A 60,948-nucleotide genomic window follows, 5' to 3' on the forward strand; every position below is an offset into this window, starting at 1 on the left:
GAAGTGTACCTGGCTTGTGCATCCTTATGAGTGGCGGTCGGGGACGAGCGATGGTCTTTTCCTACCAATCTATCCCCCTAGGAGCATGCGTGTAGTACTTGGTTTTTGATGACTTCTAAATTTTTGCAATAAGTATATGAGTTCTTTTGACTAATGTTGAGTCCATGGATTATACGCACTTTTACCTTTCCACCATTGCTAGCCTCTTCGGTACCGTGCATTGCCCTTTCTCACCTTGAGAGTTAGTGCAAACTTCGCCGGTGCATCCAAACCCCGTGATACGATACGCTCTATCACACATAAACCTCCTTATATCTTCCTCAAAACAGCCACCATAGCTACCTATTTATGGTGTTTCCATAGCCATTCCGAGATATATTGCCATGCAACTTTCCACCATTCCGTTTATCATCATCATGACATACATTACTTTTGTCATATTGCCATTGCATGATCATGTAGTTGACATCATATTTGTGGCAAAGCCACCATGAATTATTTTTCATACATGTCACTCTTGATTCATTGCACCATCCCGGCACACCGCCGGAGGCATTCATATAGAGTCATATCTTGTTCTAGTTTCGAGTTGTAATTCATATGTTGTAATCAATAGAAGTGTGATGATCATCATTTTTAGAGCATTGCCCAAAGAAAAAAAAGAATAAAGGCCAAAAAAAGGCCCAAAAAGAAGAAAAAGAAAAAAAAGGGCAATGCTACTATCTCTTTTTCCACACTTGTGCTTCAAAGTAGCACCTTGTTCTTCATGTAGTGAGTCTCATATATTGTGCTTCAAAGTAGCACCATGTTTTTCATATAGTGAGTCTCATAAGTTATCTTTTTCATACTAGTGGGAATTTTTCATTATAGAACTTGGCTTGTTTATTCCTACGTTGGGCTTCCTCAAATGCCCTAGGTCTTCGTGAGCAAGCAAGTTGGATGCACACCCACTAGTTTTCTTTTGTTGAGCATTCATTTATAGCTCTAGTGCATCCATTGCATGGCAATCCCTAATCCTCATGTTGACATCAATTAATGGGCATCTCCATAGCCCGTTGATTATCCTCGTCAATGTGAGACTCTCTCCTTTTTGTCTTCTCCACACAATCCCCATCATCATATTCTATTCCACGCATAGTGCTATATCCATGGCTCACGCTCATGTATTGCGTGAAGGTTGAAAAAGTTTGAGATTATTGTATGACACAATTGCTTGGCTTGTCATCGGGGGTATAGAAGTTGGGAACATCTTTGTGTGACGAAAATGAAGCATAGCCTAACTATATGATTTTGTAGGGATGAACTTTCTTTTGCTATGTTATTTTGAGAAGACATGATTACTTTGATTAGTATGCTTGAAGTGTTACTATTTATTTTATCAATATGAACTTTTATTTTGAATCATTTGGATCTGAACATTCTTGCCACAATAAAGAAAATTATATTAAGATTTATGCTAGGTAGCATTCCACATCAAAAATTCTCTTTTTATCATTTACCTACTCGAGGACGAGTAGGAATTAAGCTTGGGGATGCTTGATACGTCTCCAACGTATCTATACTTTTTGTTTGTTCCATGCTATTATATTACCTGTTTTGGATGTTTATGGGCATTATTTTATACATCTTTATCATTTTTGGGACTATACTACTAACCGGAGGCCCAGCCCATATTGCTGTTTATTTGCCTATTTCAGTATTTCGAAGAAAAGGAATATCAAACGGAGTCCAAACGGAATGAAACCTTCGGGAACGTGATTTTTGAAATGAACAAGATCCGGAGAGCGTGGAGTGCAAGTCAAGAAACAATCGGAGCCTCCACGAGATAGGAGGGCGCCCCCCTGTAGGGCACGCCCCTTGTCTCGTGGGCCCCTCGGGCGTCCACCGACGTACCTCTTCCTCCTATATATACCTACGGACCCCGAAAACATCCAGGGGCACCACGAAACACAATTTCCACCACCGTAACATTCTGTATCCGCGAGATCCCATCTTGGAGCCTTCGCTGGCACCCTGCCGGAGGGGGAATCAACCACGGAGGGCCTCTACATCAACATCCTTGCCCCTCCTATGAGTTGTGAGTAGTTTACCATAGACCTACGGGTCCATAGTTATTAGCTAGATGGCTTCTTCTCTCTTTTTGGATCTCAATACAATGTTCTCCCCCTCTCTTGTGGAGATCTATTCGATGTAATCTCTTTTTGCGGTGTGTTTGTTGAGATCCGATGAATTGTGGGTTTATGATCAGATTTATCTATGGATATTAATTGAATCTTCTCTGAATTCTTTTATGTATGATTGAGTTATCTTTGCAAGTCTCTTCGAATTATCGGTTTGGTTTGGCCTACTAGATTGATCTTTCTTGCCATGGGAGAAGTGCTTAGCTTTGGGTTCAATCTTGCGGTGTTCTTACCCAGTGACAGAAAGAGTTGCAAGACACGTATTGTATTGTTGCCATCGAGGATAACAAGATGGGGTTTATATCATATTGCATGAGTTTATCCCTCTACATCATGTCATCTTGCTTAATGCGTTACTCTGTTCTGATGAACTTAATACTCTAGATGCATGCTGGATAGCGGTCGATGTGTGGAGTAATAGTAGTAGATGCAGGCAGGAGTCGGTCTACTTGTTATGGACGTGATGCCTATATACATGATCGTGCCTAGATAATCTCATAACTATACGCTTTTCTATCAATTGCTCGGCAGTAATTTGTTCACCCACCGTAATACTTATGCTCTCGAGAGAAGCCTCTAGTGAAACCTATGGCCCCCGGGTCTATCTCTTATCATATTTGCTTTCAATCTACTTTTATTTGCATCTTTACTTTCTTGCATCTGTATTATAAAAATACCAAAAATATATTTATCTTATCATACTATCTCTATCAGATCTCACTTTCGCAAGTGGCCGTGAAGGGATTGACAACCCCTTTATTGCGTTGGTTGTGAGTTCTCAGTTTGTTTGTGTAGGCGCGTGGGACTTTTGAGGATCCTCCTACTGGATTGGTACCTTGGTTCTCAAAAACTGAGGGAAATACTTACGCTACACTTGCTGCATCACCCTCTCCTCGTCGAGGAAAACCAACTCTAGCTCAAGATGTAGCAGCCCACCACATTTACGCACAATTTCCAAGCCTATACGCCTAAGGTTTTGCACATCATTTTCTTGATTAATGTTCATACTCTTCCAAAGCAGTTCCCATCCTACATCTAATGCCATCAACACAACTCGAAGCACATCTTCCACCCCAATTACATGTGCAAGTGTATCATGTCGAGTGGTTACTAGAATTACTCCTGTTGCAGGAGCATGTAATGGAACTCTTAGTAGATTGGTCCACACCTGAGGCTGCCAAACATCATCTAGCACAGGGAAGAAACTTTTTCCTCGAATGGCCTCTGCAACCTTGTTGCTGAGCTCTCCCACAGTTTCACCTTGCTCTTTATGTACACCAAAATTTCGAAGAACTTCTTTCAATAGAGAAACCTCAGAGTACTCCTGAGAAACACAGATCCATGCTCGGTAGCTAAATGCTCCTTTTATTTTTGTGTCATTATATATTATCTGAGCTAGAGTAGTCTTCCCAACCCCTCCTGTTCCAGTAATACCAACCTTGTAAGCCTTCTTTTCCTTTTGTCGAAGCACCAGTTCAACCAATCTTGTGCAAGCATGTAAAGTTTCCTTTCCCACAAGATTAGACTACACAAGGTGGCAAGTTCTCATCTGCTTCACCACTGGAGCTTCCGCTTTATGCTGCATACTCTGGAGCTTTAAAAATCGTGCCCCCAACTCTGAAATCCTCTCAAGTTCTCCATTAAAACCTCTGATTTTTATGGCAATGTCAAGACGCTACTTACAACTTGGAATGCATGTGAAAAATGAAATCCCACCACATTTAGTTGCCTTTGTTGATGAGGAATTATGTCCAGCTAGTAACTTGCCTCCTTCAAATCTCACCAAGTCCATAATGTCATCGGCATAATACATAGGATCTTTCATCTCACCAAGCCAATTGTTGACTGCTGACTCTTCTGTCCTCCTTTCTTCAGCATCATTGAAAAAGCATTGTATTTGAGTCATTGTTTGTTGCAGGCCTCCAAGACCTTTAGTTACTCCTAGAATAAGAACCTCCTCTTCTGTAATTATTTCTTGCAATCTTTTGGCACATGATCCAACAAGAGAAACCAGTATGGCTGCCATCAGACAAACTTGATGAGTTTAATCCACCAATTTACAAAGAAATTTCACTTGAAGTGTGGAAAATTTGCTGGCTGGCAATAAATACACAACATGTGTTAATATGGTTCAAAAGGTAGACAATGTTCACTAAATTCATTCCTCAAAAAGAAAGTTAACTAAATTAATTCCTAAAAAAATGCTCACTAAATTCATATCCTTGTAACTGAAATTCAGAGACAATACCATTACTTTGATGTTTAAATCCTGAATAAAATAGTCTACAGGAGGTTAGAGCTATGGAACTTCAATAATAGCTCTAGTGCGCTTTGCACAGCATGCATGTGAGTAGAAGTTCTGAACAATAGGACAAGCCAATTACTTCTACATACTAGCATAAGTACGAACGTTATTAAAGCATTCAAAATGAAACTACACTAGGTAATCTGATCATAAATCAATCTAATCAACTCCAATGGTAAGGTGCAAAGGAAAAAAATCCACATCCATGTTTGATAAATTCAGCAGTAGCGGGTACCCGTTTTGCTATTTTAGCTTTTACTAGTGAAGTATCAACTCTTGACTTAGCATTGTGTCCTTCTGTTCCATATCATTTCTTTTAGTCCATAAGTTACTTTTTTTCCCTTCGTATGAACCTCAAGTGATATTCAATTAGTTCACCCATGATGAGATTTCTAGCAGTTCAATCTTTGTCTGGTTATCCATCTTCTAGACAACAAATTGTAACTATTTCTTCACACGGTAGCATAGAGTCACATGATAACACATTTCATTGTAGTAGTACCATGGAAAGAAAGATGGAAGATTTGGAATCCAGTACAAATATTACCTTTCAAACCAACCTTAAAGCAAGAAATAAACAATCGGTAACAATAATCGAATTAATGATCTCACGTAAGCAGATTGCTCCAGTGGTCAACCAATCACCACTTCAAGATCTTGATGAACCCATAACTACTTAAGATCTAGATGGCCGAATCCAAGGGAGATGGAATGTAACTGTTGAGTAGACCGACATATAGAAGAGAAATCAGAGGATTATCAGCAAATTACCAAAGGAATCAACACTGCAACACATATAAAAGGGGGAAAAGAGAAGGTGAACTACATGCTTCCCTTGTAAGAAAGAGAACTGGTTCAGTGAATACAACAAGAAGTACCACTAAAGAGTCATTTGAACTAGAGAAAATACCTGAATAAGTTAAATTATTAGATTGCTGCAGCAGAGCAGGATGTGTTCGTATGAATTGTTGCCTCCCAATAGTATATCTTTGCTAAGCAGTCCGGCAAACAATAAGAACATGCACAGCAATCATAGAGCATGTGCTGAGTCTGCACGATCAGCAGGTTCAAATAAGGTATAAGTTCAAAAAGGTCAAGATAAGAAAAAGGATGAAATGTGTACCCTATTGATTGAAGGACATGTTGGCGCGCGAAATCGCCGTGCAACACCAAGATAACCGTCGTGCTTTCGTGACAACGAACGATTACTTTCTGAGCAAAGCAACAAAGATCCATCTAGGTAAGAAAGAGTACCTAGATCTGCATCTACTAAGTATGCCCTGAAATTCATGTTATGATCTGGTCTTTCCCAAAGCTAGGGCTTCTTTTCCCATCCCTATCCTCCGCGTCAACCTGTACCGGACCCAGAGTGAAAACTAAAAAGAGAATGAAGTCTTGAAAACTTTTAATTAATAAATATTCGTGCGCCTACTTTTCTTATGCTTCTCTACCCCATTATAGATAGTTGGGTAGAGAGAGAGGGATAGCAAGGACTTGAAAAGGGAAGGTTTTTTACGGCTAAGATGTTTCAGTTCGCCCCGACATGAAGCTACCACTTCTCTCCTATTGTTTGAAGTTGTTATCTCATTGCCCCCTTTTAGTAGCACCTCTGACCTCTATCGCTCAGAGCACAAATTGTTGTGCTCCTCACTGCTCAAGGGACTTCTTATTTTCTTCTCACCCTTCAAGAAATTGGGCCAGCTGAACTCTTTCTCTTTTGGTAGTGGATTCCCTCTTCAACTACATGCAAACGAAAAAAGTGCAATGTTTCCGTTTTTTTTGGATCGCATTCCTCCAGCTTTTGTTCTTTCTGACGAAAATCACTCTTCTTTACTGGGATTCCAGTACGCGACTATTGCTTTTGCTTTCACCACTCGTAAAAATAGTGATCTTATATTTCTATTGCAAAATGGAGAGGGAACTACTCGCTAATAGTAGTAAAACCACCCTGCTCTTCTTGGTTAGTATGGAGAGAAGTTATCCGAAAGGTTGAAAGATGCCAACATGAGCTAGCGTCTCGTTATGCTTAATAGCATTCCAATCTTTTAATAATAATCACTACTTGTATCTCTATTGCTTCGCTTGGTTTTGATTAGTTTCACTACTTCAAATAAAACAATGAACATTTTCCTGTGTGGCCAAAGGGACTATGTTCCTAAAGTTCGAATTGATCATTCAATCGATCTAGGAATCATGCATGGCACAAGGTAAAGGATGGAATGAGACATCTGATAAAGAGCCTAGAATGACCTTTCCCAATCTTTTGATGGGTAAGAATAAGAACTCTGTTGTATCGATGCACTGTTCTTAGACGAGATTGAACACAAAAAAAGGTGCATCAAGGCGTGAATAAGGAAGAAGTCACCTTTGTCGGTTTTCAAATTGAGGACCAACTGTGCCCCAAAAGTGAGAGAAGAGATCTCAAAAGACCGACACCCACATCAAGAGAAACAGACGAAGCAGCTCAAGCGGAGCTAGAAATGGAAGCCGAAGCAGCATCTTCTTCCTTTTTCCATACAAAGAAAGGTGCCTTCGCTTAGATTTTTTTCTATTGATCAGAATTCCTTAGAAGAAATTGGAAGAAAACCATAGCGAAACGGTTGAACCTTAGCGAAGTATTTTGGGTTCATTACAACCTTCTCCTGTTCATAATAGGAAAATAGGAATGAAGTAGCTCACCTAAAGAGGAACTACAATTCTTCTTTACTTCGATCAAGAAACTAGATTCTCAATAGAGTTGCTTACTACGAAAAGAAAGATGCCCCACCTTTAGTGATTAGATGGATCACTAGCCCTTACTCTCAGTCACTGATTCAAGAACGAATACCGAGACAGAAAAAAACCCTTGCTGGTCTACTGCTTGATGGCTTTACATTGCTAAAGAATCCGTAATGGACAGCAAGAACTTTGAATCAAGAAAAGTACCAAATCGATTGGAAATGTACGCTCCTGTGGGAGCCGAACCCACCGCATAGGTGCCTTGTTCTACCAAGAGATGAACTAAGGAGCGGAAACCCCTACATCAGTTCTTTGTACCGCCCAAAAGGGCACGAGAGAAAAAACAAAACCAATAAAAGATCAGACGAGATGGAATTGGTAACGTGAACGTCTTTTCGTCTTCTTGCCTTAGTTTCATATAACTCAACCTCGCTTTACAAAAAAGAAGTACTGATTGAGATTTCCCGTTTCTATTACTTACTAAATTTCTTGTCTACTGGCTGGAAACTTGAAAGGCTTACCATGGGATCGAAGGCAGAAGAACTTTTAGGATTGGCTAGAGGGGAACTACTCCCCCAATCCCATTTTTTCATGGGAACCCGATGTTATTAGATTCTATTCATTCATTCTGAATCTTTTATCATATCGCTTATTACGTCTATCTTTAGAATTTTATTGACTATATATGTTTCTTTCCATATGAGCTATTCCCTTTGCTTTCAATCTGTCTTGTGCCACTCCAGCTTTCACTCAAGCCATTCTTTGCCTGTCGACACTCACTCTTCCTCTTGCTTCCTTAGGAAAGAGCCTAAAGAAGGCACCTAAAACAGGTGGGAAAGGAAAGGTATACTTTTCACAGCCGACAAGCGGTGCATTTAAGCCCTAAAGAACTGGCTTCTTGGAAAAAAACTCACTCGATCACCGGCTTTCAGGGGATTCCCCCACTTAAGAATAAAGGGGCATAGGCTACGAAAGGGCTACGTTCACTTGATGAACGGTAAAAGGTATTCTATTACATAAGGAGAACATATGAGTGGAATACGATACTATCGAGCTTTCCGAAAGTGTGAGCTGAAATTCTAGGGTAATCGCACCCTTGACTCTATCACAAGCTATTGGAATTGGCTGTAACTTTCTATACCAAAAAGGGATATATAGGGGTTTGTTTTATTGATGCAATAGAGGTCTTTCATAGATGGATCCCGATATGATCTTATTGATACAAGAATTAGAATCAAATAAAAGTGTTTTCTGATGCATGCACTCTTTTCTTTAGGTTAATTAGTCCTTACTTGCATTGATTTAAAAGTCCTATCCCATTCCTTGTGGACTTGGTAATCTAACAACCCTTCAGGGGAGATGATTATAGGACACCATAGCTTATCTGCCTTCATTTACGAAACCAGAACTACTTCGGCCTTCCCTCAACTGATTGACCTAGCCGACCTATAACTTATGTTGTGTATAGATTGACAAATTGCCGGGTCTACCCTCAGGGCGCCCTATAACTTATGCTGGGTGCCAGGGAAGAAAAGAAAGGGAAAGTGGTCTTCTTCAAGCCGAAGGGGAGCCCTGATGATTGAATGAAGGTTGGGATAGAACTCCAAAATAACAGATCCTTTCCTACTAGTTTGTCGTTCCGGTTGGGAAAGCAAGAAATGGGATAATCATTTCAAGTCAATTTCTCCTAGTTTTCCTTCTGGAATTCCAGTCAGAAAATCAATGAAATAGGATTTGGATCAGAAAATCAGGAGAAGAAAAGCAACCGAACCATAGATCCTGCTTTGGCCAACACTCAATTACCAAGTTCTTACTATCTAACCTAGCTTTTTTCCATCTATCTAACCTTTGTCTATGAAACCTCGAATGCCTCTATACAGTGACGAAAATAGGGTTGTACCTGTAATAATATCTCTTGATACCAGTATTCTAGCTTATGGTTTATGTGGGATTCCTTGCTACTTCCTATAGCTCTTCTTTTGCAGATACATTAGCAACTTTATCCTCTATGATTTTGATTACCGAGGGACTATGATACCAGTCTTGGTGCAATCATCAGGGTCACCCACCTATAGTTTTTGCCATAGAAACTTTACAAGATGAGGATGGTTACGATCCTAAAAGGTATGATGACATATAGAAATTCCTAAATAGGTAAACTCACCACCATAAGCTGAGGTGAAAGATCGACTTGTACTTTTCAAAACTCTGCCCTGTTTATTATCTGTGGTGATAAGTTTTACATAAGATCATTTAACAGGATGCACCTTATCAGGATGCAGATCTAGATCACAGGTAAGCAGTGATGCACGATATGGCTCTATCTCTTTTCACAAGTACAGATGGCCATCAAAGATTAGCAAAGCTATACCAAAAATAGGTTCACGTAAGAAAGTGCCTATTAGTTTGCGTAGGAATGCCCGTTTTAGTTTACGGAAGAGTGCACGTAGAATAACAAAAGGGGTTATTCATGTGAAAGCTAGTTTCAACAATACCGAAATCATAACATTAACAATTCTATATTCGAATTTGAGATATATATATATACCGGACCTGAGTAGTAATGTTGACTCATGCGAGTCACTCCTTCTTCGCTTTGACTTCTTGGCTGGCTTGATGCTCAGTCTGGCCAATGGGATGACCCCCTTTTCTCTACTTCGTTTAGCTTTGCAAATGAGAAAGGTTCTTTTAGGCGACTTCAAACCCCATATTCATACCACTTTCCCACCTATGTATTATTTTTAAAAAGAAAACCATAGGAATCTCTCCGAGGGTAGTAGGTCGGGGGAGCACCTTCCCTTTGCCTTATGGGACCCTCGATCATACTCTTTTCTGATAGCCAGAAAGGAATGACCTAACTTACCACTGAGTAGGCGCCCTTTTTATTTTCCTTCTAAACTACCTGCTCTCGCTCTACCAGTTCGTACTGAACTTTCACTTTCATTTATTTCATTTATAGGCGGGCTTGATTTTTTGATTTGCATTATCTGTTGGATCCCAATCCATATCATAATCAAGTAGATAATGCGATGACTGCCTATCTCTTTCGAGAAGGAGTCCTTTTTCCGATACTTACTATTGGGGAAGGAAAAAATAGCTGGAATCTTTCCATTCGTATACGTTATGAGCTCCTGCTTAAGGTTCTGGGCTACAAATTCCTTCCTTGGTCCTTTCCTTTGCTAGAAAAATTCCTAAACCTACCATTGAAAAAGCTGGAAATCCTACCGGTGATGCGGTAACATTTTGAAATGAACCATTTCGATGATACATCATTTCAGGATATTCCTTGCACAAACACTCTATTAATAAAGTATTCCATTCCCATTGCTAAGGGGCTTTGAACACCTCGGGTGTGCGGTTACTCTCGGATGGTTCACGACAATTCCAGGTAGTTTCTACTAATAGCTCATTTTCCTGTATCGATAAGAGAAATGGCATCATGTCTTCTACCATAGCCTGAACTGTCCAACAATTTGTCTTCGGATAGCATTAGAAAATCCCTTTCATGCCTTGACAATACAACTATTATTTTTCTTAGCCGAGGAGCCTTTGGAAGTACCGTTGTTGGATCGGATTGAGCCATTATAGGAACGGATAAAGATTCACTCTTTGCCAATGCCTGCTTCCTTGGTTTCCTACATTCTGCATCAAAAGTGACTTTTTGCTTAGTATTGAGAACCACTTCTTCTCCTTTTCGAGGTGTAGATCGCCCCTCATCTGATTTGCTTCGTCAAAGCGGATAGCATTATGGAATTGATTATATTCATAGAAAAAGCACCCCTATTTAATAAGTCCTCGGAAATGATCTCATCCAGTACTTCTCTCAGCCTATTTGCGAAGACTTTGGAGCATAGCTTGTAAATGACATTGCACAAAAATATCGGCCTATACTGTGATATTACTTGGGGGTTCTACTGTCAGCAAGTGCACTATTATTTACTTCACCGCGTACTTAAAGAATTGTTGGTAGCAAAGAACAACACCAGCTGATAGAAAGGATGCTAACGAAGCCTCTTCTGTTTAAGCAAGGCTAAGCCAGAATAAGGGGTATAGTAGGCTGGTGACCCTGCCGATAGCACTAAGACTCCCTCGGGAATCTCCTCAATTGTTGAAGAGTGCCTCGGGAATTGAATAAAAGCACTAATATCCATATAATCCTACAATTATGCTCTATTCTCTTGAAGAGAAGAAACTTGAACTTCGTCGCTATTGATCCTTTTGAACCTAAATGCACATTGGCTCTTTTTGGCATACAACTTTTGTTTTTCTGTGAAAGTCCTCCTTCCTTTGGACAAAGATTACATTAGAGGTGTCTCCACTAGTAGAAAAGGGGGTATTGGTCCAGGCCGGGTCAGCCCATTAGTCTCGGTTCAATCCAGAACCAGGACCAATGGGGGCATTGGACCCGGTTCGTGAGCCCCGGGGGCCGGCCGGGCCACATGGGCCATTGGTCCCGGTTTGTCTGGACCTTTTGGTCCCAGTTGGTGGGACGAACCGGGCCAATGTGCCTTGGTCCTGGCCCACCACCATTGGTCCCGGTTGGTGGCCTGAACCGGGACCAAAGGCTTCCCTTTAGTCCCGGTTCAAGCCACGAACCGGGACCAATTAATTGCCTATATATACACCCGCGAGCAGAGCACTCTCAGTGCTCGGTTTTTCGTGGCCGGCGAGGAGAGAGCTTTGTGGTGCTCTAGCTCACCTCCTATGCACACGAGGTGTTCGATGGAATGCCCGAGCCACACTACTTAAGCTTTCTCCTCTCCAAGCTCGATCTCCAAGCTCCATTTTCCTCAATATTTGTCTAGGTTTAGCGGTCCGTCACGTCCCATCCCCGTCTTCACCGCCGTCGATCGCCCGTGCCGATCTCGTCGCCGGCACCACCGTGGTGAGCCTCTTGTTCTTATCTTCTTTCTGAAAGGAAAAAAAATCTTACTTGTATGTTTATATATATAGATACTTGTATAATTTTCTTACTTTTATTATTGCATCTTATATAGTGCGATGGTTTTGGTATCCGCCCCCGTCGGCCCTCGTCCTGTCTATGATTCGGATGTGGTATATATTATCTTTTCATAACTATTGGTTCATCTATTGTTTATGACAATTATGCCGACCAACGTGACATAGATTTTATTTATCTAGGAGGTTGTTGAACCGGAAATTCCAACCGACCCTATTGTCGAGAGGTTAAATTTAGTTGAAGAAGAAAACAATTTCTTGAAGGAAAAAATTAGAAAAATTGAGGAGGAGAAGATGATATTGGAGTTGCATGTTGCGGATGTCGTGGATGATCACAAGATCAAGATGGATGCAATGCGCTTGAAGATTAGAAAGATTAGAAAATATGCCATTCATACCGAGGCTTGGTATCATTATGCCGTTGGATCAGTTGTTACATTGGTTGCGATTATGATCGCATTTGTTTTCGCATTGAAATGTTTTACATAGTTTCAATGTATGGTTTAATTAATTTAGATGCTCTGCAGAGCTTTATGTTGTTAGATGAGAACTATGTATGTACTTTGGTTTTAATGTGATGATGAACTTCTATTAATTTGGTCACTTAATTATCTATTCATGATGTTCTGTAATGATTTTTGACACACTTAATTATATATAATGCACGCAGATGAACCGGCAATGGATGTACGGTTCAAGACACACCTCCGAGTACATTAAGGGCGTGCATGAATTTCTCGAAGTGGCTGAGGCAAACAAGCAGAATGGTTTTATGTGTTGTCCATGCCCTATATGTGGGAATACGAAGTCTTACTCTGACCGGAAAATCCTTCACACCCACCTGCTTTACAAGGGTTTCATGCCACACTATAATGTTTGGACGAGGCACGGAGAAATAGGGGTTATGATGGAAGACGGCGAAGAAGAAAAGTACGATGACAACTATGTGCCCCCTGAATACGGTGATGCTACTGAAGATCAAGAGGAACCAGACGATGTGCACGATGATGCTGCAACAGGCGAAGCTGCTGAAGATCAAGAGGAACCAGACGATGTGCCCGATGATGATGATCTCCGCCGGGTCATTGTCGATGCAAGGACGCAATGCGAAAGTCAAAAGGAGAAGCTGAAGTTCGATCGCATGTTAGAGGACCACAAAAAAGGGTTGTACCCCAATTGCGAAGATGGCAACACAAAGCTCGGTACCGTACTGGAATTGCTGCAGTGGAAGGCAGAGAATGCTGTGCCTGACAAAGGATTTGAGAAGCTACTGAAAATATTGAAGAAGAAGCTTCCAAAGGATAACGAATTGCCCGACAGTACATACGCAGCAAAGAAGGTCGTATGCCCTCTAGGATTGGAGGTGCAGAAGATACATGCATGCCCTAATGACTGCATCCTCTACCGCGGTGCGTACAAGGATCTGAACGCATGCCCGGTATGCGGTGCATTACGGTATAAGATCAGACGAGATGACCCTGGTGATGTTGACGGCGAGCCCCCAGGAAGAGGGTTCCTGCGAAGGTGATTTGGTATGCTCCTATAATACCACGGTTGAAACGTCTGTTCAGAAACGGAGAGCATGCCAAGTTGATGCGATGGCACAGTGAGGACCGTAAGAAAGACGGGAAGTTGAGAGCACCCGCTGACGGGTCACAGTGGAGAAAAATCGAGAGAAAGTACTGGGATGAGTTTGCAAGTGACCCAAGGAACGTATGGTTTGCTTTAAGTGCGGATGGCATTAATCCTTTCGGGGAGCAGAGCAGCAATCACAGCACCTGGCCCGTGACTCTATGTATGTATAACCTTCCTCCTTGGATGTGCATGAAGCGGAAGTTCATTATGATGCCAGTTCTCATCCAAGGCCCTAAGCAACCCGGCAACGACATTGATGTGTACCTAAGGCCATTAGTTGAAGAACTTTTACAGCTGTGGAATGGAAACGGTGTACGTACGTGGGATGAGCACAAACAGGAGGAATTTCACCTAAAGGCGTTGTGTTCGTGACCATCAACGATTGGCCCGCTCTCAGTAACCTTTCAGGACAGACAAACAAGGGATACCACGCATGCACGCACTGTTTACTTGACACCGATAGTATATACCTGGGAAGCTGCAGGAAGAATGTGTACCTGGGCCATCGTCGATTTCTTCCGACCAACCATCAATGTCGAAAGAAAGGCAAGCATTTCAAAGGCGAGGCAGATCACCGGAGGAAGCCCGCCATGCGTACCGGTGATCACGTACTTGCTATGGTCAATGATTTACACGTAATCTTTGGAAAGGGTCCCGGCGGACTAGCTGTTCCGAGTGACGCTGGGGGACACGCACCCATGTGGAAGAAGAAATCTATATTTTGGGACCTACCCTACTGGAAAGACCTAGAGGTCCGCTCTTCGATCGACGTGATGCACGTGACGAAGAACCTTTGCGTGAACCTGCTAGGCTTCTTGGGCGTGTATGGGAAGACAAAAGATACAGCTGAGGCACGGGAGGACCTGCAACGTTCGCACGAAAAAGACGGCATGCCTCCAAAGCAGTATGAAGGTCCTGCCAGCTATGCTCTTACCAAAGAAGAGAAGGAAATCTTCTTTGAATGCCTGCTTAGTATGAAGGTCCCGACTGGCTTCTCGTCGAATATAAAAGGAATAATAAATATGTCAGAGAAAAAGTTTCAGAACCTAAAGTCTCATGACTGCCACGTGATTATGACGCAACTACTTCCGGTTGCATTGAGGGGGCTTCTACCGGAAAATGTCCGATTAGCCATTGTGAAGCTATGTGCATTCCTCAATGCAATCTCTCAAAAGGTGATCGATCCAGAAATCATACCAAGGCTAAGGAGTGATGTGGTGCAATATCTTATCAGTTTCGAGCTGGTGTTCCCACCTTCCTTCTTCAATATCATGACGCACGTCCTAGTTCATCTAGTTGATGAGATTGTCATTCTGGACCTTGTATTTCTACACAATATGTACCCCTTTGAGAGGTTCATGGGAGTCCTAAAGAAATATGTCGTAACTGCGCTAGGCCAGAAGGAAGCATCTCCATGGGCCATCAAACAGAGGATGTCATCGGGTTTTGTGTTGACTTCATTCTTGGCCTTAAGAAGATAGGTCTCCCTCAATCGCGGTATGAGGGGAGACTGACTGGAAAAGGCACGCTTGGAAGGGACTCAATAATATGCAGGGACGGATATTCTTGGTCTCAAGCACGCTACACAGTTCTACAGAACTCTACCTTGGTGACCCCGTATGTCGATGAACACAAGAACAGTCTGCGCTCCAAACACCCGAAGCAGAGCGACGACTGGATTACATGTAAACACATCAGGACTTTCAGCAGTTGGTTGGAAGCACGTCTCAGAGGTGACAACACTGTTTGTGATGAGCTGTACTTGTTGTCCAGGGGACCATCTTCGACTGTTACGATTTGGAAAGGATACGAGATAAATGGGAATACATTTTACACGATTGACCAAGATCAAAAGAGCACCAACCAAAACAGCGGTGTCCGCTTTGATGCAACAACCGAGAGGGGAAAGGACACATATTATGGTTACATAGTGGACATATGGGAACTTGACTACGGACATGATTTTAAGGTCCCTTTGTTTAAGTGCAAATGGGTCAATCTGTCAGGAGGCGGGGTACAGGTAGACCCACAGTACGGAATGACAACAGTGGATCTGAAAAATCTTGGGTACACTGACGAACCGTTCGTCCTAGCCAATGATGTGGCACAGGTTATCTATGTGAAGGACATGTCTACCAGACCGAGAAAAAGAAAAGATAAGGAAGCGAATACATCATACGATGAGCCAAAGCGCCACATAGTTCTTTCAGGAAAAAGGGACATCGTGGGAGTGGAGGGCAAGACAGACATATCTGAAGATTATGAAAAGTTTCATGAAATTCCTCCCTTCAAAGTCAAGGCTGACCCCAGCATCCTGATAAGCGATGAAGATTATCCATGGTTACGGCGCAATAAGCAAATGACACAAGTGAAGAAAAAGTAAAGACTTTGTCCCACAACTATTATGATGATACTATGCCAACTTTGTAACACACGAGTATGATACCATTGTCCGTTTTATACATGCATATGCTATGTGGGTGAATTTATGATACCATGCCAACTTTCAACTTTTTCATAGTTCATTTGAAATGCTTTAATGTCTTATGGTTCGGCCCTCGTAATAATTAAAAATAGCAACAATAAGTATTTTGTTGTAAGTAGAAACAAAATAAAATAAATAAAGCAAGAAAGAAAACAAAAACAAAAAAGTGTTTTCAAATTTGAAAACTAATGGCACTAACAGAAAGTTTATAATTTTTCTAAAACTAAAAGCAAAAAGAATTAAAAAATACAACAAAAAACAAAAGAAAATAAATAATGCAGAAAACAAAACAAAAAAACTAGAAAATAATTAAAAATAGCAACAATAAGTATTTTGTTGTAAGTAGAAACAAAATAAAATAAATAAAGCAAGAAAGAAAACAAAAAAATTGCCTCCTACTGGGCCCCCACGACCTGAATACGACTAGAAACCCTACCATGGGCCAGGATTCAGGCCCGCAGTAGGCCCAATAGGCCCATCAGGCAAAGCAGTAGCAAATAGGCCCGCAAGCCTACGGTGGAGAGGAGCTCGAGAGGGGTGCGGCAGTGGGGCTTATAAACCACTGTGCACCCCTCTCAACTAGCGAGATGGGACTAAACTTTGGCCCTGACGCTGGCAGCACAGGGTCCTTTGGTACCAGTTCGTGGCACCAACCGGTACCAATGCCCACCCTTTAGTCCCGGTTGGTGCCTCCAACCGGGACCAAAGGTCGACGCTTCCCGCCCGTTGGTGGTACCAACCGGGACTAAAGGGGGCATTAGTCCCGGTTGGAGTCACGAACCGGGACCAATGCCCTTGCTATATATACAGCACTTAGGAAAAATTTGAGAACACATCGCCAGTTGCCCCCGGCCCGCCCGACGACGCCGAGCTCATCGACGCCGCCAGGCTGCCCAGATCGACGCCGTCCGCGCGCCCCTGTCGTCGCCCCTGCCCCGTCGCCGCCAGGCGCTGCCCCGACGCCGCCCGCCGGCCCGCCCCCGCCGACGCCGTCGTCGTCGCCCGCGCCCGTCGTCGCCGTCACCGTCGCCGTCGTCGCCGGCCACGCCCCTGCCCCGGCCCGCCGTGGTCGTCGCCGACGCCCTCGCCGTCGCCCTCGTCGGCCGCCCCCGTTGTGAGCCGCCGCCGTCGAGGCTCTGTGTTCAGTGCTTTTTTTCATACATACATGTGTATTTTTTTGTTCATTGCATTTTTTTCATATATATAATTAATGTATATATGTATGTGGTAGCTATATGATGAATGGATGTGGCTATATGTATGTATGAATATAATGTTCATAGAATTTTTTGTTTATATATGTTTTTTCATATATGTATTAATTTTTTATTTAGGTTGTTAGTAGATATCGATTTTAGGTTAGTGCATTTTAATTAGGTTAGTGTAGAGGAAAAAGTAAAATAAGGAAAAGGAAGAAAAGAGGAAGAAGGAAGAAGGAAGAAGAAGAAGAAAAAGAATGAGAGGAAAAAGGAAAATAAGAAGAGGAAGAAAAGAGAAGAAGAGGAGAGGAAAAGAAGAGGAGAAATAAATAAGAAGAAGAAAAAAGAAGAAAAAGAAGAGGAGAAGAAGAAAAAATAGAAAAAAATCTATTTTTTCTTCTTGTCCTCTATTCCTTTCTTCTTCTTCTTCCTTCTCTTCCTTCTTCCTCTTTTCTTCCTTTTCCTTAATTATTTTCCTTTCTCGAGGGAGAAGAAGAAAAAGAAGAGGAGAAGAAGAAAGAAAGGAATAGACGAGAAATAAATAAGAAGAACAAAAAAGAAGAAAAGGAAGAGCAGAAGAAGAAAGGAATAGAGGAGAATAAGAAAAAATAGAAAAATTCTATTTTTTCTTCTTCTCCTCTATTCCTTTCTTCTTCTCCTCTTTTTTTCTTCTTTTTTTCTTCGATCTTCTCCTCTATTCCTTTCTTCTTCTCCTCTTTTTATCTCTTCTTCGTTTTCTTATGTTTTATCGGGTCTGTCGCCGTCAGGCTGCTCGCCTTCGCCCTCGCCGCCCCCTCGAGATAACTTTGACATGAGGGGCGGTCGATATATATACCCCCTCTCGACCGTGATAACCTATACAACGGCAGCACCCCCCTCGGCCCTCTCGCTCGACCAAAACTCTCGAGGCCACCCAAATTTACCAAGTTAAAAGAGCGTTGTCGTCGAGGCCACCCCAAACCCTTGAAGCGTTGTGTCGAGGCGATCCCAAACCCTAGAGAAGCAGCATCGAGGCCACTAACATGATTCCTTATTGTGATTAGCTAGCTAGTTCTACGTTTGCCACTAATATATATCCATCTGTACCATGTTTGAATAATAATTGACATGTTGTAAATATTTGCAGAAACTATGGAGCACTACCGAGACGAAGCAACAGAAGCGATGTTGGGGGAGATGATCGCAGAAGGAACTGATGTTGTTGCATCATTTTTCATCGACGTCGTTGGTGAGGAAGGACTGGGTGAAGAAGAGGGCTATGTTCATGATGGCTCCGGCCCATTAATGCCGGTACAAGAAGAGGGCTATGTTCATGATGGCTCCGGTGATGACCCAATGGAGGTACAAGAAGGAGACCGTGCTGACTGCTCCGGTGACCGAACCGAGTCCGGCCAGGTATATATATATATTAGTTAAGCCCGTGCTGACTAGTTAATTGATGCATTCATTGTTTTGGTATATGTACACATATTAATTACTCTCGTCTTTCTTCCTTTTAATTTCTAGCCCTCCGGATCGAGCACAACTTCGGTAAGGAGACGAGGCCCGAAGAAAAAGTTGAGCTCGGATGAAAGGTTTGAGATCATAGAAATCGCACCCGACAGTGAATCGATTGAACCCATCCGGACAAAGAACGCATTTTCTGCTCAGTGCGGGGTTCTTGTTAGGGACAAGATCCCGATCAGCATCCAGCAATGGTATAAGCCTAAGGACGACCCTGAGGTGTCTTATGTCAATGATATGCAGAAAGAATATCTTTGGACTCAGCTGAAGGCAAATTTCACCCTACCGCCAGAGGAGGATCCGGAGAAGCCAGTTAAAGAGCAATTAATCAAGTCTTGTGCTCTTAAGAAGATGGCAACCCTATTCAGGAGGTGGAGGAAAGAGTTGAACCATTTTGTCGGAAAAAAGACACCAGAATTCATCGGCAAATATGAGAAGATCAAAGATCACTGGCCCGCATTTGTGGCCCACAAGACATCGGAAAAGAGTAAGAAGATGCCAGCGACGAACAAGCAAAATTCTGCGAAGAAGAAGCTTCACCATCGCACGGGGTTAGGTGGCTACCTCAAAGCCCGGCCTAAGTGGTCCAAGGCTGAGAATGATCTGCTTGAAAAAGGGATCGAACCAGAGACAATGAGATGGCCAGACCGTTGCCGGACTTGGTTCTTCGGGGCTGGCGGAACCTTGGACCCTGTATCAGGGATGTGCCATTGGACGGACGAGCAACTGGAAATACCAGTCAAGAACCTTCACAAGTATATCAATGCAGCGCAGAAAGGGACGTTCGTACCAGACAGGGAGAAGGACGAGCTCACAATGGCCCTCGGGAATCCTGAGCACCCTGGACGGACACGAGGCACGCCAGGCTCCATTCCGTGGAAGGTTGGTTTTCCGGACGCAGGGGGTTACAAAACCCACGAGAGGAGGAAGAAACTGGAGCAGGGCCAACTGCAGGCGCTGCACGAAAGGGTAATGGGGCTAGAGGAACGAGAAGCAGCAGATCGCAGCAAACGACCTGCCGAAGCTTCCCCCGAAGCTACCCCGCCATCTCAGCGGAGAAGCAGCGTGGCTTCCACCGAGCTGCTTCAGCCGGAGCATGTCTTGACAGCTCCTGCCAGCTATCCCGTGGATGCTATCACGGAGTCTCAACATTGCCACATTATGGCGCGATGGATGAATTTGAAGGTCAAGGCGGCTGTTGGCTCTGTTTATCCTACTGGATCCGGAGCAACTTATCACTGCCGGCCGATTCCAGAAGGATATGCTAAGGTGATGGTGGATGAAATAACGGAGGGATTTGAGGACCTCGTGCTTGACCACCCTACCGGTGAAGGGGAGACTAGGCTGGGTTCTACTCTGAAGACTCCATGCCTATGGCGGAAGGAGCTCATCAACCTTCCGAACTGGACGCCTCCGCCTCCTCCTCCTCCTCCGGCGAGTCAGGGCACTCCGCCTCCTCCACCGCCTCCTCCTCTGGCGAGTGACGATCAGGGCACGTGTGGCGGCACTCCGCCTCCTTCTCCGGCGCGTGGCGGCACTCCGCCTCCTTCTCCGCCTGCGCCGGCGCTCCCGAGCAGCCAGCAGCCTCCTCCTTCTCCTCCTCGCCAGCAAGGGCGAAAGAGACCCGCCGCCGCCCCGGCTGCTCCGGCGCGTCGTACTCCTTCTCCTCTGCCTCGTAAGCAAGCACAAAAGAAGACAAACGCCGCAGCCGCTCCATCTGCTCCGGCGTCTAGCAGCACAACCAGATGCGGGAGGCAATACAGATACGGTCCACCTCTCAAGCCTCTAGAGAAGTTACCGTACGAGAGGACCGAGGAGGAAAACGATAGGATTGTGCGGACCCATGTGAAGGAGTTCTTTGAAGGGGTGAAAGCAAAGAGACATCCACCTCCGAAGGAGAAGGTAGATCCGGTGAAAGCAAAGTGCACCATCGATGCCCTGAGGAAACCACCAAAGTCTCCGCCGAGAACCAACTATGAGCGCATTACTGAACAGACATATCTCCAAGCCCAGCGGTCGGGAACTACTGTCAGTGCTAAAAGGTTAAAAGAACGTGCAAAGGGGAAAAAATTGCCCAGCTCGGCGAACAAGCACAGCATTCGTGCCCCCCGCTCAATGTGTCTAATGCTCCGGGGACGGTGGCCGGTTATGGCAATCTTGCAGATTACCTGCCTGACGATCAACTTCCTGATTTCTTGGAGGTGGACGAACACAGATACGAGTACGGGAAGCCTCTCGTCAAAGATGAAAAATCTCTGACAACAATGATGCGAAGATTCCATAATTGGTACATGGAAACCTGCAGAGAGTCTGGGGGTACGAATGCTTTGTATCTGAATATTAAAGAGGAGCACGACCTCGTTGCAAATGATCTGTTGACTGTTCCATTTGATGAGTTCTTCGCGTTCTTCAATCAAAAGGCCCTCGATAAACTAATGGTCTTTTGCTACTGTCTGTAAGTACTATTTCTGTCATTAAGTCTCTATATATAGCTCGGCTCTTTCATTTCATGTATTTATAATTAATTATCCTCAATATATTATGCAGATTGAAGATCGTCGAGTGCAAAAAACAAGAAATTTATGATATTGGGTTCATTAACACAAATATCATAGATGAATTTCTGGTTAAAAAGGACGTCAAAGAGGCCGAGGACAACTTGCTACGATCGTTGATCAAAAATCAAAACAAAGATACCATACTCTTTTCTTACAACGGCAAGTGAGTGTTACTGTCGTGTGCATATTCGGTTTCCCTTATTACTCGAGCGAGGTTATAGTAATGTAATTGATGAGTTATGCATGCGTGCGCAGGTACCACTATATTCTTCTGGAGATTAAGCTTGAGCATGGACTAGTAACCGTCTTAGACTCGAGACGGAAAGATCCCAAAACCTATGCAGACATGACTGAAATGCTCAGCAAGTAAGTTCAATCGATCATTATCGCACCATATCGGCAACTTTTTGTTCATTTCCTGATATCTCAAGTAATAATAATTATTTTCTTTGTCTTGCAGGGTTTGGAAACAGTTCACCGCAGAAGCTCCGGGACTGCCGAAGGAGCTGCAATATACATACCCGAAAGTAAGTACTACTGGCTAGCTAGTTGCGCGCATCTCCCGTTGATTCTATAGCTATACTTTCATCAATGCCATTTATAATGCTTCATTATCAGTTTGATTAACCTCTATTTCTCGTAAAGTGCTTGTGGCAGGAAGAAGGGAATGATTTCTGTGGATACTACGTGTGCGAGTTCATCCACACCGCGACTTTGAAAAACAAGCGGGGCTACTCTCAAAGACAATATGAAGTGCGTAAGCAATAATATTCACAATTTCATTTTATTACACCATCATTTCTGTTGAGTTTCATTCATATATATGTATTAATTAACCCCCTTCTTCAAATTCGACGTGGCAGATGCGGAATGAACTCCTAGAATCAGATCGCATGAAAGCAATTCAAGAGGAATTGGCGGGATTCTTTCTTGACCACGTCTTCAATAAAGCCGGAGAATACCATGTGCAAATTGATTTCAATTGCTACGGGTTTGTAATTAAGAGATCTTATACATATTGTACATGTATGTAGCCAGTAGCGTCGGATACATGATATACGAAAACTTGTTGTTCGGCCAATCTCTCGGAGAAGGAGAGGTTGATCAATCACTTCTCTCAGTATGCATGACGAACTTCTGTACTCAATGGTTCTCTCGATCACTTATGTATATATAGTATGTAGCGTCGACCAAGCACGGACATAAGAGAGGACACTTCTCTCTATTAATTAGCTAGCTAACACAATATATGAAACACCTAAATTAACCCCCCCCCCTCCAAAACCCCCAACCCCCCCCCCCTTCTTTCAAAAAAAACAAAAACCCCAGCCACTGGAATGCTGACGCGTGGATGCCTTTTGGTCCCTAGCCACCAACCGGGACCAAAGGCCCCCTGACTAGGCTCGGCACACAGGGCCACGTGGAGGCACATTGGTCCCGGTTCGTGTTTGAACCGGGACTAATGGGTGGAGGTATTAGTAACGACCCATTAGTCCCGGTTCATGAACCGGGACTAAAGGCCCTTACGAACCGGGACTATTAGGTGTTTTTCTACTAGTGCTCGACCCGAAAGAGTGATACGTCTCCAACGTATCTATATTTATGATTGTTCCATACTATTATATTACCTGTTTTGGATGTTTATGGGATTTACTTTACACTTTTATATCATTTTTGGGACTAACCTACTAACCGGAGGCTCAGCCCGAATTGCTGTTTTTTTTTGCCTATTTCAGTATATCGAAGGAAAGGATTATCAAATGGAGTCCAAATAGAATGAAACCTTCGAGAGTGATCTTTTTGGAACAAACGCAATCCAGGAGACTTGGAGTGGACGTCAAGAAGCAGCCGAGGCGGCCACGAGGGTGGCCGGTGCGCCCAGTAAGGGTGGGTGCGCCCCCTGCCTCGTGGGCCCCTCGTGGCTCCCCTGACCGAGTTGCCTCTTTCTATACCTTCACTACTAAGTGATGGTTCTTTACGCCAACCAATTTGTAATTGAATGGTTAGAAGGACGATGATATCCCCAGGTATTTGTATTTTCTGAATTTATAGTAGACTTTTTGGCGATATTCGTTCAGCGGTAGGAGATATTTCCTTTGACTACAAGGACGTCTGTAACGCCACCAACTGACCCCAGCATCGCCCCCGCTAGGGCGGCTCGGGCGGAAACCCTAACCCCCGCCGCCGGTAACATCCATCCACATCCTCCCCTCCGCCGTCGCTGGAGGAGGTCGACGGGCGAAGCCCCGGGCGGCTGACGGCGGCGGCAGAGTCCCTCTTCCCTCCCGCGCCGGATCTGGTGAGGCGGGTCACCCATGGCGCCGGGGCGTTTTCTTCGCCGATCTACGTCGCGATGGCGCGGCTGTTCGTCTCTAGGGACGGTGCAACGTGGTGGCGTGGTGATGGGCGGAGGCACGGAGCTGCGGGGTTTCGTGGAAGATCTAGTGGCACCGGCCGCTCAATGGGCTCGCAGGGTCATGCCGGCCTTGGTCGCTGTGGCCGGCGGCTCGGCTTGTCGGTGGCGGCGGAACATGGCCGGAGGCAGCGACGATGTTCTATCTAGACCCTGGGGCGGCGGCCCTGGAAGGTGGCAGCGGGTAAAGCTCGGGCTTTCCGCGTCGACATGGCGTGGTACAGTCCCTGTCCAACAAGGCGGATCTGTGTCTGTGATCTCACTGGTAGAAAAAGAGGCTTCCGTCCAGCCCCATTAGTCGCGAAACTGTAGGAACCGCGACTAATGAAGTCTTTAGTCGCGGTTCGGCAGACGAACCGCGACCAAAGGCCTGGGCCCAGGGCGCTCGGTGGCCAGCTGGTGCACGTGAGGGGCTTTAGTCGCGGTTGGCCAGGCCAACCGCGACTAAAGGTGCGCAAAGGCCTTTAGTCACGGTTGTCCAGGCCAACCGCGACTAAAGCTCCTCCCCTATATATACCAGTTCAGCACACTCACTTAGCCATTTGGTGCCACTTCTCTTCACAAGCTTCACAAGGGGGTGTAGGTTTGCTTTTGGTTCCTCTTATGCACACAAGGTGTTTGATGAAATACCCTAAGAGGGTGAAACAAACATGATATGAAGTGTTGGAGCCACACTTGAGGTTCCTCATTTATTTTTTCCTCCTCGATCGCGGTTAGCAACTTGAACCTTTCATGCATGTGTGTCATTGATAAAATATGCATGTGTGCAGTTCATTGTTTAATTTATATTGTTTGTAGCTAGTTAGTTTAACAAATGCATGATGGTTAATTATATATTTTATATTATAATAATGCAGATGAATCGGCAATGGATGTACGGTAACCGACTCTCCGGCGAGTTCACTACGGGTTTGAAAGATTTCCTCGTAGTGGCTAATGCGAACAAGCAGGGGGGTTTTGTTATCTGTCCATGTGTTATCTGTAAGAATCAGAAGGGTTACTCTTCCTCAAGAGATGTTCACATGCATCTGCTTCGGCACGGTTTCATGCCAAGCTATAATTGTTGGACCAAGCATGGAGAAAGAGGGGTTATAATGGAAGAAGATGAAGAAGGGGATGATTTCATCGATGAAAGCTATCTTGCTCATTTCGGTGATACTTTCATGGAGGATGCTGAAGGTGAAGGGGAAGGTGAAGAAGAGGCACGTGATGATCCCGTTGATGATCTTGGTCGGACCATTGCTGATGCACGGAGATGCTGCGAAACTGAAAAGGAGAGGGAGAATTTGGATCGCATGTTAGAGGATCACAGAAAGGCGCTGTACCCCGGATGCGATGATGGTCTGAAAAAGCTGGGCTGCACACTGGATTTGCTGAAATGGAAGGCAGAGGCAGGTGTAGCTGACTCGGCATTTGAAAACTTGCTGAAAATGTTGAAGAATATGTTTCCAAAGGATAACGAGTTGCCCGCCAGTACGTACGAAGCAAAGAAGGTTGTCTGCCCTCTAGGTTTAGAGGTTCTGAAGATACATGCATGCATCAACGACTGCATCCTCTACCGCGGTGAATACGAGAATTTGAATGAATGCCCGGTATGCACTGCATTGCGTTATAAGATCAGAGGCGATGACCCTGGTGACGATGTTGAGGGCCAGAAACCCAGGAAGAGGGTTCCCGCCAAGGTGATGTGGTATGCTCCTATAATACCACGGTTGAAACGTCTGTTCAGGAACAAAGAGCATGCCAAGTTGTTGCGATGGCACAAAGAGGACCGTAAGTCGGACGGGGAGTTGAGACACACCGCAGATGGAACGCAATGGAGAAAGATCGACAGATGGTTCAAAGATTTTGCAGCTGACGCAAGGAACATAAGATTTGCTCTAAGTACGGATGGCATGAATCCTTTTGGCGAGCAGAGCTCTAGCCATAGCACCTGGCCCGTGACTCTATGCATCTACAACCTTCCTCCTTGGTTGTGCATGAAGCGGAAGTTCATTATGATGCCAGTGCTCATCCAAGGTCCGAAGCAACCCGGCAACGACATCGATGTGTACCTAAGGCCATTAGTTGATGAACTTTTACAGCTGTGGGGTGGTGTCCGTGTGTGGGATGAGCACAAACAAGAGGAATTTGACCTACGAGCATTGCTTTTCGTAACCATCAACGATTGGCCTGCTCTTAGTAACCTTTCGGGACTGTCAAATAAGGGATACAATGCATGCACGCACTGCTTACATGAGAAACACAAGAATATTTTACGCTCGGACAACCCGGGGAAGCCTGAATCCTGGATTAGGAAGGCCCACATGGAGACTTTCGGCAGTTGGTTGAAAAAACATTTAATGAATGACAATGATGTTGTAGATCAGCTGTACATGTTGGCCAAGACACCATCTTCGACTATAACGACTTTCCAAGGGTACGAGATAAATGGGAATACATTTTACACGATCGCCCAAGATAAAAAGAGCACCAACCAAAACAGTGGTGTCCGCTTTGATGCAGCAACCGAGAATGGGCAAAAGGTCACATATTATGGTTACATAGAGGAGATATGGGAACTTGACTATGGACCCTCCTTTAAGGTCCCTTTGTTCCGGTGCAAATGGTTCAAGCTAACAGGAGGTGGGGTAAAGGTGGACCAGCAATACGGAATGACAATGGTGGATTTCAACAATCTTGGTTACCTTGACGAACCATTCGTCCTAGCGAAAGATGTCGCTCAGGTTTTCTATGTGAAGGACATGAGTAGCAAACCGAGGAAACGGAAAGATAAGAAAACGATCAGTGCATCATGCGATGATCCAAAGCGCCACATTGATGTGTAATAATTTATTGTATCAAACCTTTTGTCAAACCTTCAAGGGGTTTTAAAATGAATTAGTTTTATTTTTCTGATTTTTTTGATATATAATTGTATTTTTAAGATTTGAAAATGAAGAAAAAAACAGAAGAAAAAAACAGAAGAAAAAAATAGAAGAAAAAAGCAAACAGAAGAAAAACATAAGAAAAAAGGAAAAACAGAAGAAAAAAACAGAAGAAAAAAACAGAAGAAAAAAACAGAAGAAAAAAGGAAAAAGGAAAAAGGAAGAAAAAAACAGAAGAAAAAAACAGAAGAAAAAGGAAGAAAAAACAGAAGAAAAAACAGAAGAAAAAACAGAAGAAAAAAGGAAAAACAGAAGAAAAAAACAAACAGAAGAAAAACATAAGAAAAAAACAGAAGAAAAAAGGAAAAAGGAAAAAAGGAAGAAAAAAAGAAAATATGCCACCTACTGGGCCACCACGGCCTGAATACGACTAGAAACCCATTAAAGGGCCAGGATTCAGGCCCGCAGAAGGCCCAGTAGGCCCACAGGCACACAGTGACAGAATAGGCCCGTAAGCCTGCATTTGAGAGGAGCTCGAAGTGGTAAGCGCAGCCGCGCTTATAAACCACTGTCGAAGCCTCTCGGCTAGCGAGGTGGGACTAAACATCCCACCGCACCGCGCCAGTTCTAGCACAGCCCTTTAGTCGCGGTTGGGGAGGCGGACCGCGACTAAAGGATACCTTTAGTCGCGGTTGGGGTGGCGGGCCGCGACTAAAGGGTCTTTCTGCGCGGGAACGGAGGCGGCGCCAAAACCCTTTAGTCGCGGTTGGGGAGGCGGACCGCGACTAAAGGGCACCCTTTAGTCGCGGTTGGGGTGGCGGGCCGCGACTAAAGGGTACCTTTAGTCGCGGTCCGCCTCTCCAACCGCGACTAAAGGTGCGTCCATAAATACTGCACTTAGCAGTTTTGCCACTTCCCATTCTGCTCTCTCTCGACGCCGAAGCGCTGCCCCGGCCGACGCCGACGCCGAAGCCCTGCCCCGACGCCGACGCCGACGCCGAAGCCCTGCCCCGACGCCGACGCCGACGCCGAAGCCCTGCGCGCCGCCGCCCCCGTCCCCAGTGAGCGCCGCCTCCGCCCGTGCCCTGCCCGCCGCCCGTGCCCTGCCCGCCTCCGCCCGTGCCCTGCCCGCCCGTGCCCTGCCCGCCTCCGCCCGTGCCCTGCCCGCCTCCGCCCGTGCCCTGCCCGCCGCCTCCGCCCGTGCCCTGCCCGCCGCCCGCCGCCCTGCCGCCCGCCCTGCAGGAAGAAAGAAGAAGAAGAAGAAAGAAGAAGAAGAAGAAGAAGAAGGAAGGAAGAAGAAAACAAAAGAAAAACAGAAGAAAAACAAGAAAAAGGAAGAAAAAAGGAAAAAGGAAGAAAAAAAGAAAAAGGAAGAAAACAACAGAAGAAAAAAAGAAAGAAGAAAAAAAAGGAAGAAGAAAAAAAGAAAGAAGAAAGAAAGAAGAAAGAATATGTTTTGGAATTCATTAATATTTTTTTGTTTTGATGAATTTTTTTGTGTCTAATAAAATCAATTTTTTGAAATACACGAAAAAATGAAATGAAATGAAAAAGAAAAAATGAAATGAAAAAGAAAAGAAAAAAAGGATAAAAACAGGAAAAGAAAAAATGAAATGAAATGGAAAAGAAAAGAAAAAAGAGTGTGGCCAGCACCCCCCGCCCTGCACATGGGCCATCCCGACCCCACATATATTCGTCTCCATCCGCATCCCTGGCCAAACCCTAGCCAGTCTACTCCAAGCTCTGTTCGGACAATTTGTTTATACGGAGAGGGGCGGCGAGGGGGGCGGCGATGCGCGCGGTGTTTTTTTAGGGATCGAGAGGGGACGGCGAGGGTTATAAATGTGTTGTCCTTGCCTCCCCTCTCCGTGACGCCGTCGTCTGCCGCCCCGTCTCGCGCTCTACCGCGACACCCTCTCCCACCCCTTCCTCGCCCCCTCCTTTCGCCACCGCCCTTTCGCCACCGCCACCGCCACCGCCCCCCTTCTTCACTTAATTAATTTGTTTTTATTACATATTTTCAGGACTGACATAATGGCGGACGATAGAGCTGACCCGATTATGGACAACTATGATCCGGACGGTGAAGCACATATGTTCGGCATCATAAACGGCGATATTCTATATGTGCCGACCGGAGAAGAAGAAGATGATATCTCTTCTTATCTGAACCTTGACGGTGAAGATGAAGGGCGCCGTCAGCAAGATGATGCCGAACAAACGTCGATAAACGACGATCTTCAAATGGAAGTAGCAACCACCTCCGGCGCCGAGGTATATATATACATTGAGCCTCTGGTGATACAAACTAACTGATTTGAATAAATATGTGTGTACTAACGCGCGCGACTCTTTCTTATTTTAGCCCTCGGCCGGATCGTCGAAACAATCGAGTACGTCGTCAAAGCGTGGCGCAACCAAGACGATGAAACAAGGAGAAACATGCACCATCGAGGTTGTCGACAGTGCAACCGGCAGGCCGCTGGAGCCCCGCAAGAACGCCACCAAGTTTGTCAGCCAATGCGGAGCCATTGTTAGAGACAACGTCTCGATCACCGTCCAGGAGTGGAATGAGCCAAAGAAGGCACGAATTGATGGTTTCACTTTTGTCGATAAGAGAACAAAAAAAGATTGCTTCAAGAAGCTTATGGAACATTTCGTTCTACCTCCGGAATACAACAAATTCGATGAGGAGGGTAACAAGATTGAGGAAAACAAGGAGAGGAGGAGGCTAGTCAAACAGTTCGCTCTTCATAAGATGGCCGACGCATTCCGGAAATTCAAGCAAAATCTAGCCCATGACTTTGTCAAGCAGAACAAGACTCCGGATTTCAAAGGACAATATGAGAAACTGAAAGATGATTGGCCAGAATTTGTGAAGCAAAAGAAATCGGAGCAGTTCATTCAAATATCGAAAAAAAATAAGGAAAATGCGGCTAAGAAGGAGTACAATCATGTTATGGGGCCAGGAGGGTATCGCCTTTGGGAGCCTAGGTGGGAGAAGATGGAGAACGAGCTGAGGGCGCGAGGAATCCGTCCAGGTACGGAGGGATGGGACCCAAGGGCCAAAAGCTGGTGGTACGGGCATGGGGGAACGCTGAACCCGGAGACAGGGGAGTGTGTTTACCGGGGCAAATTAATTAAACCCACCCAAGCCCTTATTAACGCAATGAGGGATGCTCAACAGGGGAAGATCAAGTTCAACAGAGAGAACGACGCGCTGACAAAAGCCCTCGGGAATCCTGAACACGGAGGACGTGTACGAGGCATGGGGCACATTCCGTGGAAAATAGGGTTCCCCCAGAACGATGACCCGTACGGTTACAGAAGCCGTAAGAGAAAGATGGATCGGGAAGCAGATGTTGTGGCGCGGTTGGCATCGGAAATGGATGTGATGAAGAAAACCATGAGTGTACTAGTAGCCGAAAGAGATGCAGCTCGGGTGCAGCATGAAGATCATCCAGCGGATCTCGGAAGCCAGCAGCGGAGAAGCAGCGTGGCTTCCACGGAGGCCCCACCGGCTGGTGCAGATGCACCGACGATCGAAATTACTGCACCGGAGCCTCTGGTGGTCCAAATTACTGCACCGGAGCCTCTGGTGGTCGAAATTACTTCATCGGAGCATCCTCGCTACCCCGTGGACGATATAAAGGAGATGAAAGAATGTCATCTGTATTATCCTATCGGGAACATGTCCATGAAGGTAGCCATCGGCAGTGCTTTACCATGTTTACCTGGAGCACTCCACCACAACAACCCCATTCAAGATGGCTATGCTCGTGTCACGGTGGAGGACATAGTCCAAGGGTTTGAGGACCTGGAGATTGACATTGCTACACCTGAAGGGGAGAAAAGACTTGGAGATGTCAAGCGCCATTTCATTCTATGGCAAAAGAAGTTTATCAAGTTTCCAGGCGAGGCGCCAAGGACAACAAGTCCACCCCCCTACGGTGGTGGTGGTGGCGGTGGCGGTGGTGGTGGTGGTGGTGGTGGTGGTGGTGGTGGTGGCGGTTCACCTACACCTCCGTCACGTCAGCCGACGCCGCCCCCCAGTCCACAACGTCCGGCGGGTGATCAGCCGCCGCCCCCCAGTCCTCGTCCGACGGGTGATCAGACGCCGCCCCCCAATCCACCTCCGGCAAAGAAGCAGAAGCAGTCCTGGATTATTAACCCGGACCCTTATGTACCTAAGACCACAAAGGTACCGGAGCCATCACTGAAGCCTCTCCCCACAAGGCCTTGGGAACGTAGTGCCGAGGAAGTCGACGCGGCCGCGGCTGCTGATTTGGAGAAATGGAAGGCGGACTGCAAGAAGAAAAGAGAGCCCGAGCCCAAGCCAGTATTTTCTGATGAGCAAAAGAAGTGGGCTAAGTCATTTTTGAGCACACCGTCCCAAGCCGCGAAGAATCTGCCTAACGACTATGCACGTGAACTTCGCAGGCAGGCACTCATGTTCAAGGAGAACAAAGAGCGGGAGAAGGCCGAAAGTAAAAAAAGCGGGAAACAAGTTGCCCAGCTCGGGGAACAAAGTAAACAATCGATTGCCCCGCTTATAGTGGAAGCCTTCTGTCCGGATGACCCCGAGATCATACAAGCTGCGGCAGCACAGGGATTGACTGTAACGAGTGCCAGAGAACAAGCAGCCAACTTAGGTATTACTCTTCGTGAACTGTTAGGCCTTGATGAGGCGCCAGTGAAGGAGGTAGTAATTACATATGTCAAGAATGGGCCTCTCGTCGAGCCTGCGCAGGAAAAGGATCTACCTCCACAAATGAAAGGTCTGCTGAAATGGTACAAGGGTTACATAAAAAATAAAAACGCCAAAGAATATATTTATGCGGAAGTTAGACATGAGCATCACTTCAAACATTACTATGTACAAATTGAACTGAGTGAATTGTTCCAGCTTTTCAATCTGCGCGAGCTCGATAAATCTATCATCAGTTGCTACGTTCTGTAAGTGATTTATTAATTTCTACCCCATCTCGTTCATATTGCCTGCACTATATATATGTCCTAACTATATTGTTGTGTCCGCTATTATACATGTAGAATGAAGATTAAGGAATGCAGAGTAAGGAACATCCATGATGTTGGGTTCATTGACCCACACATCGTTAATGGACATGTGTTGGAGCGTTACCCCGCCGACGTGGAGGCAGACCTGTGGCAGTTTCTTACAAAGCAGGAACTCAAAAGTGATATTCTATTTCCTTACCATTTTGAGTGAGTGTTTCTGTCTTGAGCACATTCTCTTTTGTTTACTCCATGCATGGTATGTGGCCGGCTAATCGATGAGTTATGCATGACGTACTGTGCATGTATCGTGTCCGCAGGTTCCACTGGATTCTGCTAGTAATTAAAGTTAACACCTCAGAATGTCTCGTCCACGACTCTGTGAATATGGATCCAAAGCTTTGGGGCGGCATGAGAAGAATGCTGCAGAAGTAATTATTTTCATTCATTTGCGCTCTATATCGATCGGCCTATTTCGTTCATTTCCTAATATCAAGTAACTAATTAATAACTCTCTTGTTCATTTAATTTTCTTTGCCTCGTAGGGTTTGGAGACGGTTCGTAGATACAAAGGTCGGTGAATTCAAAAAAGAGCTAGAATTCAAAATGTTAAAGGCTAAGAATGCTGGGGATATTTAGCCACCGGAGACCAATCTATGTGGATACTATGTCTGTGAGATGATCCGGAGATACACCTCTGAGCGGGTTTCGAGTGATACCAATGCTCAGAGGAATAACCTCCGGTGGATGCTTAGTCCAGAAGCTCGCTTCCGACCACTTCAAGAGGAACTAGCTGGATGGTTCAGCAGGGAAGTCCTCCATCCTAAAGGAGAACACTATTACGAGGACGTAGAACTTTATATGCATTAAATCATGTATGGAAACTTGTTCAAAATTGTATATGGTCATCCGATGATATTGAATATATATTGTATATTCCTCTTGAATTCTTTTTGGTTCTAATTTCAAATTTATTTGAAATTGTACATTCATATGCATGTATGTAGTACCGTAGAATATATGAAACTCCTTCAAAATTAAAATAAAGCACAAAAGAAATAAAACAATACAAATTAAACAGAAAACAGGTTTAAGGGGGGGGGCTAAAACCCTAAACCTGCGGCGGCCTTTAGTCGCGGTTGGCCAGAAGAACCGCGACTAAAGGTCCTCCGCCCCGACGGCCACCTGGCGCCCACGTGGACGGGCCTTTAGTTGCGGTTCTTAAGCAACCGCGACTAAAGGGGGGGGCCTTTAGTCGCGCCCGGTCTGTCGCGGTTGCGCAACCACGACTAATGGCAGTTGCGAACCGCGACCAAAGGCCCTTTTTCCACCAGTGTCTCGTGCTTTTGCTACGGATTGGCAGATCAGAGGCGGTGACGAGCATGCGGGATCCATCTTGACGGCTCTCGCTGTTTGGCGAGGTGGGTTGGGAGCCCTCCTCCCAGGCTCCAGGGAACGAGTGGGTTGTAGCGTGATTTTTTTGTTAAACTCGCGGTTTTGGTAAACGTAGCTTTCATGGTACGAGTGGGTGGTAGCGTGTTTAAAAAAAAAAAAATCACGCGTCCTTGCTGATTAAGTTTCTGCTGCATGCCGACATGCTAGATATTTGTAGCTGCTGCATTTACTTCCCGCCGACCTGAAAGCTACGTACATGGCTTGATCCGAAGACACGGTTTTAAAGCTCACAAAGTTGGTGGATCAATAATCCCCACTCTCACAGTCTCACTTTTTGGGTATTCGGGAGAGATGGATCCAGGCGGAGCAGCACCCGCCCTCCCGGATGATATGCTTGTCGAGATCCTCGTCCGCCTCCGCTGCTCCCGCGCCGCCGCGCGGACCGGCATCCTCTCCCGCTCGTGGCGCGGCCTCTGGACCCGCCTCCCCGTCCATGTCTTCCGCGGCGTCGCGCTCGGCTCCATCCAAGCGGCGCTCGATTCGATCAAAGCCGAGGGCGGCCCCGGCGCGCTCCTCCTCGACATCTCCGTTCCGGAGGCGTCCCTCTCCGAAACGGAGTTGAGCGAGCGCGTCCCCAAGCTGCTCGACGCCGCCGCGGCGCTCTTGCCAGTGGAGCTCCGCCTCGCCGTCTGGGAAAACACGCCATTCAAGTACGTCAAAGTGGTCGTGCCCCGCCTCCCGCGCGCCGCCTCGGTGGAGCTGCAAGGGCTGGATCTCGCCTTCGCCGACGAGCCAGGCAGCCGGCAGGGGTTCCCGGCGCTGGAGAGGCTCTCCCTCACGAGCTGCCGCGCCGTCCTCACGAACCTGCTCCCCCGCTGTCCGCGGCTGCGCGTGTTCAGGCTCAGGGATGATCTTCTTGTCTGTCAACACAAGAACATCATCATCAGATCCTCGTCGCTGCAGGAGCTGGATGTGGAGAGCAAGGTCCCCTTCCTGCACCGCATCGACATCGAGGCACCTGCGCTCAAGCGACTGGCCATGTCCTTCACCAGCAGCAACAACATCATTGTGTTGGTGTCCGTTTCGGCACCAATGCTGGACAAGGTGTCATGGCGCTGCAGCTATTCCACGGTGTCTGCCGGGCTTGGTGTGTCCGTCGGCCTTGGCCCTTGGGGCCTCCTGTCTGTGAGATTACACACAGCGGAGACCAATGGGCAGCTTCATCCACGTTCATGTCTGTCGCTCTTCGCGGCCGCCCATGTATGTATATATATATGTCCCTCAATTTCTCAGATTCACCACACCAACTATATAAGCTACTAGTAGCTGATAAAATTGTTCATGATATCCCGTCCCGCCAAATTGTTTCTTGCAGAGTTCATACAGCTTTTCAGAGGGGCTCAACCTTACGACGGAGATAGAGAGGCATATGGTTACCCTTTTCTCTGTCTTGGAGCTACACGTCCAAACGTGGGGGCATGTTTTTGGAGCATTTGCATTGCACATCCTTGAAATGGATCGGATTTCCACTGCTATACAAAGCCTTAAGGTCATCCTGCTGAGATCAGAGGTAGGACTAGTAGTTAAATTTATCCATGTGCGCTGCTCATGATGCACTAGCTAGTATATACTTATATAGTACTTGGGAAGCTCTTTCAACAAATAAAAAAAAACTTGCCAACTATGAATCATCTTTCTATAATTAATGTATATACGCATTAATTAATTTAATTCTAGTAATTTTCATGATGTTATTTTTAGGATAATGAAGCATGCCCACCAAACTGCGATTGTGAGCTGCCCAATAATAACTGGAGAAGCCAGACTATCTCCTTGACCAATCTTGAAAAAGTGGAAATCGAAGGCTTCCAAGGAGAAGGTCATGAGTTCGATTTCTTGAAACTGGTATTTAGATGCGCACAAGTGCTGAAAACAATGTCTGTGAGGCTGTCAGATGAGGTCACAGCAAGTAGCGACGATTGCTGCAAGAAAATACATGACGTCTTCAAGATGTATCCTTTTGTGGAATGCAATGTGGATCTTAGTTCGCCTGGGTAAGCTGGCACTGAAGATTGTCATCCGGCCTTCTGAATTCTGTTGAGCACCTTCTGTGTTGTTTTCCTCTATACTATATGCTGTCACTATGCTACTCGATCCCTCCGTCCCAGAATAAAGTGCCGTAGATTTGGTGCAAAGTTAGTACAACTTCTTACTAAATCTGCGACACTTATTTTGGGACAGAGGGACTATGATTCTATTTGATCTCTGTGGATAAAACGACATTACATTTCCATACCGATCGAGGTGCTGACTGAAACTGGTGTTGGTTTACCTCCTTGGCGTGCAGGGTCAACATGCAGCTGCCATAGTGATCGATAGTGGTGCGCCGACACGATGATCCTCATTGACATGCCACGTTTACCAGTTCAGGGGCTCATCGAAGAGATCGTTCTGCCCCGTGTCGACCGACTCCACTAGCTAGCTGGTTTTCAGGATTTTGCTTGGTTGCTTCATGTTATTTTGCTAATAATGCAGTGTTGAATTGTTCCGGAGGTCATCATGCGTGGTGTCCAGTTCGTCAACTGAGTGCGACGAGTTGATCACAAGGTTGTTGCCTGAATTTTATGTACTACTATGAAAAGGTTTGTGGCATTCCCATATGAAAAGGTTTGTCTGATGTTCTTGCTCAGGAAATTGTGTCGTGAGATCTTTCGTTTATTTACAGCAAGGGATAGTTATTTGTAAAGCTGGTTTTCCAATGCTGAATATTACACGAGTTATAAACAGTGAGCCGGCTTTCCACATGATTCAAAAATAAATAAGCACGGTCTCAATCAAGCAAAATTATTATGTATGAAGAAAAGACGTGCATTCAGATAATCCGAGATACTTGGTTCAGTTACATGATAGCAACACCGCCATTTGAATATGTGGCTCTAGAGATAAATTCATAAATCTCCATTCTATTACACTGTCCATCGAGAGCTTCAAAATTCAGGACAAAACGCACGAAAGAGGAACTGAATGTCGCTTGCAAACAAAAACTTGTTACTTGACAACACAAATGGTACGATGAAACTGAGCGCGGACATTATGAGTCCAAGCAGAGCATCAAATAATCCAAACTGCCTGTCAGTAAATGGTCATACCTCAGCATGTTCCTTCAGATGCCACCATAAATTTGGGCATCTAATCTACTAGAGGCATTGCCCATTGGTAGACATCCAGCGGGTCTTCCCCATGGCCGTCAAGCTGACGGCGCTGTTGTTGCAGCCCTGGCACCCACAGTAAAGAAGAGATCTCCAGCATATTCTCTGTCAACCACAGCTGCTGCAAGCTTGCCAGCGCCTCGACACGCCTCAATGTTTGGCAATCGTTTATGCGTAGCTCTCTCAGTCGAGGAAGGTTCGAGAGCCTCTCCAGGACTTGATGACATCCCGAGATCAAGAAGCTCTCCACGAAAGGGAGGTCCTCCACTGCCTTCAAGCAGCTTGCTCCAATAATAAAGAGCTCTTTCAGGTTGGTGGCCTCCGGTCCAAGCTGTCATGGGAGACCTCTCAGCTTGGAGCAGCCAAGAAGCTCCAACCTCTTCAGGCATGGCAGCAGCCGCATCGGGGGAGACGTCTCGGTCTCTCCCCCTTCTGTAGCTGCTGCCACTGCATCTTCTTCTTCTTCTTCTTCTTCAACAAAGGACCACTCGCTCCAGTTGGGCATTTCTTTGAAGACGAGGTATTCGAGCTTGGGGAAGGCGGGATTACCCTCCCCGCATCCAACAAATTCAGGTCCAATCTTGGTAACTGCAGTTGCTCCAGCAATTTTTAGATATTTCAGGCTGGCCAGCTGCCCTAGTGGTGGAAGATGGACACAGTGTTTGCAATTAGTAAGGTTCAAGTATGTTGTTGAAGACAAATGGATACTAGTACCAAGCCAGGTGGGATACCCTCGACCAAAGAATTCATCAATAACAAGTTTTTCCAAGTTGTGTGGAGGGATTAGCTGCTCAAAAATGTCCTCAATATTGCTGATATCTTGTGAATTTGGTTCTTCCTTCCGTTGAGTGCAACATAGAGTCAGAAATTTGAGATACTTTTTGTCTCTTAAAAATGGAGAATCTGTCGTGCTAGGGGATGCTCTTTCCAATTTGATCATGTCAAGCTGCCTTAGCTGCCAAAGATGCCCCAACTCTTCCAACTTCCATCCATCTTGTGTATTAGCGCCATCACTTGTACCACCAATAGGAAATCCTTCCAGATCATTGAGGAATTCTAGTTTACCTATCCCTTTTGGCACCTGATTTATTGGTGTGCCACCAAGACCAAGGCGCCTTAAATTGCACAACTGTGTGATCGACGAAGGAAGGCTGTGCAGAGCTTTGCACCTTTGCAAGTTCAGTATCTGAAGATTTATCAGAGAACCGATGGACTCTGGAAGACAAGATATGGCTGTCTCATCCAGATCAAGAAGTCGTAGATGGATCAAACTACCAACGCAATCTGGAATACTTTTTATAGGTGAACCAGTCAGATCTAAAACTCTGATGCATGGAAGCCTCTTGAAAACTGTATTTTCAACTCTCAATTTCTTAGTGGAATGAATTAACAGTGTCCTTGCTCTAATCTTCTCGTTGTCCACATTGGGCAGCATTAAAGAATCCTTGTCAGTGACAACTGAAACACGCCGTAGCCTGGACAAGGTTGTAACCTGTAATGATTGTGGGTCGCCACAATAATTTTCGTCTCTTGAAAAGTGCTGAGCAATTTGTCTCAAGAGATCATGCATTTTGCACATGCTGCGGTCAAAACGTAAAGGGTCTGGTTGCAGTAGATTCCTATATATCAACTCATAGTAATATTCTTCAGCTGTATCTTCCAGAAGTTGTTCTTTATGCTCCTCAACAAAGCCTTCAGCAATCCACAGCCTGATAAGATCATCTCGGTACATGTATTGATCTTCTGGGTATAAGATCAAATAGAGGAAGCATTGCTTCAAATGCCGTGGCAGATCATCGTAACTCAAATACAGAGCACCATTGAGCTCGGTTGGAAGATTGCCCATAGACCATGCACTTCTCTCCATAATCTTTCTCCACTCATTCTGAGTTTTTGCTTTAGTTGCTAGAACACTAGCAGTAACTTTGATTGCAAGAGGAAGTCCGCCACATTTACGAACAATTTCCAGCCCTATATGCCTAAGGTTTTGCACATCATTTTCTTGATTAATGTTCATACTCTTCCAAAGCAGTTCCCATCCTACATCTAATGCCATCAACTCTACTCGATGCACATCTTCCACCCCAATTACATGTGCAACTGTATCATGTCGAGTGGTTACTAGAATTACTCCGGTTGCAGCAGCATGTAATGGAACTCTCAGTAGATTGGTCCACACCTGAGGCTGCCAAACATCATCTAGCACAAGGAAGAAACTTTTTCCTCGAATGGCCTCTGCAAGCTTGCTGCTGAGCTCTCCCACAGTTTCACCTTGCTCTTCATGTACACCAAAATTTCGAAGAACTTCTTTCAATAGAGCGACTTCAGAGTACTCCTGAGAAACACAAATCCATGCTTGGTTGCTAAATGCTCCTTTTATTTTTTGGTCATTATATATTTTCTGAGCCAGAGTTGTCTTCCCAACCCCTCCTGTTCCAGTAATACCAACCTTGTAGGCCTTCTTTTTCTTTTGTCCAAGCACCAGTTCAACCAATCTTGTGCAAGCATGTAAAGTTTCCTTTCCCACAAGATTCGGCTCCACAAGGTGGCAAGTTCTCATCTGCTTCACCAGTGGAGCTTCCGCTTTATGCTGCATACTCTGGAGCTTTAAAAATTTTGCTCCCAACTCTGAAATCTTCTCGAGTTCTCCATTAAAATCTCTGATTTTTATGGCAATATCATGACGCTTCTTACAACTGGGAATGCATGTGAAAAATGAAATTCCACCACATTCAGTTGCCTTTGTTGATGAGGAATTATGTTCAGCTAGTAACTTGCCTCCTTCAATTCTCACCAAGTCCTTCGGCATTCAAGGGTGGTTGGTGCGTCGACTAGGGTAGTCCAATTGGAGTTGTTGCTCTTCGAGATGATCGGTGTGGGTCGCGACGCGGCCATGTTGCTCTGGTTTGGGCAGGCGCCTTTTGCGTTGTGTATGTAATGTGTGCGGAGGCTTTTCTTCGGATTAGCTTGGATGTGGTGTTTGACTACACTTGTTGTTCGCAACGAGTTGTAGCTTCTTGTAATTGTCTTCTGCCTTCTATAAAAATATGGTACGCCTTTGGCGTACTCTTGAAAAAAAAAATCTCACCAAGTCAATAATGTCATCAGCATAATACATAGCATCTTTCAGCTCACCAAGCCAATTGTTGACTGCTGACTCTTCTGTCCTCCTTTCTTCAGCATCATTGAGAAAGCATTGTATTTGAGTCATTGTTCGCTGCAGGTCTCTAAGACCTTTATTTACCCCTAGAATAAGAACCGCCTCATCTGTAATTATTTCTTGCAATCTTTTGGCACATGATCCGACAAGAGAAACCAGTATGGCTGCCATCAGACAAACTTGATGAGTTTAATCCACCAATTTACAAAGCAATTTCTCTGGAAGTGTGGCAAATTTGCAGGCTGGAAATAAATAAACAACATGTGTTAATATGGTTCAAAAGGTAGTCATTGTTCACTAAATTCATTCCTCAAAAAAAATGTTCACTAAATTCATTCCTTGAAAAAAAAAATGCTCACTACATATCCTTGTAACTGAAATTCAGAGACAATGCCATCGGTTTGCTGTTTAAATCCTGAATAAAACAGTCTACAGGAGGTTGGAGCTACGGAACTTCAATAATGGCTCTACTGCGCTTTGCACAGCATGCATGTCAGTAGAAGTTCTGAACAATGGGACAAGCCAATTACTTCTGCTTATGTACCATGTAGTATAGTAGCGTAAGTATGAACGTTATTAAAGCATGCATAATGCAAATACACTAGGTAGATCATAAATCAATCTAATCAACTCCAACGGAAAGGTGCAAAGGAAAAAAAAATCCGCATCCATGTTTGATAAATTCAGCAGTAGCGTGTACCCGTTTTGCTATTTTAGCTTTTACTAGTGAAGTATCAACTCTTGACTTAGCATTGTGTCCTTCTGTTCCATATCATTTCTTTTAGTCCATAAGTTACTATGATTCCCTCTGTATGAACCTCAAGTAATATTCAATTAGTTCAACCATGATGAGATTTCTAGCAGTTCAATCTTTGTCTGGTTATCCATCTTCTAGACAACGAACTGTAACTATTTTTTCACACGGTAGCATAGGAGTCACATGATAACACATTTCATTGTAGTAGTACCATGGAAAGAAAGATGGAAGATCTGGAATACAGTACAAATATTACCTTTCAAACCAACCTTAAAGCAAGAAATAAACAGTCGGTAACAACAGTCGAATTAATGATCTCACGTAAGCAGATTGCTCCAGTAGTCAACCAATCACCACTTCAAGATCTCGATGAACCCATGACTACTTAAGATCTAGATGGCCGAACCCAAGGGAGATGGAAGGTAACTGGTTGACTAGACTGACATATAGAAGAGAAAGCAGAGGATTATCAGCAAATTACCAAAGGAAGCAACACTGCAACACATATAAAAGGGGAAACAGAGAAGGCGAACTACTCCCTCCGTTCGGAATTACTTGTCGCGAAAATGGATGTATCTAGACGTATTTTAGTTCTAGATACATCCATTTCCGAGACAAGTAACTCCGAACGGAGGGAGTACATGCTTCCTTTGTAAGAAAGAAAACTGGTTCAGTGAATACAACAAGAAGTACCACTAAAAGAGTCATCTGTACTAGAGAAAATACCTGAATAAGTTAAATTATTAGACTGCTGCAGCAGAGCGGGATGTGTTGGTACAAATTGTTCCCTCCCAACAGGATATCTTTGCTAAGCAGTCCGGCAAACAATAAGAACAGGCGCACCAATCATGAAGCATGTGCTGAGTCTGCGAGATCAGCAGGTTCAAATAAGGTATGAGTTCAGAAAGGTCAAGATAAGAAAAATGATGAAATGTATACTCTATTGATTGAAGGACACAGTCGAGCTTTACCAGATATCAAAAGAATGGATGCAGAAGTGGAGTGTAAGCACAAGCAGAATGTTGGAAACTAAATGGAGTGTAAGCACAACCAGAGGAATGGTTGAAAGCAGCTGAAGTGTAGTTCCTACTGAATCATCGTGTTCTTCCTCGGGAAAGATAAGAAGCATCCTTCTCCTATATCACACCAACAGTGAGGGGAGCTTGCATAAACTATGTCAACTACATAACAGTCTACAAAGTCTGCTCTGTAGTAATATTTTTAACATCGGATGTCAGTGGCTCTGATGTGATGTAAACATTAATAAGCAAGCCTGCAGCTTGCTTATTGGCAACGGTGGATGATGATGCACCGAACCAGCAAGCAGGTAAGACTCTCATCTGTTTACCTCGTCAAGATTCCATCAGCAAATGTGAAACCTGGTGCACGTATCTGCTTGAGATTTGTCTCCACGAAACAATAGGCAAGTTGCACAGTTAAAAAATCCTGGGAATACATTAACTGATGCAATTTAATATGCAAATGAGGACAAAAACAGGTCATCAACTCCCTTCTGCAGCATCTTAAGACAAATGCAATAAACCAGCAATGATCAGGCATGATTAAGAAAGTTGGTTTTGTTCGGATGTCGTGATTGCTTGTATACTAATCAAAATGCTATGACTCGTATGATTTGTACATGTCCTATACATTAGTCAGAACTGAAGCAGCCGAGACACATGATGGTTAGTGACTTACTGACGGGTACGAAATATTTGCTACAACAAGTGAGCTAGGTTCTTTTCTTATGAACAAAGGGTGAGATCTGTTAAATCAAAGTAGTAGGGTTATAATCGTCATCAATGAGACGCAAACAAGTACATAAGCTGACAGAAGAACATATTTTGTCAATTTTCTCAGGTACAATCCATGGTTTAAAACACGATCTCAATAAAACAAAATTATACTCTGTCTGAGATATTTGGTTCAGTTGCATCATATGAACAGTACTATTTGAAAAAGATGACTCTAGATATATTTGGTCACAAAATTTGCCTAAAAATAAGACAAGTAGTATTATCAACAACTGTTAGCATCATATTACATAATACTGGTAAATCTGAAACCATAATTATGAATAATTACGAACAAAATTATGTATCCATAGCCAGAAAAGGTAAATCTGCCAATTACATAAGAACAAATTGTACCAAATTCGGTTCATATTACTGGTAACAAAATATTCTTTTCCCACGAACTGAAACCTAAACACTAGTGCGCAGACCATGTTAACTTACAAAACGAGACAAATCCGTTGCTGACATCTTTTCCCATAGAAGCATCAATGCAGTTCCAAATAGGCCAAGGCTTATCAATATTATTCAAGTAATACCAAGTAAACCATGTATATTTTCTTGTTATATCATTGCACGCTCACATCATCCTTCCATCCAACAACCTGTTTCAACTTGGAACACTGGACATCATTGCATACAGATTTGCCACTGCTGTTGTATGTTCATGTACATCTTGTCTCAGATTGTACATACACATATGGCTCAGGTCCACTAGAACAAATGGCTATTGCAGAACTTCAACTCGAAAACAACATAACAAAACTGGACGGCATTGGCCACCGGGGTTTCTGATCTGGGGGAAGCATGATCTGGCGAGCGATTTATTCCTGTAGCACGGCGGCTGGCACAGCAACAAACCACAATCATCATCCTCAGAGCAGGTCTATCTTCATGGGAAAGTCTAGCCTGATAACGAGATGGGGAGGGAACTAGGGAAGGATCAAAGATAGAGGCATCCATACATTGGTTTCCAACCATGCTAGTCCCAAAAACACTATGCCACACGTGCTTCACTGCTTTCAAATTATTGCTTTCATGTCAACCCAATCCATCTCTTGAAATGCAGTGCTGCTTCTCTCCTTATCAGTTGAGCTTCTGTTTGCACCTTAGGAGCCTTACCTTTGTACAATGTTCTATGATATTTAAGCCACAGGGACTTGTACTTGTATTTGTCTATAAACATCTCGCACTTTTCCATCAATTCTATGACTTCCATTGCTCGAAGGAAGAAACCACCTCTCACAAAGCAATACAACAGAGAGTCCAACAGTTCCTGATCAAATTTCATTGAGTTGGAGTTGGCCAGAACTTTCATTTCGCCCCACAAATCTGTCACCTCCACATACTTGCCACCAACAGCAGCATAAGCAGTTACTAAAGAATGGAAAGTTTGTGCGTTTGGCGTGTGGCCTAAAACACGCATCTTGCTCAGTGCTTTGTGAGCATCGTGCATTAATCTCTTCTTACAGAAGAAATGTATAACATTGTTCCAGTCATGAAGGGCATGATTAACTGTATGGCCACTTTTGACTTCTTCCACTAGCTTAGCCGTCAAAGCAGCTTCATTGCTATCACAGCTTTGTACTAACATCTCAAACTCCCTGTTAACAGATTTTTGAATGTTTGAGCTCTTCATCTCTTTAAAAAGATGGAGAGCGCCTGTGGTGTTATTGTGACGTGCCCTGGATTGTATCAAATCTTCGTAGCAGCTTGAATCAAGCTGGATTCCTGCCTGTTGAGCATCCTTCAAAAGTGCAGTTATATCATCTTCATGATTCTCCTCTTTGCAGTAAGCTTTTAGGAGTGACGAATAAATGGAAGAACCAACTCTAACTCCAGAAAATCTCATCTCGTCAAGAAGGTCATGTGCTTGCTCTAATAACCCAAGAGAAATGCATGCATTTATCACTTGTACAACAAAGGAGCTCTCAACAGACACTGGTGAATCCTCTTTGCTTGCCTTCACAAGAAACGATGCCAATGCACTGATCTTATCTGCTTCCAAGAAAGCTTTAACTAGTTTGGCATACATTGTTTCAGTTGGATGGAGGACACCATGTTCAGATTTTACCAGTCCAACCTGTTCCTGCAGCTTATCTGACAATAGCTTGTGTAATTCTCTCGCCTCTAATTCAAGCTTTGCAAAGCTCTTATCTTTGAAGAATGAAGAGTAATTTTGCATTTGGCGATCAGTACACACAGGTTTATCTGGGGAACCTGAATTTTCAGGGCCCGTTTTCTCACAAGGAAGATACAATTTGTTAGATTCGACTGCTTCAAGAACTGCTTTAGCTGCTTCTAGTGACCGCTTTGCGTTGTTACCCTTTTTAAGCATATCCAGTACCATATCCACAGCAGAATCCAAATCCCCGAATTTCAAATGGCAGGAGAGCAGGCAATCATAGTACTGCCTGAACTCTGATTCACTGAGACCACAGGCCTCATCGACATGCCTCTTCAACTTCTGAATCTCATCTTTGTGTCCATTCTTTTCATATATGCGAGCCATAACAATCAACAGGCTGGCTTCAGGTTTCACCCCTATCCTGGGCATTAGTTCAAGAAGCTGCTCCGCCTTTTTAGTAGTACCAAACAGGAGGGATGCAGTCAGAACAATGTTGAAGGTAAATGAACTGGGCTTCATTGCTAGCAACGGACGGTTGCTCTTCTTCCGCGGATCAACTCTATTGTTCTGGAAAAGGTATCCGATCTCCATTACCATGTCGGCGGCAAGGAACGAACCGGTCGCAGTCTGACACATGTGTGCTATAACTGCAGACCACGGTGCGACGGGCGGGTACGCTTCAATCTTCACCAGCTTCCTCACAACATTTACAGCAAGATCAGGAAGAGCGCAACGTGCAAGAACAAGGGACAGGTAAATCAGGGCCTCCTTCTCCAGCAGTTGATGCCTCTCCCGAAACGTGTGATCAACCACGTTGTACGACTGGTTAAGCCTGTGTGCGTCACAGGTCGCCGCGAAGCCAGTGATGAGCTTGCTCAAGACCGACTTTCTCGGGAGTCCGTCCATGTGAAGGTGCTTCTCGTAGGCCCTCCACGCATCATCGAACCTCTGCTGGTCGATCGCAGCCTCTATCTCCGATGCTAGCAGAGACGGGTCCCGGGCTTGAACCAGAACCGTTTCGGTAGTGGTGGAGAAGCAAGCGCCGCGACTAACAACATGCGATTTCTGGTTCAAGAATCCAGTATCTTTGTCACCAGTGCGCTTGGTAGCATCACACTTGTGTCCCAAGCTGTGAGAGTCAACACAGGGTGGTGGACAGGCAAGGAGTGCGAATACAGCACGGCCTGAATGCCGTCTTGCAGTACAGATTCTTGCAACACGAAGCATCTGCCATGGATGGATAAATCAAATGGATGCGGCCATGTACAGATTCAGCAAACGGCAGAGGTAACACTGAAGATTGTATTGGGGGAAATCAGCTCCCAAGTTTGGAGATGTATGTACCTCGGTTTCGTTAGAAGAAGAAGAGTGGAGGTCCACGCCGCAGCGGAGCGCCGCCTAATAACAATCCCCTCCCCGGCGGCGTCCCCTCTCCATCCCCGCCACCTGCGGAGCAGAGCAGTCGCGACAGAGATGGTGGCGGGCGACGGGCGAAGGCGGCAATGGAGGCGCGGCGCTGTTTCTCTGCGTGCAGCGGCGTGCGGCGGGAGGGGGGGTAGGTTGAGCGGCGGCGGGGGCGAGCTTTTTTTTTTTTTTGAGGGGTTGGGGGCGAGCTTGGGTAGGGGAGGGGAGCGCCGGCGAGGGTGGGAGTGGGAGTGGCGGCACTTTGCCAGGCCTTGGGTTGTTGGGCCATCAGCATTTCAGCCTACAATTTTTTTTGTTTTAGGGAAATTCAGCCTAGAATTTTTTTTTTTGTTCCTTAACATCTACTGGCGCGACATAGCGAACTATTTGCCAATCAGAGCAAGAGTTCTACTTTTTTCATTTGACGGTGTCATGAGGTTAGAGAGTTCTTCGTTTTAATTGGATCTGATGAGTTTACGTTGGTGTGTCAAACATTTGTTGTTGGTTTGATTCCTTATGGAGTTGAAATTTTTCATAGATATCATGGTGAGCATATTATGATCCGACGGCCTACAATTCTAGGAGATCATCCCCGGTCCAAGTACGTTCGTCGATCAATGCTTTCCACCTTTCTGGATGGACGACTCAAGGAGCTTTCAAAATTCATTATCTATAATGTTTGTGCAGGTAAAAGTAACAACATCGCTATTCAAGTCCAGTTACACCCTTTTTTTTTACCGAAGTCTTTGGATTTTCTAGAAGAGATTGATAAAGTGAAGATGTTTTCAAGAGATTTCATTATAATTCTTAATAATATGAGTTACTTTATATTTTTTTTGGATCTTAAATCCATATCAGTGTACCTGTAATTGTTATAAATATGAATGAAATTAAATGTATTTCTCAAAATAGAAAATCTAAGGACACGACTATGTCTCATTTCAAAACTCCTATCTGGCGACCTGGGCGCTGGAAGTCGTGGAAACGCGCAACACGCCACCCACCCCGCCCCCACCGGCTCCTTGTTGAGCTGGCCCATGCGAGGGGAGGTGCAACCCCTCTTTTTATTTCCCGTTTTATTTCTTTTTTATTTTTAAATTTTTAAACTAATTTGGGATTTCAAAGTAATTCTAAATGTGTCAATAATTGCAAATTCATATAAAATAGTCAAGAAATCATCAAAGGATTGTGAATCCAGAAGAACAAAATGTTTGTGATTTCAAAAGACACGTTCGATGAATCTTAAAACGTTCACCCATTAAAAAATTCATTATTTAGAAAGAATGTTCACATATTCGAAAACTAATCACGATTTTGAGCAATGTTCATGTATTCAAAAAATCTCCATGAATTTGAATAAAATTTTGGAAAAAAAAATAATGTTCCTTAAATTTCTGAAAATGTTCACACAAAACAAAACAATCTTTTCAAGTTTCAAAACTGTTCCCAAATTTCGAAAAACAATTATAGTTACAAAACAATTGTTGATTAAAAAACAACTCATGAATTCCAAAAATGTTCATGCATTGCCAAAAAATGTTCCCCAATTTTCCAAAAATGAGCCCAAATTTTAAAAAAGATTGTTGATTCAATATGTTTTCAAGAGATTCCAAAAGTGCTTGCGAATTTTTGAAACATTCGAAAAAAGGAAAAGGAAAATATAAAAAGAATGAAAAATAAGGAGAAATTAAAAATAGAAAAGGAAAAAATTAAAACATAATAAAATTACGAAGTAAAAAAATAGAGGGAAACCAAATCTCGGTTCAAGAAAGGTTCTAGAACCTTCCGTAAACCGGTGGGGGATCTACCCTAAATGGGCCAGCCCAAACACTGGATAAAGCGCCGGAAGAGGGCGCGCTAGGCTACTCCCGCGCGGCCTGCCTGCCAAATAGGATCTTTCGATTCAAGCGTGACAGAGAGTGATGGCTCACTTTACGCGCCTCCCTAAACTGGCGCGCCGGAGGCCACTGCCTTGTTTTTTCTGTTTTTTTTTTTACTTTACTGTTTTCATTTTTGCCTTATTTTTAATTTAAATTTATACTTCCAAATTCTAAAGAGTTTAAAACAGAAGTTCCTGATATAAAAATGAAAAAAGTTTATCGTGTATTAAAAAAATGTTAATCAACTATTTGAAAAATATCAATCAGGTATTTGGAAAATGTTAATCAACCACTTGAAAAATGTTAAGTGTGTATAAAAAATGTTTCTCATGTATGTAAAAAATATGTTAAAAAAATACGATATGTATGAAAAAATGTTGATGTTGTATTTAAAAAATGTCGCATGTGTATAAAACAATTTTTCCTGATAGAGATGAAATATGTAGAACATGCATACCAACATTGTACATAAACACAAAAAATTTGAAAAAATTTTATCGCGTATAAAAATGTTAAACATCTATAAACAAATCTTCCAGGTATATACCAAAAACGTACAATGTGTACGATTTTTTTTGTTGTGGAACACAAAATTTTGTAAATATGCTAATAATCTATTTCAAAAAGTGTTAAATATATATATTTTCTACCGATTTAGATGAAAAATGTAGATAGTGTATTAAAAAATATAAAAATATATTTTGTAAATGTTGACCGTGTATCAAAATTAAACATGTATTAAAATTGTTCCTGATATGTTGAAGAAACAAAGAAAACTAGTGAAAACCAAAGAAACGGAAGAAAGAAACAAAGAAAAACGAACAAAATCAAGAAAGAAAGAAAGAAAAATGAACGAAGTTAGAAAGAAAAGCAAAAAACCAATTAAAATCGAAAAACCCTAAAAGAAACGAAGAAAACCTGTGAAGAAACCACAAAAACCAAACAAAACCATAAATAAACAAAGATATCTGGAAAAAACAAAAGGAGAAAAATAGAAAACACAGAGAAACTATGAAAGAAATAAAGCAAAAAATCACAGGAAAAGGGAAGAAAAAGTACAAAAAGAAAATAGAAATACCAAAGAAAACTGTGAAGAAACAAAGAAACCGAATGAGAAAACTTATAGAAACAAAAAAGGCAAACAACTCGAATGAACCTGCACCTACAACGAGCGATCGAACGTGAACGTCGCCAACAACCGAAACGGGCTGGCCTAGTTTACGAGGGGGACTAAAATGCTTCTGCGAGACGGAAGCTATACTCGCTATAAGCAAGGTATAGTCTTCGTGAGCATCTACAACCGGACCCTCAAACACTCATCAAACGACTGGACGGACAATGAAGACACAACTCCTATTTGGCACTTAAGGCGTTGTTTAAAAGGCAAATTGGTACACAACGCACTACCCTCCCCTTAGATATATGGGCTAGCCCAACTTTGACACGACGGGGAAGCTCGGTCTGCTTTGATACAAGTTGTGGTTTGTTAGGGTTATAACTAACTAGTTGTACCCAAATGAACTAACTAGCCTATCCAGGTCGTATAACACCGATTTTTTTTATAAAGGGTGGATTTTATTGAGTCAAATGGAGCATCGAGGGGATATAAAACATAATGATCACTACTAGGATGCACACAATTAACACCGACACACAAAATCTTGCACGGAAAGATCAAAGTCTTGCATCATTGTGAAAGTGCATCATTGTGAAAGTGCATCTCTTAATACACCCTAAATTCTATATCTTATTAACAACTCACCTTAATAAATACATAATGCTTAGATCAATTTGGAGCTTGCAACATTGTGAAAGTGCATCTCTTAATACCCCCTATTGGGTTCTGAGATTTATGACATGTTTTGCGCCACCACGGCCAGGTGGGGTAAAGTTGCCTGAAGAGTTGCCCTGGAAGGAGAGGTATTGCCGCCCCAACATGATTTGAAAAGAAAGTAGACGAGAATACAACTCACCAAGGGATAGCGGTTTTGTTTGAGTTGTAATCAACGACAACGGGGGATTGTAGTTAGATCCAAGGCCACATAACACATAGGAGACCATGTCGTCTTCGACGAGAGCGAGTGGAGATACTAGCATGGCCATAGTATCGGTGAATTCCTTTACTTTTTTATGTAGTCATTTACCGAGAGACATTCTTCCTCAGATTTGCCAATTACATGGATGAGAGGAGAACATGCACCCCAAAGGTAGACCAGGGCTCACCATGGTTGACACAACCCCACACCTACTCGAGCAGCTCTGGTGATACTGACGCAAGCATTGAACTCCACGTCACTTGGTCTTGCTCAACCCAAGACTCACACTCGTGGTTTGTCACCTTATTGGTTCCACCTATATCATTGTTGCTGACGAGCTCCTTGGGAGGAGTCGCGTTGGCTCCATCGGTGTACCTGAGGACCCTATCGCTGCGCATGCACGACGGTGCCTGATTTTCATGTGAAAAAAGTCGGAGCTGCACATTTAGATCACCAGACAAGACAAGCATTTTCAAAAGAATGTTCAGTTTATACAACACTAAATCTAGAAGGGCGAGATAAGATAGAACACTTCTCTCCGTCCCACAACATAAAACGTTTTTCCAAGCTATGTTACCTTGAAAAAAAGTCTTATATTGTGAAACGGAGGGAATAATTAACAATGCATAACAAACTATGGCAACCCAAAACATGTTACTATAAATTTCTACAGGTGACTCTTGATCGAAGATCGATCAAAATCTTTGTCATACATCACGTTGTGAAATTAACATGGAGAAGACAATAACGAGCTAACTAAGAATGCGGTGATTCAGTGCTCAGGTGTAGACCTAATTAAGAGTGCGGCGATTCTGCCTAGGTGCGTCTGCACCTGGACATGAACATCAAATTTAAATAAAATAGCAAAATAAAATAAAAAATTCTAATAAAATTTTCCATCCAAGATGCTCGAATGTGCGATGTGCGTGCAAAAATTCATTATGTTTGGACATTCGAGGAGGTCGTGGATAAAAAAACAAAAGAAAGGCTCTGAAAGAAACAAAAAATTTGCACGCTCCTTGTGCACATGAGCATCTTCTATGCTAAACAAATTCAGAATTATTTGATTTTTTTACTAGTTTTGAATTTATTGTTCATCGAGTGCAAATGAGCGCTGGCTTAGACGTGAATTACTGGCTACTTAAGGTGTTTCCATCCCCTATTTCTCGTCAATTAATAACTAGACATCTATGTACCATCCATGTGATATTCATTTTATATAATTATGTATATATTTTGTACAAATCCATTTACTATCAAACCAATGCCCCCAGTCGTTCAGAAACCCTTGAAACATCTATGCCAATTCTCGAGCTGAAGGCCTGCAAATTATAGAGGAAATTTATGCAATTAATTAATTGGACTTTGAGGCACAGATAGATCAATGTTAGATATTTAGATAGAAACCAGTCCTCCATCATGAAATACAAAAGAAAGATGTTGCGGTCGTATATAATTAAATTTACTAGACATTTCTAGACAGTAGAGAGGAACGAGTAACCCTTCGCTTGTTTCTCATGCCTCCCGTCGGCACCGTCACCGATCTACCTCATCTCCTGTGGTCTTAGGGACATGGAGGCGTGGTGGATTTTGTCCTTTGCCGGCAGGAGGGCTCCGTTTTAGATGATTTTTTGAGTTTTGTTAGGGTTTATGTCCTGCTTAGAGAGACGAGGCGGTGACGAATCTCTGAAGATAGAATAAGGTTCTCCCTGTCTAACCCAGACCCGGTGGTGCTTCTAGTGTCATCGAAGGGCGTGTGGTGGTTTGTCTTCAGCGGATCTCATGGGATTCGGTCGGTGTTTGTCTTCGGTGGCTCGACGTGGATCTGGTATTCGTTTGTCTTTGTTTGTGTGTCTCCAGACTGTACCCTTCCTACCTACACGTCTCTTCATTGGTGGTAGTTGCTGGTGTGCTGGTCCCATGGGGCCTTAGCACGACGACTTTCTGGCTGTCTACTACAACAAACTTTGCCCGGCTCCGATGAGGGAGGGGCGATGACGGAGCCACGTCTTTGGCTCGCTTCAGTGCTTATAGTCGTCGCTAGGTGGTCTACGGACATGAATGTATTTTTTTATTTCTTGTGTTCTTTGTACTACCTTGACACTTGATGAATAGATCAAAAGTTTTTCTCATAAAAAAAGTAGAGAGAGACGAAAAATAAAGAAACATGCACTAAAATGAAAACATATTAAGATGTGTATGGCACGTATGTACATCTAAGTTGTTCTCGAACTTTTTGGCTAGATTTCCTCCCAAATTTTTGCCACTTGTTATGGTTCCACAACTTATAAGAAAATGATTGGGAGGAATCCATGGTTCCTATTTTTTGCTCTTCAGTGTAATATTACACTAGAAACAAATGGATACCCCTCAAATAATTATGGTCAAATATTTTTATAAGGCTACTGATCCAAAGTTCCAAAAGGGAAAACTGTTTTTGGCACAAAAATCATTTCATTCAGAATCAGGTGCTTTTGAATACGAATCTAGTTATATGATTTCCATATAATATAAACTATATTTAATAGGTGTAATTAATTATTGTCCAAAACTTGAATCCTTAAGACTCTTGTGCACCATACATTTTGAAACATAGATTTATTTGCTATGTGCAAAAGCAAGAGGTTGAACCTATGTAGACGTACCCGAGAGTGTATAGTGTACAACATTTTGTGGCCAGCAACAGAGCGATTGGCATTGATGATCTCAGCACCTTCTTCCTCATGGATGGTGATCACCTCATGGAGCTTGATCGGCCTCTCCATGCAACATATCAGTCTCACCTCCATGCTTGAATCGTCGTGTTGCCGCACCTGCAATACTGGTTCCAATGCCTCCCAAGCTTTCTCTTCTTCCGGCGACCTTGCACTGCTGCTTGTGGTAGTGGTGGTAGTGGGTGTTGGGATGCTAGTATCTCCTCTTAAGGTATCCAAGGCCTGCACAGAGTTCCTCCTACGTTGCAGCTCGTCGACCCTCTCCTTCAGCTTCTTGATGTATGACGCCCCCACGTCCAGGCTGCCTAGCTGGGTCATTGTATCCTACATACACATTTAAGGAACAACCATATTAAAACATTACGTGAAAGAATTTTCAATTTTTATTTCTTGACATGATTTACTTGGATTAAACAACCCTTATTTTTTTTAGAAAATGGAAGATTTCTATTTTTACTGGTCTTAATTTGCATCTAGATGCACAACCACACATAATAAAACCTTTTCAATTACAAAATCATCTAATGTAAGACCAATTGTGGGTTTTCTTCAATGATATGTGGTACCCAAAGCGGTTTGGAAAAGACTTGACATCTTGGTTAGTAACTTCAACGATATGTGGTACCATTTGCTGAAGAGACACCTTGGTCCTAACTAGTTTACCAATGTTCATGTGTCCATCTTTGGGGTTCCCAAAGAGGTCAGGAAAAGACTTGACCTCTATAGATCTAGATTCTTCTGGCAATCGGATGAAAACAAAAGCAAATATTGCCTAACGAGATGCAGTGCCATTTATAGACCTATAGACCAAGGTGGTCTTGGTCTGGAGGATCTCAAAATAAAAAATAAGTGTATGCTCAGCAAATGGTTGTTCAAATTACTTATTAATGATGGGGTCTCGCAGGAGTTGTTGAGAAATATGTATCTCCACTAAAAAACCTTGTCTCGGGTTCAAGTCAAACTCATTGATCCGCGTCTTTGGAAAGGTTTGTGGGGGTCAAAAGTAATTTTTTTGGTAGAGGATCCTTTGTGATGGGCAATGGCTTAACCACAAGGTGTTGGGAGGATACGTGGCTGGGGAACAGGCCTCTAGCTTTGCAATGCACGTGTCTTTAAAACATTGTGCAGATGAAGGGGACCTCTATTGCATCAGTGTTGGAACATGTTCCGTTGAATGTTGCAATTAGACGGTCTCTCATCCGGGACAAGTGGATGAACTAGTTGCACTTCATCAATAGATTGATGACAGTCACCCTCAATGACGAACAAGACACTTTCCAGTTGGAAGTTGAATTCCTCCAACGTTTTTCTCTCGGAAATTCATGTATACAGACCTCGTGAATGATGGTCCGCCGTTTCATCACAAGTATATTTTGAAGCTTAAAGTTCTAACTAAAATCAAGATTGTTTTTTGTGGTACCTAGGTAGAAAAGTGATCTTAACTAAGAATAACCACAAGAAGCGTGAGTGACAAGGTTGAAAAAAAATGTTGTTTTTGCGGCAATGAAGAATCAGTGTATTTTCCTTCAGTTCCCCCTTGCCAAATTATTATGATGTACTTCATGCTGTCTTTAATCTATCTCCACCTACAAGTAGTTTGAATACGTTTGGGTACTAGTTGGTGGGTATTCATCCTAGCATTAAAGCTCAGATTTGTGTTGAAGTTTGTGCTTTACTTTTGGCTAAGGAAACTTACCGCGATAGTTGTCTTTCAACTCTTTAACCAATCGAAAACTCCAAATTTTTTACATGTCATTTTCAAAGCTATTAATTGGATCCATACATGGTCTTTTTTGAGCCAGGAGGAGAACTGTGCGTTCACCGTCTCTGGGTGCAACTGATAAGAGATGGTCGGTCGGATTTTATTCAATCAATATATGGTTAGCATGGATTTTTTTTTTGCGGTGTTAGCAATAGGATTTCTGAGGTAAGAGGATTCATATCTTCTTGTTACTTTTGGTTGATGTTACCTTTTTTACTATGACGGTCCTGCGTGGCGCTTATGTCGTTTTTCTTCGGTTGGATATACTGTAGAACATTGAATTAGATAAGGTAGGGCCATGTGCATCACTCGATTGCCCATGTGAAAAAGAAAACCATTAGTAATGAAACATTCCGAGTAAAGATCATTCCTTTTCGAGACGAGAGCACAGGATAATTAGATAAACATGGAGTGAAAAAGCTGGCCATGAAGCTGCTCAGGCATGCTCCGGCCGCATGCAATGAGAAGAGGCGTACGTGTTCTTACAGTGCTGGAGCAGCAGTGTTCTCTTGGAATTAGGGATGCAAGCTTCTCGCAGAGCGCCTTCATGCGCTTCCTCCTCTCCTTCTCCGACTCCTTCTTCTCCAGCAGGACCACCGCCATGCCGCCGCTCGCCCTGCTCCTCTTCCCGCCCCTCGCCGGCTTCGCCTTCACCTCCATCTATATAGCTCACGAGGTAGAGATGAGCATGCATGCATGCAGCCGGTCCGGTCTCAACGGGGGTGAAGAAGAAAAGGAAGATACCGAGTGCAGAGCGTAGGCATTCATGGAGAACGAAGGACTAGTATACGGATAAGGGCCGGCCGGCCTATGGGAGTATGCGAAATATGCTATTACAAGGCATATATAAGGGCACCGCACAAGTAGCTAGTTTTAATAAAAATGTGTGTAACTGAGGTATATGTAGTCATAGTAGCACGATGCAATGCAGTACGCATACTGAAGAGTCACTTTGGAGCACCGGCACTTTGAGCACACGTTATCCCTACGTGCACCATCGAGAGACTTAGCCGGCACATCATTTTAAGATAAGATTAACGAAGTTGTCAGAGACGCCTTCATGGTCAACAGGGACGTCTCCTCCCATTAAACACACATAGCTGAAATTTTTAAAAAAAATTCAAAAAAAAAATGCAAGCACCAATGTCAAGTCTACGACTTGAATTCTGGTGGGATGGGGGTACCGCTGTCCTCCTAACCATCCAATCACATGTTGGTTAGCATTTTTGAAATTTTCTATATATGTGTATTATATATCTACCAAGTTCCATGGTTTGTATGTGAGATGTAAAAACCTTCAAAATAGGTTTTTAACCCTTTTTTTCTTTTTTGTAGGTTATAATATATTTTAGGTGTATCTAGCTCTCATCTAAATGAGAAATAACTATGTCTCATCTAACTTGTACACCGTTTTGAATTTTACGCGGAGATTCGAAGGGATTTTTTTTCATTTTTTTGGTTAATCAAGTAGTGTAGGATTAGAGAATTAGCAAATCTTTATATTTTTATTATTGGACAAAAATTAACAAGTATATAGAGAACATCCATACATATTTCTTTAAACATATGTTATTACTAAAACTTCAAAATAACATTTTGGGGTTTTTAAAATGAAGTGCTCCAGTTCCCCCATGCTTAAAAAATCCACTCATCCTACTCCAAGAAATATCAACGGAGTTGGCCACTGTGTTGTTTACTAGCAACATTAGTATAAACGTGCTAACTGGGCACATGTTGCTGTTACACAAACATTCAATGTGGTGACAAAGCGACAGCGGCGTATATTTGGAACCATCGGTTAAACACAAGCACATAGTTATCGGTCATGGCCCATACATGAACATTATTGAGTGCAGGTCCCCTTCTCACAAAAAAAAAGCAGCAAGATTTTATGAACACACAAATGCAGTAAATGGAATGGGAGCCCGCCGCACAAAAGCCAGTAGCTACATATATTTGCGGATGCAGAGAATAGAAAAATATTTCTGGCTCTCACATCAGTTCACTCCGAGAAAGAGAAATAACTCCCGCGTGCTCGGCAAAGATTTCTTTTGCTACGTTGTTGTAATATAATTGAACTGTTTCCTATGAAATTTCAGAGAAGCAGCCCACAGTTCATCATCTTCCGACCGTGGAGCAGGCAGCTAGGTGCATGAGAAGCAATGGAGACCACCACCTCGCTCTTTGCCAAATACTGCCCATCACGCAGGGACCTCAGCCTACCACACAGACAGATCTGCTACCATTTTACCCTCCTTTTTAGTTTTTATCCCCAGTAAAAAGGACTTCTTGTTTATTTCTACTGAGCAGCATTTGCCAAACAAGGGTTGACAAAAATGTTAGTGCGGTACTTGAAGGGAGCAACGCAACAAATACACTATGGCGTTCAGCTCAGTTTGACTAAGTATATGTCATAAGATAATATAGCATTACATACATTTAGAATGGTATAATTTTATGGCACACATGTCATGGCAAATTTTAACATGGTCCCTCTTTCCCCTCTTTTTAAATGTGAGGTAAGAAGGTAAAAATTAAGCAGGCCACTAGTTAATGAGATCAACGTCTTAGATCTATTTTATACTCTTGCCTCTCATGTGAAAAGATGAGGTTAATAATATGGCTGCATGCATCATCATGATGCAGAGGCCGGGGGAAATCCTCCTTTTCCAAAAAAAATGTGAAAAGATGAGGTAAGAGAGACCATGTTAAAACTGTTCCACTAGTCATATATGGTTGATCTAATTGATAGTCAAAACAAGAGAAGATTGAGGGATCGTAGCTTTGGAGTCACGGTTTTTAGGGCAGATTATATCATGAACTGCAAGATGGGCAATTACCCATCGCATACTTGGGTATGTCAGTTGCCAACCGTGCCCTCGGGATATCGGACTTTGACCACGTTGTTGGGAAGGTAGCGGGCAGGGTAGAGCCTTGGCAAGGCAGATTACTTGTGTCGGGAGGACGGTTAACACTATTAAACGTTTGTCTTACCACCGTGCCTGTATACGTAATGGGCTTCTACATGCTAAAGGATGGGGTTCATGATGAGCAATTTGACAAAGGGAGATTGTGTTTTTTTCTAGGAGATAGAAAAAGGAAAAACAAAAATACCACATGATTGTGTTTTTTTCTGGGATTGATTCTGCATTAGCAAGGCATATTCGGGTGGGAGTTTGTGCGTTAATGTGGACCATCTGGTTGTGCAGAAATGATTTGGTTTTTAACAGAACACCACGAATTCATTTTTTGCAGGTTCTATTCCGAGCTACGGCTTTGATCCGTTTGTGGTCGTCACTCACTCCGATGGAGGCCAGGGAGTATTTGGTTACTGGGTCTACCCGATGGGAGATGGCTGCTCGGGTTATCTTCAACCGGTTTGGATGGCAGTCATGTAATAGGATAGGCAATTAGTTTTCCTATCTTCTTTAGCCAGCCGGTTGTGGCATTTTATTTCTGGCTAGTCTGTGTGTCGATATGGGCTGCATTTTCTTTGTTTGATTTTGAGACTATGGAACCTTGTATGCACACTTTGCTGCTTTGGTTAATAAGAGGGCCGTATGCATCATTCTTGATGCAGAGGCCGGGGTACCCCCCCTTTTCGAAAAAAAAAGAAAAAAAAAGCTAGGAGACGATTTGTTCTCCCAAGAAAAATGGGGGTCTCGGGATCATTAACACAAAAATCTTGAATTGGTGTTTGGTGGCCAAGTGGGCATGAAAAATCTTAATAGAGCTGGGAGGCTTATGCTTGGATATATTCAGGAGTAAATATTTGATTGCAGGGAGCTCGCAGGTCAAACCCATAGCAAAGAAGTCTCAATTCGCCAGGGCAGAGAAGAAAGTCCTACCCCTATTGCACTTGGCTACTAGATTTAGTGTGAATCATGGGCGGCTGTCCCAATTCTGGTTGGACGTTTGGTGTAGGCACACACCGTTAGACTATCAATAGTGAAAGTAACATAGCTCATAACATCACATATATCTAGACAAAATAGATTACGTGATACGTAATTAATGAGCAAAGGGAGGCATGTGGTAACATAATATGTTACTCACACTATGAGTAACATTATACATACCAAGACAAGATGAGTCTACAACCTAATAAATGAAGTGTTGCATGACATCACACACATTTTACTCCCCACTATGGAGATAGTAACATAGACTAGTAACATGTCTAAGTTAGTCCCCACTATGGGTAGTCTTATGAAATCGCTACCCCACCTTTTTGCGACATGTGACAATCCAAATGCCATGGTGGCCGAGTGTTCGGTAGGGGATAATTGCCCCCCCCCCCCTTCCCTAGGTTTCAGCGGACTATGGTTCAGGCCAAGAGGATTGAGTGGCAGGATTTATGCAACGAGCTAAGGAGCATTACACTTTTGGAGGAGCCGGGCGAGATATCGTGGCCGTTGAACCTTTCAGGGTTGTTTTCCATGGGTTCTTTGTATAGGGAAATATTTAAAGCTAACCCTCATTGTGATTGGATGGGTATTTGGAAAGCTCGACTGCCAACTAAGATTAAGATCTTTCTGTGACAAGTGGCACAGAATAGAATCCCAAGTGGGGACCAAGTGCGTAAACGAAAGGGGCCAACGGTGGTAAATGCGTCTGATGAAGGGAAAAGGTGGATTGCGAGCTTATCCTTTTCCGGTGCATTTTGCTCGTTTTTCGTGGAGTGCAGTCCGCGAAGCCACATGGTGCTCATGGAGCCTGGGGATTTTCACAGACTTATACATCATTTGATTCAAGGGACTAATGGTAGTGAGCGAAAGTTAGCATGGATGGGTTTTGCTGCTATGGCGTGGTCATTATGGACCTCTCGTAACAAAGCACTAATAGAGAGAACTTTGGTCATTCTCGAAAAAAGTCATTCTTGAACAAAAGCACTAATAGAGGGTATACAAGCATCCAGCTGACCTCATTTACAAACATGTCATCCTTTTGCAGCTGTGGAAGCTTTTGGTCAAAGTGTAGGACAAGTCGCTGGTTGAGCAGTACATCACCAGGAAGGTCGTTGTCTATGCGGCGCTTCTCGACGAGAGAACATAGGCTAGGCATTCGTCTTGAAGGCTTCTTCGTTCTGACAGAGGGTGCTGTCGTAGCTATATGCCTTGCTGTTGGCCATGTATCGAACCTCTCTAGTTTCATTTGCTCTCTTATTTTCCTTTGCTTATTTGCTGGAACTACTCCACACTGCTTTTAAGACTATTAGGGCCTCAATCTAAGACCGGTCATGTGCGTAGATGTAGATGTGATTATCATATGTATGCGGGGTTTGATCACGGGTAAACCACATACACGGTATCTAGTACGTACGTGTACCTACTAATGCGAAATGCCAATTATGTCATATTGTGAGGAGATTCACACACACACACACACACACACACACACACACACACACACACACACACACACAGAGAGAGAGAGAGAGAGAGAGAGAGAGAGAGAGAGAGAGAGACGCACTTGTTGCCCCACGGTCAAAATGGACTCACTTTTGCTGCGCGGCTAAATGTGGGTTACTGATACCAGCTAAACATTGCCCCTTCCAAAGTAAAGCCACCATGAGTTGCTAAAACAGAGCGTGTTGACAAGGACAAGTGAGTAAAGCGCACATGTCGCACGAAGAAGGAGCTGGACTTGTTCTAAACATGTCGCATGAAGAAGGAGCTGGACTTGTTCCGTGCGATGATGTGTTGGGTAGGGGATAATTGCTCCCCCCCCCCCCCCCCCCGCGGTTTCAGCAGACTATGGGTCAGGCCAAGAGGATATAGTGGCAGGATTTATCCAAAGAGCTGAGGAGCATTACACTTTTGGAGGAGCCAGGAGAGGTATCGTGCAGTTGAACCTTTCAGGGTTGTTTTCCATGGGTTCTTTGTATAGGGAATTATTTAAAGCTAACCCTCATTGCGTTTGGAAAGCTCGACTCCTAGCTAAGATTAAGATCTTTCTATGGCAAGTGGCGCGAAATAGAATCCCAAGCGGGGACCAAGTGCGTAAACGCAAGGGGCCAGGCGATGGTAAATGCGTCTGATGCAGGGAAGAGGTGGATTGCGATCTTATCCTTTTCCAGTGCATGTTTGCTCGTTTTTGTGGAGTGTAGTCCATGAAGCCACATGGTGCTCATGGAGCGGGATTTTCGCAGTCTTATACATCGGTCGATTCAAAGGACTAATGGTAGTGAGCGAAAGTTAGCATGGATGCGTTTTGCTGCTATGGCGTGATCGTTATGGACCTCTGGTAACAAAGCACTAATAGAGAGAAGTTGGTCATTCTGGAAAAAAAATCATTCTTGAACAAAAGCACTAATAGAGGGTATACAAGCATCCAGCTGGCCTCATTTACAAACATGTCATCCTTTTGCAGTTGTGGAAGCTCTTGGTCAAGGTGCAGGACAAGCCGCTGGTTGAGCAGTACATCACCAAGAATGCCATTGTCTATGCGACGCTTCAGGCTAGGCACTCGCCTTGAAGGCTTCTTTGTTCCGACAGAGGGTGTGGTCGTAGCTATGTGCCTTGCGGTTGGCCATGTATCGAACTTCTCTAGTTTGATTTGCTCGCTTATTTTCCTTTGCTTATTTGCTTTTAGGACTATAAGGGGGCCTCAATCTAAGACCGGGCATGTGTCTCCTTTCTAAATATTTTTTTTGCTCCCGGGCCAGGTAAACGAAGGAGGAGGGAGTAAGCTTTTCACTATCAAGGTTGTGGAGTTGGCATAGCCAAGTTCAACGTCAGAGGCTGCCATTGGGCAAAGGGTTTAAGTTTTGAAACATAATCTTTAGCACTCTTGGGTTCTCAGTTTCACTCAGGTCCCAGATGATCATATTGTTCTATGAAAATTTAGATGTGAACATTTCTACGCAATAC

At 43.8% G+C, this 60,948-nt stretch overlaps 4 protein-coding genes and 1 pseudogene across 9 annotated transcripts; 1 reads left to right on the plus strand and 4 right to left on the minus strand.

Moving 5' to 3' along the window:
- Positions 1 to 4,086, minus strand: part of LOC123090362 (putative disease resistance protein RGA4) — an 8,327-nt pseudogene extending 4,241 nt beyond the window's left edge.
- A 29,448-nt stretch (positions 4,087 to 33,534) lies between these two features.
- On the plus strand, positions 33,535 to 36,019 carry LOC123093887 (uncharacterized). Its single transcript, XM_044515951.1, has 4 exons — positions 33,535 to 34,493; positions 34,609 to 34,803; positions 34,995 to 35,287; positions 35,581 to 36,019. Exons 1-4 carry the CDS (start codon positions 33,585 to 33,587, stop codon positions 35,600 to 35,602), a joined length of 1,419 nt encoding a protein of 472 aa, XP_044371886.1. The 5' UTR covers positions 33,535 to 33,584; the 3' UTR covers positions 35,603 to 36,019.
- Positions 36,020 to 36,085: 66 nt separating this feature from the next.
- On the minus strand, positions 36,086 to 42,307 carry LOC123093885 (putative disease resistance RPP13-like protein 1). The gene is made up of 4 exons (XM_044515949.1): positions 41,331 to 42,307; positions 41,086 to 41,225; positions 40,616 to 40,798; positions 36,086 to 39,844 (listed from the first exon to the last, which is right to left on the minus strand). Exon 4 carries the CDS (start codon positions 39,249 to 39,251, stop codon positions 36,777 to 36,779), a length of 2,475 nt encoding a protein of 824 aa, XP_044371884.1. The 5' UTR covers positions 39,252 to 39,844; positions 40,616 to 40,798; positions 41,086 to 41,225; positions 41,331 to 42,307; the 3' UTR covers positions 36,086 to 36,776.
- A 103-nt stretch (positions 42,308 to 42,410) lies between these two features.
- LOC123093886 (pentatricopeptide repeat-containing protein At1g03100, mitochondrial) lies at positions 42,411 to 46,048 on the minus strand. Its single transcript, XM_044515950.1, has 2 exons — positions 45,625 to 46,048; positions 42,411 to 45,507 (listed from the first exon to the last, which is right to left on the minus strand). Exon 2 carries the CDS (start codon positions 45,505 to 45,507, stop codon positions 43,189 to 43,191), a length of 2,319 nt encoding a protein of 772 aa, XP_044371885.1. The 5' UTR covers positions 45,625 to 46,048; the 3' UTR covers positions 42,411 to 43,188.
- Positions 46,049 to 49,421: 3,373 nt separating this feature from the next.
- Positions 49,422 to 54,953, minus strand: LOC123093889 (transcription factor bHLH167). Of its 6 annotated transcripts, none has more exons than XM_044515957.1 (5): positions 54,821 to 54,895; positions 54,563 to 54,736; positions 54,285 to 54,342; positions 52,246 to 52,638; positions 49,422 to 50,037 (listed from the first exon to the last, which is right to left on the minus strand). In XM_044515957.1, the coding sequence occupies exons 4-5, from the start codon at positions 52,630 to 52,632 to the stop codon at positions 49,810 to 49,812; spliced, it is 615 nt and encodes a 204-aa protein (XP_044371892.1). In that variant the 5' UTR covers positions 52,633 to 52,638; positions 54,285 to 54,342; positions 54,563 to 54,736; positions 54,821 to 54,895; the 3' UTR covers positions 49,422 to 49,809. The 6 variants fall into 6 exon arrangements, with proteins under 6 accessions (XP_044371892.1, XP_044371893.1, XP_044371890.1 ...); XM_044515958.1 differs by having other exon boundaries at positions 54,553 to 54,736; positions 54,821 to 54,841; XM_044515955.1 differs by lacking the exon at positions 54,285 to 54,342 and having other exon boundaries at positions 49,424 to 50,037; positions 54,553 to 54,736; positions 54,821 to 54,918.
- Between the last annotated feature and the right edge of the window lie 5,995 nt (positions 54,954 to 60,948).

Source organism: Triticum aestivum, chromosome 4B (assembly GCF_018294505.1).
Source record: "Triticum aestivum cultivar Chinese Spring chromosome 4B, IWGSC CS RefSeq v2.1, whole genome shotgun sequence".
Lineage (NCBI taxonomy): Eukaryota > Viridiplantae > Streptophyta > Magnoliopsida > Poales > Poaceae > Triticum > Triticum aestivum.

Excerpts from the sequence above, each read along its gene's own strand:
- LOC123093885 (XM_044515949.1), bottom strand. The coding sequence starts at position 39,251 with ATGCCGAAGGACTTGGTGAGAATTGAAGGAGGCAAGTTACTAGCTGAA.
- LOC123093887 (XM_044515951.1), top strand. The coding sequence starts at position 33,585 with ATGGATCCAGGCGGAGCAGCACCCGCCCTCCCGGATGATATGCTTGTC. Across the intron at positions 34,494-34,608 it reads CGCTCTTCGCGGCCGCCCAT|AGTTCATACAGCTTTTCAGA; the intron begins GTATGTATATAT and ends TGTTTCTTGCAG. Across the intron at positions 35,288-35,580 it reads GTGGATCTTAGTTCGCCTGG|GGTCAACATGCAGCTGCCAT; the intron begins GTAAGCTGGCAC and ends CTTGGCGTGCAG.
- LOC123093886 (XM_044515950.1), bottom strand. The coding sequence starts at position 45,507 with ATGCTTCGTGTTGCAAGAATCTGTACTGCAAGACGGCATTCAGGCCGT.
- LOC123093889 (XM_044515952.1), bottom strand. The coding sequence starts at position 54,844 with ATGAATGCCTACGCTCTGCACTCG. Across the intron at positions 54,737-54,820 it reads ATGCCTACGCTCTGCACTCG|ATGGAGGTGAAGGCGAAGCC; the intron begins GTATCTTCCTTT and ends TGAGCTATATAG. Across the intron at positions 52,639-54,562 it reads AACACTGCTGCTCCAGCACT|GATACAATGACCCAGCTAGG; the intron begins GTAAGAACACGT and ends ATGTGTATGTAG.